General features: G+C 41.3%; 1 protein-coding gene across 2 annotated transcripts; it reads left to right on the forward strand.

Moving 5' to 3' along the window:
* The first annotated feature begins 10,937 nt into the window (after nucleotides 1–10,937).
* Nucleotides 10,938–44,250, forward strand: C3H2orf42 (chromosome 3 C2orf42 homolog). Of its 2 annotated transcripts, XM_063445589.1 has the most exons (9): nucleotides 10,938–11,034; nucleotides 32,169–32,995; nucleotides 33,675–33,791; nucleotides 33,882–33,974; nucleotides 35,752–35,856; nucleotides 37,357–37,464; nucleotides 38,310–38,410; nucleotides 40,523–40,682; nucleotides 42,714–44,250. In XM_063445589.1, the coding sequence occupies exons 2-9, from the start codon at nucleotides 32,179–32,181 to the stop codon at nucleotides 42,929–42,931; spliced, it is 1,719 nt and encodes a 572-aa protein (XP_063301659.1). In that variant the 5' UTR covers nucleotides 10,938–11,034; nucleotides 32,169–32,178; the 3' UTR covers nucleotides 42,932–44,250. The 2 variants fall into 2 exon arrangements, with proteins under 2 accessions (XP_063301659.1, XP_063301660.1); XM_063445590.1 differs by lacking the exon at nucleotides 33,675–33,791.
* The last annotated feature ends 7,538 nt before the right edge of the window (nucleotides 44,251–51,788 follow it).

Below are 51,788 nucleotides of genomic sequence, written 5' to 3' on the forward strand. Positions count from 1 at the left end.
ATTCGTTGTTTCCGCCGTTGAATCGTGTCTGGCGTAGTCGCGGTGGGAAGGTTGTATAGGGTCTCATAGTACGCCCGGAAGGACTCCACTATTTTGTCCGGCATGTGGGACATCATCTGGTCTTTAGTTCTAATTTTAGTGATATGGTACATGCGTCTCTTCTTCTGGAGCATTCTCGCCAGGAGGCGGCCGCATTTATCCGAGTATTCGTAGAAGAAGCGGAGGGACCGGCGTATAGTATATTGCAGTTTCTGTTGTAGGATGTCGCGAAGCGTCCTTCTGGCGTCCAGGAGGGCCCTATAATCCAGGTCGGACTGCGTGGCCTTATGCGCCTCCTCTAGTCCAGAAATCTGTGTACAGAGCTCCGCAATGTGTCTCCGTTGTTCTCTTTTCCTACGGGTGCATATATTGATTAACGTTCCTCGTATCACGCATTTATGGGCCTCCCATGTGGTGAGGGCCGGCATGTCAGGGGAGTAATTTTCCTCGAAAAAAGTAGTTAGCGTCGTGCGGAGTTCAGAGACGACGGCAACGTCCGACAGGAGCGAGTCATTCATCCACCATTGCCTGTTCCTGGGTCTGAACAAGGGGGACTGGATGCACGTCAGGACCGGGTGGTGGTCGGACCAGCTCATCGAGCGTATCTCGGTCGAGATGAGTAAGTGGAGGAGCTCTTGAGCCATGAGGATATAATCTAGTCTGCTGTACCGGCGGTGAACCGGGGAGTAGTAGGTATAGTCCCTGTCACTCGGATGGAGGGCTCTCCAGCAGTCTACAAGGCCTGCCCTGCGAAACGTGTCTCTGATGTCTCTCAGGCCGTGCGGCGGGTAGGAGCTAACGCCTCTGGAGGTGTCAAGGTTGGGTTCGAGCGCGACGTTCAGGTCTCCTGCTGCTACAAGTAGGCCCTCCCGGAAATGGTCCAGTTTGGACATCGTGGTTCTGAGGAATCTATGTTGTTGGGTATTGGGGGCATAAACGCTCGCAAAGGTGTACGTGGTTTCGGCGACAGTGCCTTTGATAAAGATGAAGCGACCCATAGGGTCTGCTTGCGTCTGTGTGCAGTTGAACGGTATGTTGCTCGCTATCAGAATTGCAACTCCTGCTTTTTTGGCTGTCTGGTGGTTCGCGAAAAAGCCTTGTGTGTACCTGGTGTCTCGCAGGGCTGGACTCCGGTCTCCCCGGAAGTGGGTTTCCTGGAGGTGTGACCTCCTTTCAGGGGCGTTTAGACCTCTGACGTTGTTGGACCACAGCCGTAGCGGCGCCGGGGCGAACCCCGAACCCATGGCGGACACCCGGCAGGTTGGGAGGGGTGGGGAAGAGGGAGAGAGTGGTGTCCGAACGACACGGGAGGAGGAGGTCTGGGATTGGTTGTGAGTGTAGACCTATGAGAGGGTCTATGTAGACTTGACACCTGTGGTGGATATGTCGTGCCGGGACCCTTACTGGGTGGTTCCGCACTCCCTCCACCAGTTCGGGGAGGATGTCTGTCTGTGGGTGCCTAACCTAGACTGCACCTGCGCAGGTATTCAATGGTGAGTGTTCAGTGAGGTTGGATCTATAATCACTATGTAAGTGGTGTGGTTCTGGTCCCACCCCCCTGGCCGGGAAGTGGTTATGGCTAAGGAGGCATATAGTGTCCGAGAGCTGAGTATTAGTTCGGGTTGTCAGTATTCATGTGTGGGCCATCGTCGGTGAGGGGATCTGGGAGTCGTTAGGGAGGGTACTATGGCCGTCCTCTCATCCATGGTTAGTCGCCCTGGGCTGGGGTCCCCTGTTCCCCTAGGGTGGCAGGCGGAGACGGAGTGGGTAGGGGTCAGCATCTTCCGTTGTGGGGCTGTATGGCCGCGGTCGGGTCTGGATCTCTGGCGTGGGATGCCTTGTGAGTAGGGGTGGTAACCCACTGCGTAGGGGTGAGGGATGGGGTCCGGCAGTCAGGCTCAGCTTACAGGTGGGTTGTGTGGTCAGCATTGCCCTCAGTCACCCTAACTCGCCCCCCCAGGGCACTTTTGACCTTTTGTGGCTGTTGGGCTCTTGGGTACCTGCCTTGAATCTTTACTAGCTTCCCCATCTGTGTCAGCCGCGTCACTCTGTCTCAAGGGTACCTATTCCCGGAACCATCCCCCCTTCCCCCATCCCTCCCTCCCCACCCTCCAGCAAAATCCCCACAGTCCAGGTCATCTGACCCCGGCTTGGCCCGAGTAGGGCCGGTGTGTCCCAGTATAGAGGCCCACCGCAGATCGTATGTCGATGGATCATTACAATAAAGTGGCGCGGGCACACCTGGGTGGCGTAGCTGTGCAGAGCTGACCATCTGACCTGTGTCCCGGCCCTCCAGAGACCCAGTACCCCTCCCAAAGTGTCTCCCAACCCCAGTCCGTAGTTCGGGTGCGGATTAAGGTTCCCACTTCCCCAGGCCCACGGCCCCCTCTGGCGGGCAGTACGAGGCAAGCAGGGGGAGAAGATGAAGGAGGTGGAGTTCGTGCTACTGCACGCATGGGGACAAATGGCCGCTGCACTAGTGTATGAATCAGCCCTCCGTCCCCCCCGTGGCCCACCCCAATAGTCCAGGTTTGCCCCCAGATAACCAGTTGTACCGGATGGCTCAAGTGACCCAGAGTCCCCAAAAGATTACTCAGACTCACCCGTGATACCCCTCTCCGACTCGGCCCGGACCGGATTATTCTTCAGGGCCATTCGGCCCTCCCCATCTCCGTGGGGGTGCTCTCGCTCTGTCAGGTTCCTCCGGTATACGGATGAGGACCGTGGGGTCCCGTCTGGCTGCAATCGCCTCCTCTAGGATCCAGTTACGGACACGTGGCTGCGGTAGGTTGAGGGCCCTCATCAGGTCCGGGACTTCTTCCTCAGGTCCGGGACTTCTTCAGCGGTAGGGGATCCGTTTTTCCCTGAGGATGCTGGTGACTGGACGTAGTGCCCGTCTGGCGTCCAGAGTCAGGCTGGAGAGGTCGTGGAAGAGGGAAATCTCGGAGCCACGAAATTGTATGGTGGCCATTCCCCTGGTCGCCGCCATGATCCTCTCTTTTATGCTGCATAGGTGAAGGCAGCACACTACATCTCTGGGTCGTCCATCTTGTCTCTGCGGTCCCAGCGCTCTATGTGCGCGCTCCAGCTTGAGATCAGCAGGGGCCTCCTCTCCCAGTATCTGGTGGAACAATGCTAGCAGAGTGGCTGGGAGCGGTTCAGTCTCTGTTTCTGGCAGCCCGCGGATGCGGATGTTGCTTCGTCGGCTTCTGTTTTCTAAGTCTTCAACTTGCCTGCGGATTGTGAGTAGTACATTCCCCTGTCGGGTTGCAGCCACTTCAGCAGCTCTGTGTTGCTGCGCACTTTCCCGGGCCGCCACCTCTACTTCTTCAACCCTCTGTTCCAGAGCGCTCACATCTTTGCGCAGGCCGGCCACTTCCTCCCGCACGGCCGCCCGCATCTCCTTCAACAGGGTGCCGGTGTCTGCCTTTGTTAGCATCCTTGCAGAGATTTGTGAGAGCTCTGCACGGATCAGCGTTAGGGCTTCTGCTTGACCGCTGCTTTGGGGGGATTCCCCTGTGCTCTCGGCACCATGTTGTCTGCCTGCGTGGGGGCTTGCAGATCCGACGGTGTTGCAATATATTCGTCCATCGGACCTGTGTTTCGTCTAGGTGAGTTGGCTGCAATTGTCCCTGGGACTGACAGCTTCTTGTTTCGGACCATTTCTTCTCCTATTTGTGGCTTGAGAGGTCGTTTGCGGAGCTCTTTCACCGAGCGTCCTGCGGCATGCTCGTCCAGGCCACGCCCCTTCCCTTGTCCTTTGCTTACTTTCCTAATTCTCTTCATTTTCTTTTCTCATTCATAATGTATGCCTTACTAACATGAGGTGACAATAGGGACTCTAAAAGTCCCTAATCGCTAAGAACATTTATTATTCACAATGAAAAAAAAACGATCTACATGTATATGTTTTTAAATTGTTCTCTATCTTTCTACTATTTTGCTTCTCCTTTTCCTCTATCCCCCTCCTCCTCACTCACTCTTACGGAATTCACCCCCCTGCAAAAAATAAATAAATAAGAAATTCTATTTGTGAATTGCTGATTGGTATCCCCCCTGTCTCGTCTTTCCTCCAAGCTATACATGTTAAGATCCTTTAACCTTTCCTTGTAAGTTTTATCCTGCAATCCATGAACCAGTTTAGTAGCCCTTCTCTGAACTCTCTCTAAAGTATCAATATCCTTCTGAAGATACGGTCTCCAGTACTGCATACAATACTCCAAGTGAGGTCTCACTAGTGTTCTGTACAATGGCATGAGCACTTCCCTCTCCCTATACAACCAAGCATTCTGTTTGCATTTCCTGCTGCTCTATTACATTGCCTGCCTACCTTTAAGTCATCATAAATAATCACCTCTAAATCCCTTTCCTCAGATGTTGAGGTTAGGACTCTATGAAATATTCTGTACTCTGCCCTTGGATTTTTACACCCAAGATGCATTATCTTGCACTCATCCACATTAAATGTCAGTTGCCACAACTCTGACCATTTTCTAGTTTACCTAAATCATTTGCCATTTGGCTTATCCCTCCTGGAACATCAACCCTGTTACATATCATCAGCAAAAAGGCATACCTTACCATCAAGACCTTCTGCAATATCACTAATAAAAACATTAAAGAGAATGGGTCCAAGTACAGATCCCTGAGATACCCCACTGGTGACAAGCCCAAGCTTTGAATATACTCCATTGACTACAACCCTCTATTGCCTGTCACTCAGCCACTGCCTTACCCATTCAACAATATTGGAATCCAAACTTAAAGGGACTCTCCAGTGCCAGGAAAACAAACCGTTTTCCTGACATTGCAGGTCCCCTCTCCCACCCACCCCCATCCCAAGTTGCTGAAGGGGTTAAAACCCCTTCAGTGACTTACCTGTATCCAGCGCTAATGTCCCTCGTTGCTGGTTCTGGGTCCGCTCACGCTCCTCCCCCGCCGACGTCATCCTTCGGAGGAGACCTAATGTGCATGCGCGGTCAGCCGGCGGGGGAGCCCTCCCCATAGGAAAGCATTGAAAAATGCTTTCAATGTTTTCCTATGGGGATTTCAGCAACGCTGGAGGTCCTCACATAGCGTGAGGATGTCCAGCGATGCTATAAGTGCCATAAACCCGGAAGTGGCTGTCTAGTAGACAGCCACTAGAGGAGGAGTTAACCCTGCAAGGTAAATAGTGCAGTTTCTGAAAACTGCAATATTTAGTTGCAGGGTTAAGTGTAGTGGGAGTTGGCACCCAGACCACTCCAATGGGCAGAAGTGATATGGGTGCCTGGAGTGTCCCTTTAAAGATTGCAGTTTATTGATCAGCCTTCTATGTGCAACAGTGTCAAAAGCCTTACTGAAATCTAGGTAAGCAATGTCTACTGCACCACCCTGATCTATTATTTTAGTTACCCAATCAAAAAAAAAGAAGTAAACCCATGTTGTCTCTGATCTTGAAATCCATGTATTTTTAGATGTTTAACAATCCAATCCTTTAACATTTATAACTCTCCTGCTCCCTACTGATTATACTCACACTTATGACTCTCCTGCTCCCTACTGATTATATTATATTATTCCTTCTTGTAACTATAGAACAATGATGTTTGTTCCTGTACATTGTAACTATAATTCAACTGTCATATTAGATATTAAATATATCCTACCTTCTTCTTTTTTTTTTTTTTTATTCTTTTTTTTTGAGTGCAGGATAAATGGTACAGACATGCCAATGATGCCCCAACAGCAGTCACTGACTCTTATAGGTTAACATAGGTATGACAGTACTGCACATTTTTGTTTTGAGTTTACAAGCTTGACTTGGAGAGACACAATATGAAAGTAAAATATCAACGTATAACATAAACGGTTATCAGCCCAACAGAGCTGTCTTATTGATTAGGTTAGGAACATGGCTGCGCGGTTAACATAAATGGTTTAAGCTTTAAGAGATATGCGTCAAGTTACAAAAAGCTTGCTGCAAGCGCTTCACAATAACAGTAGGCTATGCGTTGTCATTGTATGTCGTTTAGCGTGTGAAAGTAGGTTTAAACTACATCTGGTCTAGAGTTAGAGCAGAATGGCTTAACGTCTAAACCCTTGTGTATCATGTGACTGGGCGTAGGTTAGATCTGAGTACCAGTAGTAGTTATTACAGTAATTATGAACCCGGCGGTGTACTCAGCCACCTGACAACATAGTCCTGCTGCATTCTGTTAGTATCTACATGCCACATTGCTGAATTCGTCTCTAGGGAGTAATATAGGTCCATATTATATTATATTATAGATTAAGGGGAGACTCTCAGGTCGGTGCGGTGGACACATTAAGCTTAGGCGGGTCCCTAGTGTTATGTTTAGCCAGAGCTGGCGTAGAGGGAGCAACGCCCCTGTTACCCTGGGGCAGGGGGGGGGAGTGACATGGTTTGGGGTCAGCCTATCGTCGGTAGTTGTGGTGTCAGTGCGGGGGGTCTACTATGTCCGGTGTCTGGGCCTACCCTTCCGTCATGGTAGGGGTATTTGTGGCAACAATTAACTAACAACTGGACCCTACTCTCAGGCACGGGGCAAAAGAGTAAAAGAGTAGTGTCCCGGAGTTGAGCAATGAAAAATGGAGAAAATGCAGTATCATACTCAAAGTATTAGTGTCCCGGAGGAAAATATATCCTACCTTCTTACCCTCCATCCTTATCATTCTACTAACCCTCTCTCATGCATATTAAAGGGACACTGTAGGCACCAAGACCACTTCAGCGCATTGAAGGGGTCTGGGTGCTTTGTCCCTTCTGCACCTAGTGCTGCAGTTTTAAACATTGCAGTTCCAGAGAAACTACAATGTTTGTATTGCAGCACTAAGTCTGCCTCCAGTGGCTGTCTCCACTTGAGGCCTTCCTGAATTGAAACGGACCTTTGATCGGGTATTTGACGCTTGATGTACTCATGCTCTGCATTAGGACCTCCAGCGTCAGATTTTCCCCTATAGGGAAGTATTAATTTAATGTTTTCCTATGGGGGGTCTAATGCGCACATAGCATTTGCCTTGCATGTGCATGAGACCCTGCTCATCACGGGATGGAGGAGGGGGCCAAGCGGTGACCGAGCGCCGAGGGACATCGACGCTGGGATAAGGTAAGTAAATAAACGATTTTCAAACCTTTATTTACCTGGGAGAGAGTGGCGCGAGGGAGGGAGGAGGCAGGGGGAGCAGTAGTGCCAGGAATACAGCTTTGTATTCCTGGCACTACAGTATCCCTTTAATTCTATTGATGTCATGTTTGCTAAGCCCAACAAAACCTTGTCTTCTTATTGTAATGCTGTATTACTGAACTTGTATAAAAGACAATAAAAAGAAATACATTAAAACAGAGGACATCTTATAGTTACACACACACATATCTATGGAGGGACAATCAATCAATAAATAGAGTAAATCCCAGCTCGATTTCATAGACACTGACCCTCCAGTCTCCAATCCCAGTTACTGAGCAGGGTACTCCAGGCGTTTATCCAATTTCCATACTGTGGTAACATGGTGTAACACAGTCTTAAAAGTAAATTGAAAAGGTATCAAGAATCTCATGACTTTTTGATTATTTTTTTTAAATTATTTTTCAAGATTTCAACTAAATACAATTTGGCATTACTGGCTCCCAGCCTTTTGTTGGATTAATATCCCCAGGATTTTCTGCCTGCTGATTGCCGAGGAACAGGGCAATTGTTCTGTGTGCGCGTTACCATTCAGAAAGAGATCCAAGGTTACCCAATACCATTATCTTTTATGTAGCCCCATAACTTGAATGTAGAGTAACCAATGGGTCCTCAATGCCTTGGTCACAAATTAAACTTCTTAATTAAATATATGCCTACCACCCCAGTAACTTTACTCCAGCTCCATCTTATAATAGCATATCACTGAATCTGATTAGCTGATGATGTTTTTCTTGGTACTAGTGACTGTCATGTAGGATTTAAGAAAAATGCAAACCAGTTTCAAGATGGCGGCCTGCACGATGAGTAACTGTCAGATCTTCTATTGGTAATTGGTGATCTTCTATGAGTAACTGTCAGATCTTCTATTGGTAATTACAGCTAAATGATCATAGCCTAGTTTGGTTAGGTAAAGGATGAATTAATATTTTGTTGTTATTTTTTTTGCAGTGCATAGTAGGTTAACATACAGGCACGTGGTACCCCAAAGGCATTCCACTTGCGTAGTTCAAAACATAGATAACAATGGGATATATAGGAACAGTGCACAATTTTTATTTTTAAATTCAAGAGGGTCAGGCTTGGAGCATGCTAGGTGTATATGTATAGAAGTCACGAGTGTATCAATCTTAAGTACATAGCTAAGGCGTTGGGGGCTGGGAAGCCTGGGATAGGTGTCAGGCTTATGCTACTCCATGTGGAGGCATGGTTCTCAAAACATAATATGATAACTTAATATGATAACTTAATATGCTAACTTAGGGCCCGGTGGAATCAGGTTACAGTGGGCTTGTAGGCAGCTTATGCAACATAGTTTGGAGAAGTAAATCAGCCCATGCAGTGAAAAAACATCTAGGCATTTGTATCGTCAGTCTCAAAGTTAGGGGCACTAAGACATAGGTGTGACCAACCAAATTATACGTTTCCAGTGTTAAATAGTGTAAAGCAACTTTCCCTCAATACACCCCTGAGAGTCATTATCGTTACATTCAGTGTGGTTACCGCTAACAACATTCAGAGGTGTTGTAGGCCGCTTAACCAATTCCCTGTGAGGGGAGGCTGCATGAGCCTTCGTGCCAGAGTCCAGCAAAGGTGAGCCGGGAGCTCGTCGCCTGTGGGGTGCGTCCTCGGTCTGGGCCCTGTGATCTGTTCGCTACGTTCGGTGCTGGACGGGTAACAAAGGCGGCTGTTCGCCAGGGGCAGGGTGGGTCCTCCCTCCAGCCCCAGGCCGGTATGAAGGCCGACATCTTTGTGCCACGGGCCCGTTCTCTTCCATGGACCGGGTCCTTCCCGGTCCGTGTGGGTGATGTCTTCGGGTCAAGCCCTTGGTGGCCTTCGGCCCAGGTGGGCCAGTAGTGAGAGGTGCAGGCTTGTCTCGGTGCTGTAGGCCCGAGGGGGTCCCTTGGTCCCTCCGGCTCTTGCCGTCTCGCTTTTTGACTCGCGGTTGGTGCGATTTAGAGAAGAAGAGGGTTTCCAGTTTTACCCAAAACCGTTGAATGTGCTTATTCAGCCGCTTTAGTGTGCGGTCCACGGAGCAAAGGACTGGGGCAAATTGCTCTTGTGTATCCTCATCATGCCATGTGTCAGGCGCCATTATTGTTCCGGCCCTCTTCATGTGGTTGTACTCCGTTCTGGGTCTATATGCCGTTTTCATGTTGCTTGATTTAGGCTGTCGAGTGTGGACCGGGATGACCCCCGCCGGTCCAAAGGGGGGGGGGGGTAGGAGAGTGTCTATTCTCGTGGATTACCTGGAAGCAGGGAGTTCGGCCGTCCCTCCCCAGCTCCGGTGTAGTAGGCCGCAGCGGTGCTCTCCCGGTCTCCCGTGACCGATCCACTTTGCAGGGTCACAGGGTATCTCGCTGGGTCCCCTCAGGGTTCTGTGCTGCCTGTCAGTGGGGTCAATAGCTGTTTTAGCCCGTTTAAAGTTAGCTTGTTTGCTTTTTCAGCGGGAGCTCATGGCATGCACGTCTACTCTCCTTGATGGCCAGGCTCCTCCCCCTTTGTTGTTATTTTTGTCAGAATGAAATAACCAAATCTATAAGATATATTTAATTGAAAATAACAATTATTACACTTTTCCCATTTAGCTTTAGCTTAAATTCCAAAAACAGAGAATCAACGTTTCAACCTAATCTAAAAAAAAAAAAGGAAAGATTAATATATGTATTATTTGACAATATCGTATTTCCCCTACATTTTTCTTTTTAATATTGAAGACATACCTACCAAGTGACCGCACTAAGGAAAGACTGTCCAAAACTGCAATAAATGTGTTTATAATGGAATACTCCTGGATTATCCTAAACTGAATTTTCAGTTGTATAAATAGCTTGGTTATAAGTCATATGTTCAACTGAAATATTCAATAGAGGGTGCAGCAAGATGGTATACTAGCACATAAATCCGGCTTAAAATTTCCACCCTCCGCTAGCCATTGGTAATTGGAAATGTAGCCCTAGTTAGTGTACCACAGATCCTCCAGGCTGGAAGTGGCAAGGAACTGTTAGACCTGGCTAGTAGCATGGGACTTTAAATTTCGTGCCTTGACATTAAGATTATATTAGGATATTTAAGATGTGTGTTTTCCTTTAAGCACATGTGCTGCGTCTTCCTTGTGCGTCTCTATGAGAAGCATTCTGTGTAGTAAGCGGCTGGCGGAGTTCATCCCAGCACTGTATTATGGGAGCGTAAAAACATAATTTTATCATTTTACAAGGGGAACCTGTAAACAGAAAAAAGATACACGGTAAAGAGAAAATTGATATATTTGTTCTGAACCTTATGGTGTTCCTTTAATGTAACTTTGTTTCTATGTGTGAGCATGTTGATATTAAGGTTGGGGTATGTGGAAAGTGTGAGTGACTAATTACTGGTTTTGTGAACCTCTGTATGAAGGATGAGGCACCCCCCACTTTAAAAATAAATAAATTGTTGCCCAGGTCCCCACAAATGTGAAGGGTGGCAGTGCTGCCATATTATTGCTTGGTCATGACATAAACATGTGAACTGAGTGAATACCATACACATATATCACACAAGTAATACAGGTCTAATAGAAAATATGTGTTCTTTATTCACATTCGTAACTACAAGCGATCCTTTCCATAGGATAGCGCAAAACAGTGCAAGCCTGGTTAGGACTACAACTCCCGTCATGCCGCCGGTGACGTATTGAGCACGTGACCGAAGCTGCTCAATCATCCTGTCCGTTACAGAGAGCAGTACGTTTGTAAGGAGCTCCGGCGAAGGGTGTGAGGCGGGGGCCCGGACACCGTTGTAGCGACTCCAGGCGAATTACCTGCTTCAGGTAAGGGGCTAAGGAGGCACACCCTATGCCAGAGACACAGGCGGTACTGAGTTTGGAAAAAGGGGGTGCCTATAGAGAATAGCCATCGCATCTCTTATATACCAATGGCCGTTGCTTTCGCAACGGAAGTGACGTCACATGACTCCTGGCAATGTGAAGCAGCATGGAATGCCTTGTTAGTGGGCAGAATGTGACAGGAGGATTGTATGGGGAGGCTCTCAATGGGTGAGAGTAAGGGGAATCTCACTATATAATAGTGACGTAGGAAAGGAAGATCTATGAGCATCTCCAGGGATCATGTTAGGATACAATGTTAATGATGTGTATTCATGGACACAGAACACATTGTACTAAATAAATCTCAATGTATCCATCCTGGTAAAAGATTTTATAAATAAATGTCAGTGTGTATGTTTGTAGACAGGAATTGCAAATATATATCTATGTATTTAAAATACAGAGGGGTGTGAATGTTGGCTCCAGACTGGTTTTATTTATTTAATTTTCTGCTTTTGGTTGTTTTTGTGGGGTGCATACATGTTTGTTAGGCCACCCATTGTAAAGCACTACGGAATTTGTTGGCGCTATGTGAGACTGCAGGGGAATGATCTATACACCAAAACCACTTATTGAAGCTAAGATAGTTTTTGGTGCTTAACAATCATTTATCTGCTAAGGGTCTTGTGCTGTAGGTGGACTGTACTAGAAAATCCAGTTTAAGCATATAGTAAACATAACCTGGATGCAAATTTAGAGATTGGTCCAGTATTATCAAAATGTTGGTATCAACTCAAAAAAGACAGTTATTTGCAAAGCATAGAATTTTTTAATTATATAATCTTTATTTCAAAGGTTTTTTTTTTCTCCTTTTTTTTTACAAAACATATAACATGTACATTGTCTTCTTTCCAAACATATGTGTATACATTCCTTTACATATCTTTTATACAATACATTTAAAACGATGTCCTTTTTTTAAAATTTTTATTTTTTCCTTTGTTTTGTTTTTGTTACCCCATTGTTTAGATAGTGTTTATATCTCACTGTACTGTATTTATATAACACCCTCTCTTATGTGTCTGTACATCAAAACTCACAATACATCACACATATAGGATATAAATATTTAAACCTTATATTTCTTCTTTTTATTTTACTTCTTTCCTATATCGTACTCCGTTTTCTCGTTACCCCTTATCCTCCCTTTTCTTTCTTTGATTATCCTGGTTTATCTTTTTTAATCCTTTCTGCCCAATCTTTCCATCTTGTGCTTGAATTATAATTAAAATGATTATCTATACCCTGCTCCATTTGACATTGATTTATAATTTGTAAATTTATATTTATTATTTTTAGTTTTTAGCTATATGTAGTTTGGTTGCTAATAATGTATGTATTATTTAATCTCGCTTATCTGTTTTAGATTTTTTTTTTTTTGCCAACCTATAAGAAGGAGAGCCGATGCAGGGGAGAACTCTATTTTTTGTTGCTGTCTATTTTTTTGTTGCTGTCCATGCATCTATCCATTTGAATATTAAAACCCATATCTTACGTATTTCTGGGCATGACCACCAAATATGTATGTAGTCTGCTCAAACTATCTAAAATGTACCTTGATCGATATTCTCCAACACTCAGAATATCTATCAGGGTACATTTTAGATAGTTTTAAAGGGTTGTAATGCAATCTGTTAACTAATTTGTAATACACCTCTTTCAAATTTAAACAGTGTATAGCTTTGCTTACTTGGGTCAGCATTTTGAACCATTTTCTCTGTTCTATATTTATCTGTAACTCCTTATTCCAGCTATTTATTGCTGTTATTTCAATTTGTTCGGTATATAAAGAAGTTAGGTACATTGTTTTGGTTATCATTTTGATGTTGGTTTTTTTCTTCACTTTTCATCTGGGTAAATAGTTTTAATTAATCGAATTGGTTAATTTGTCTATTTTTTTTTATTCTTTATTTTATTTGTGCATAGTGTGAACAACCATGTTTGTACCGCCACGACAGCTGGTACAGACAGACATGTAAACATACATTAACATTGGCATGGCTTTAAGAAACATTGCACTTTTTGTTTTAAAAGTCAGAATTGATAACATATTAAGGGTTAAACAAGCTTAGAGGATACGGGTCACTGGTGGCCTGGAATGGTATTTGGTTGCCTATGAAGGCATGAATTTGGCCTTTGGAACAACTCAACATATCTTTGATCCCCTGGGCACATTAGTAATGTGTAGTCGAAACATAACAGTATATCTCTCGGGTACTTAGGTGCTCCAGGGTTGGGATGGGGCCCCCTCTGAGGGTGCGCGGCTGTGGATCATGCTGGTTGCTAGATTGTATAGTACCTGGAGGGTGGGGGGTGGGGTGAAGGTTGGGGCCGGTGCCAGGGTGGGCCTCTCTTTTCGGTTACTACGTAACAGGCAGGAGTGATTATCTAAGGCTGCCTGAAGTGTGGGCAAAGGGAGGGAGTAATGGAGATAGGCAAGAAAGGAGACATAAGGAGATAACCTCAGTCCCCTTTGACGGGTTAGGGTGTCTAAGGTAAGAGTTCATGGTCTCTTTTGCAATATGCTTGTATGGTAGCCCTTAAGCAAAAAAACAACAATTTTCAAGCAAAGAAAAGTAAACAATTTCAAATGGGTAAGTATAGTCCTAAGTTTTAGTGGCGGAGTCTGGTGCTTCCGAGAGGATGGGAAGGTGTACTCGCAGTGCGGTCTGTTCAGGTTATGTTGCTTGCCGGCGTGGCACGCCGAGACGACCTGGGTATAAATTCCCTTGCGGTGTTGGGGTCTAGCATTGACAGGGAGGTCGTGGATTCCGGTTGAGGTGCTGTCAGGCCCAGTTGGCCCAGGTGAGTGACAAGTTCTTGTGGGCTCCTTGCACGGTATAGAGTCCCTTGAAAGGTGAAGGTGATGTGGCGTGGTGTCCCCCATCGGTACTGGATGTTGTTGGACCTTAGGAGAAGTAGGCTAGGTTGAAGCGATTTGCGCCAATTAAGTATTCCTCTCGTTATATCAGAGAATAATAGTAGTTGAGAGTCCTCAAATGGTAGAGAGATTTTTTCCTGGGCCGCCGCCATGACCGCAGATTTGTCCTGTTGGGTTTGGAATTTTACAATAACGTCAGCCGTGGCGGTCGGGGGTGCGTTTGTTAGTTTGGGCAAGCGGAACAGCCAGTCAATCTTCACGAGTTTGGCCTGCTTGGGTTGCAGTAGTGTTGCTATGAGGCGCCTCACATAGTGTGGGAGGTCAGCTAGCCCTATATCGTCAGGTACCCCTCTGACATTTAAGTTGTTTCTCCTTCTATGATCTTCTAATGCCGCCACTTTCTCAGTCATGCCCAGTTGTTGTGTGTGGAGGTCCGGCATTTTTTATTCCAGATTGTGAAGTCTCGTGTCTTGATTATCTGCCTTTGTCTCTAATTGTGTAAGCCTCGTGGTGGCCCCCTCTAAGGCCTCTTTGAAGTATGTTCGGTCGGCAGCTAAATCCTTCCTGAGTTACGTGAACATTTTAGTCAGCAAGGCTGCTGTGACCGGTTCCCCTGCTGGAGATGCTTTGGGCTTGGTCGATGCGCCTTCTCCCAGGTCCAGGTAGAAGTCTCCTGAGGAGTCAGAGTATTCATCTTCCCCCAGGGCCATTTTCTCCCATGCGGCTTTTTGCGAGTTCCGCAGGAGTTCGCCGATGTGATGGTTAAGAGGGGTTTTGTCCGGCCTTGGTTTCTTGTTCTTCTTGCCCATTATCTTCTCCTCGACCTGTTGGTAAAGTTTGAGGGAGGAAGGTGCCCAATTTCCGCCGTTTAATCGGGTATTTTGCTTAATTTTGATACGGAGCTGTTCACCATGCGTCTTTGCTGGTCCGCAGCTAGCTCCGCCCCCCAGTCTATGTTTTAATAAGAAACTTTTTATTCTTACGTATGAAAAGATTTTTCTTGAAGGTATCCCTAAATCTTTCCTAAATTGTTGGAACTGTATTATCTTGTTATTTCTTATAAGATCTCCTAATTGTTTTATCCCCTTTTCTTTTCACTGCTTCATATCCAGATTCTCTAGATTTATCTAAATAACTTCAATAGGAAGATTATCTAGAAGTTTCTCCTGAATACCCCAAATTATCTTTTAGCCGTGTCCAAAGTGGATACATATCTTCCATTATTATTATTATTGATAGTTTCGACATTGATTTTGCTTGTTTTTTATTTAGATTCCAGAAAAGATTTTTCATATTATTAGTTCCCATGTTAAAAGTTTCTATTTGATACCAGGGTTGTTTTGTGGCCTCTTTTTTTTTTAAAGTACTAACTATATGCGATAATTCGCAAGGTTCATTCACTTGGTATATGTTTGGAAATCCTTGTCCTCTGTTTTTATATTTAAAGAATAATGTTTTCAATTTTATTCTTGTTTTTTTTTGATTTCCAAATGAATTTATTAAAAGATGATTGGATTGAGGGCATGGCTGGCAGCCGAGCAAGATGGCCCCTTAAGGAATTGCTCCAGCACTTGGACTCCACTTCAACTAGAAATAAATGTCACAACACAAGACCAAGAAAGGCTCATCTAGAGCTGAAAAGCTAAAAAAAATTTTTTGCCAGAAATTATCCAATGGTTCTGAGGCCAGGTCTACCCACCTCGCCACGCAAACCATTCCCCTGCTCGGCAGACAACCACCACATGAACTATGCCTGAGAACGACAACCAAACTAGGCCACAAGTATAACTCATGCAACATCTGATTATCATAGGCCGACTGCTTAACTGCAACTTGCCAGCAACACCTTGATATTTTGTTACATAGTTACATAGTATTACATTATTGATTTCTATATGTTAGACTGCGCACAAGGTGACATGACGCACAATTGACGCATGTGCTAAAACCCTAATGGCTAGCACCAGATTCCTGGCCCATCACTATGCCGCACGAGTATCACAGGACGAATCCGCCAGGCCCATAATGCTGCACCTCGGGCTTACTAAAACCTGCGGCAGAACGTGTCCCTCGCCCACCCAAGTATTAACCGAAAACAGATCAGGCCCAGACCTCTCCATAGCCCCACTGAGTATGCCATGGTAGGATGGCCGACTTAGTCCGCAATGAACTCATATTATGGTCCTCGGCAGACTGTTTGTTTATTTTAGAAACAACCAATTATGCCTTGAACATCTGATTTTGTGTTAAATGGCGACATGTGTAACCCTTACAACATATGAATGTCATAGGCCGAACGCTTACCTGTAGCCTGCTAACTGCACCTCGAAAATTTGCTATAATTTAATGTTAAGCTGTCTGATTTATATGTGTTAGACTGCACACAAGGTGACCTGACATATAGTTAACAAATGTGAAATAACACTGACAGTTGCCGCCAGTTTCCTGGCTCACCGCCATCCCACACAAGTGTAACAGGGCGAATCTGCCAAGCCAATAATGCTGCCCTTCGGGCTTCCCAACACCTGCGGCAGAACATGTCTCCTGCCCGGCCTAGCGTTAACCGACAACAGATTAGGCCCAGGCATCCCCGCTGACCCACTAACTATGCCACGATAAGATGGTCGGCTTAAGCCGCAGACAACCCTCGCACACCACATTACGGTCATCTGCAGACTGTTTCTTTTAGAAGCAACCAATAATACCATGAACCTCCTTTTATTTTGTGTTAAATGGTGACATGTACAACGTATGAATGCCATAGGCTGAATGCTTACCTGTAGCTCGCCAGCTACACCTTAAATGTGCTAATGTTTTTTTTTTTTTTTTTTTTTTTTTTTTTTTAATTCCTTATTTTTGTAGTGCATATGAGAGTAACATACAGGCACATGGTACCCCAAAGGCAATCCACATGCTTATTTCAGAACAGAAAGTACATAGCATAAAGAGCATTAAGGAATGGTAGTACGGTGCACTATTTTTGTATATATAGATATATGGTCACGTTTAACTCACGCTGTTTATGCATTATGTAGATTAAGATTCTAGTAACATCAAGATAGTATACAGGAAGACAGCTTTACAATAGCAGTGTACGATTATTTTGCAGGTAATATGTTAGTTTAAGTAAGTGAAGGGCTTGCCACGTGTGTAGTCACAATGGATCTCATTAGCCCTCGCATGCATAACATACAGTGGTACTAACATTTTTGATAACAAACGTAAGGTCTATTTTCTTAGCTCATGGTATTATCTTGCTTAAGAATTGTATTATGTATAAGAACTGAACAAGGACTGAACAAGACGTGCCCTCAGTGGTAGTGGCATCACATGAATAAACTACTCAGTAGCTCGAGCATAGTATGCACAAATGCTGTAGTTTCAAGCATGGTAAGCATTAGTGGTATTTACTAATTTATGAGGGAAACAAGCCTAGCATTCATTTTTATGTGAGTGTATGCCATAGTCCTCAGTTATCTCAGGTGGTCACAGAGTAATGCTTGTCATTCGCTTTACCCACTGCCTGCTTGCGTGTGTACAGTGTCCTGCTGCCCTGTTGCCTGCCGCATGTTGAACTGGCTCACAGTGAATCGGCTGGTGGGAGCTGTCGATGGATGAGTTCCACCTAATGCCGTCCTCTGTGGGGTCCCCACCGATGTCGTGCTGGTCTTTCAGGAGGGTTCCCGTCTTTTGCTCCGAGTGTTTAAGCAGGGTTGCGAGCAGGCTGGGAAAGGCTTCAGCTCCGACGCCATTTTCCCGCACTTTCCGCTTAGTGATGTTTCGTCGATGGCGTGTGCTGGGTGAAGCTATGTCAGGTAAGGCGGCTTTCAGTTTGCAGGGTTGTTCCTGTTCCAATCTGTCAGCCAGTTTCAGGGTCAGGGGGTGATTGTCTGAGTGGCTGATGTGAGCTAAGTAAGCGAGCGTCGTTTGATGACGGTCCCCTGTGGTAGTAGCCGGCTTGGCGCCATCTTCTGAGGCCTCCGCCATCTTGAAAGCTATGCCTCAATGTCAGCAGCGTCCGGAGCTCAAAAATACGGACCGGGATCACCCCCCCGGTCCAGATGAGGGGTGGGGGGACGGGGCCTTTTCGTCTCGGGTCTGGCCCTTGGTTGAGTACCAGTGGGCGGGATAGCGGAGCAGCGGCCGTCTGCTCCACTCACCGCCGGATTAGGCCCCGTTTGTGCCAGTGAGGATTCTTCCTCCAGGGGACTGAAGCCCTTCTGGCCAGCCTCACCCTGGGTCTGGTACTCTCCACCCGATGAGGGACACCGTTGCCGGTCGGTTTTTATGTCTAGTATCCCAGTCGCATGCTCGTTTTTTGTTGAGTTTTCAGGAGCTGGTCTTACATGCGACCGTCCTGCTCGGCGGTCCGGCCCCGCCCCCCTTAAATGTGCTAATGTTTTAATGTTGAACGGTTTGGTTTCTATGTGTTGGACTGCGTACAAGGTGACCTGACACATAATTAACATATGTACAATATCCCTGACGGTTGCCGCCAGAATCCTGGCCCAGTAATATCCCACACAAGTGTGACAGGGCAAATCCGCCAAGCCCACAATGCTATAGCCCAGGCTTACCAACACATGCGGTGGAACATCTCCCCCGCCTGCCCTAGTGCTAACTGAAAACAGATCGGGCCCAAGCATCCATATAGCCCCATTACCTATGCCATAGTACAAAGGCAGACTAAGGCCGCAAACAGCTCTTGCACACCATGGTATGGTCATCTGCAGATTGTTCCGTTCAGAACCAACCAATTATAATTTGTACTTCCCTTTATTTTGTGTTAAATGGTTCAGTCCTTGGTCGCCTACTGTTCTCCATCTATACTGCCTCCTTTGGTAAACTCATTAGCTCCTTTGGCTTTTATGCGGATGACACTCAAATCTATCTGTCCTCTCCTGAACTCTCCTTGTCCCTGTTGACGAGTGTCTCTGACTGCCTCTCTGCTATTTCTAACTGGATGTCTGCCCGCTTCCTTAAACTGAAATTCTGGTCTTTCCTCCCTCAAGTCTTGCTACTCCTGTGTCTGTCTCCCTCCAAGTCAACGGTGCTACCATCAGCTCCACCACGCAGGCTCGCTTCCTATGTGTTCTCTTTGACTCTGACCTTTCCTTCACGCCTCATGCTCAGTCTATCGCCGCTTCCATCTTAAAAACATTGCGCACGTCCGACCCTACTAAACGCCAGATACAACTAAGGTGCTGGTCGATTCCACTGTCCTTTCTCGCCATGACTACTGTAATCCGCTTTTCAGTGGTCTTACATGCTCCCAACTTGCGCTGTTACAGTCCATAATGAATGCGACGGCGAGGCTCATCTTCCTGTCCGCCCACACCTCCCACGCCTCACCCTTCTGTTAGTCCCTACATTGGCTATATGTAAGATATAGGGCTCAATTTAAAATTCTGGTTCTTGCTTTCAAATCTCTACATAATGCTGCTCCCACCTATCTATCCTCCCTAATACACAAGTATGTCCCGTCTAGGCCCTTAGGCTCTGCTGAAGACTTGTATCTATATTCTGTCCATACTCCCACCTCTGATGCTCGCCTTCAAGACTTCTCGAGGGCTGCACCGTTCCTGTGGAACTCACTTCCCTCCTCCGTTAGATGCTCACTTCTTCATAAAAGCAAATCAATTAAACTGTTAATAGCTCCTGATTGATTCCTCTTTTGCAACTGTTATTAGTCTAATACTATCCTTACCTTTTGTGTCACTTTAACCCACTCCCTCTAGCATGTAAGCTCATTGAGCAGGGCCCTCAACCCCTCTGTTCCTGTGTGTCCAACTTGTCTGGTTACAACTACATGTTTGTTCGTCCACCCACTGTAAAGTGCTGCAGAATTTGTTGGCGCTATATAAATAATATAACAAATATCACTCAGATTTTTTCAAAGACGCACACAACGTACTATTACCCCACATACCACTCAATCCCAACTAGGCATTGCAGCGCCTACTCCGGCAACTCTGATATCCTAACCGGAACATACCTTACACAACCAGTACGGCGCTTCAAAGTTCGCATTTAATGTACCCCCGCATTAGACCCGGTGGGATGAATCTTGTCTCTTCTTTTTTGGGGGGAACAAGATACTGTGAACCCATTTATACTGAACTGTGACAATTGGCATTGTGAAATTTATCTCACCCACATACCCCCCCCCTTTCTTTTTTGTACCCTGAAAACAATAAAAATTGTCAAATTGAAAAAAAAATAAGATGATTGGATCATTGTGAGCCATGGTTTTGGAATTTTAAGGGTATCATTCAGAAGATATATAGCCGTTTTGGTAAAACATAGGTTTTAACAACATTCACCCTTCCTAGCCATGATTTTTCAGCGTCTTTTAATATGGTAAATTGTCTATTCTTCTGTTTAAGTAAGGACAATATATTGGTTTCCACTATCTTCTTAGGATTTCTTGTGAATTTTATACCTAAATATTGAATCTCATTTTTTGCCCATTTGAAATCATATGTATTTTTTTATTTATCTTTTGATTTCAAGACTTACATTTTTATCTATAAGCAAAGTCTTATTGACATTTAATTTATTGTTAGATTAATTACTATACTCTCTGATAGCTTTCATTAATTTTTTTTAAGCGAAGGTACTGGATCTTCTATCATTATAATGACATCGTCAGCAAAAAGTTGATATCTTGTATTCTTTCTTTTTGCTTTCAGATCCCTTTATTTTTTTGTTTTTCCTAATCTCTTCTGCCAACCATAGGGGACACCCCTGCCTTATGCCGTTGGTAACCCCAAACCAGTCAGAGGATATCCCCTTCCCCACTATTCTTCTTTGGGACACGTATACAATGTCCGTATTGCATCATAAATCCATCCGGTCAGGCCATAGCTTTTACATATAACATCATGTAGTGGGACTCCTGTTCTGTCTACGGTATCGAAGATATCTATCATTCTTCTAATGTTGTTTATAGGGGCTCTGCTTTATATAAATCCTGTCTGATCTAAATGGATTAGATTTGTCATTACTTTTTGCAGCCTATTTGCCAATATTGATGCATAAATCTTTGTATCCGAATTTATCAGCAAAATGGGCCTATAGTTTGTTACTACTTCGGGATCTTTTTCTGGTTTTAAAATGGGGATAATGTTTGCATACACCATCTCTTCCGGTATAGATTTTTGTTTAACAGTCTCATTAAATGTGTTGGTCATTACTTCCAGTATTTCATTTTTAAATGTTTTATAGAATATATTTGGGAAGTCGTCTGGGCCAGGTAATTTGTCCTTTTTTTCAATAGATCTATAGCCGACGATAATTCTCTTATAGAGAAAGGGCCACTGTATACTTTAAGTTGATCTTCTGAGATTATTATCCTATATTTTTTAGATATATTAATTGCACCTGCGTTGATTTCGGGAATATTATATCATTTTTGATAGTAGCTGTTAAAAAGCCTCAACTATTTTTTTTATTTTTTTTTGGGTGGGGGGGATATTTGGAGGCCTTCTTCTGTTATAATGTTATTTATAAATTTGTGATTTTTTTTTTTCTTCCTCTAACTTTATTATTTAACATCTTATCTGCTCTATTTCCCCTATATTACCATTTGGTTTTCATATATTGTATATACCGTTTTCTCTCTCAGAATATCATTTATTTAATTTTTTTACATTATCTTTTCAGTCAATAATATTTTAGCAGACTCTTTATTTCTTCTACTCGTTTCAAAAAGATTATATATATATATATATATATAACTTAGGAAGGGGAATCCGCCCCTGCGACCCTGTATGTACCCACTGGGCCAGCCTCTTCTCCTGGGGGGCCCAGGAGCCGGCCACCTCTGGGCCCCCTGAGGCTGGCCCTGCTTACACCCGGCGGGCAGGCAGGCTGGCGAGGGATGACGTCATCTTCCGGCGCCGGTATCAGTACGCGGCGCGCGAGGGAGCTGAAGAGGAAGCACTCAGGGAAGAGTGCTCCCTCGCGCACCGGCCAGCCTGACTGCCCGCCTAGGAGCCCAGCAGCACCACTGGACCCCAGGGAACCCCCTCAGCACTGCAAAAGGTAGGGAGGCTGGAGATTTAATAAAAAAAAACGTGTGTGAGTGTAAGTGTGTGAGTGTAAGTGTGTGAGTGTAAGTGTGTGAGTGTAAGTGTGTGAGTGTAAGTGTGTGAGTGTAAGTGTGTGAGTGTAAGTGTGTGAGTGTAAGTGTGTGAGTGTAAGTGTGTGAGTGTAAGTGTGTGAGTGTAAGTGTGTGAGTGTAAGTGTGTGAGTGTAAGTGTGTGAGTGTAAGTGTGTGAGTGTAAGTGTGTGAGTGTAAGTGTGTGAGTGTAAGTGTGTGAGTGTAAGTGTGTGAGTGTAAGTGTGTGAGTGTAAGTGTGTGAGTGTAAGTGTGTGAGTGTAAGTGTGTGAGTGTAAGTGTGTGAGTGTAAGTGTGTGAGTGTAAGTGTGTGAGTGTAAGTGTGTGAGTGTAAGTGTGTGAGTGTAAGTGTGTGAGTGTAAGTGTGTGAGTGTAAGTGTGTGAGTGTAAGTGTGTGAGTGTAAGTGTGTGAGTGTAAGTGTGTGAGTGTAAGTGTGTGAGTGTAAGTGTGTGAGTGTAAGTGTGTGAGTGTAAGTGTGTGAGTGTAAGTGTGTGAGTGTAAGTGTGTGAGTGTAAGTGTGTGAGTGTAAGTGTGTGAGTGTAAGTGTGTGAGTGTAAGTGTGTGAGTGTAAGTGTGTGAGTGTAAGTGTGTGAGTGGTAGTGTGTGAGTGGTAGTGTGTGAGTGGTAGTGTGTGAGTGGTAGTGTGTGAGTGGTAGTGTGTGAGTGGTAGTGTGTGAGTGGTAGTGTGTGAGTGGTAGTGTGTGAGTGGTAGTGTGTGAGTGGTAGTGTGTGAGTGGTAGTGTGTGAGTGGTAGTGTGTGAGTGGTAGTGTGTGAGTGGTAGTGTGTGTGTGTGTGTGAGTGGTAGTGTGTGTGTGTGTGAGTGGTAGTGTGTGTGTGTGTGAGTGGTAGTGTGTGTGAGTGAGTGGTAGTGTGTGTGAGTGAGTGTTAGTGTGTGTGAGTGAGTGGTAGCTTGTGTGTGTTAGTGTGAGTGTGTGTGTTAGTGTGAGTGTGTATGTTGGTGTTAGAGTGTGTGTGTCTGCTAGTGAGTGTCAGTGAGTGTGTTACTGTGTGTCTGTTACTGAGTGTGTTTGTGTGTGTGTGTGTGTGTTACTGAGTCTGTTTGATGTCTGTTAGTGAGTGTGTGTTTGTCAGTGAGAGTGTATGTTTTGTAAGTGAGTCTGTATGTATGTCTGCCGCTGAGTGTGTCTATGTCAGTAAATGTGTGTGTCTGTTAGCTAGTGTGTATGCATTTGTTCGTGAGAGTGTGTGTGTCTTCAGCACTTACCTTTCTCCAGCGCCGGACTCCCATGGCACTGGGGATCCCTCCGCCTCTCAGCTCCGAATGCGCATGCACGTCAAGAGCCGCGCACGCATTCAAACCGCCCATAGGAAAGCATTACTTAATGCTTTCCTATGGACGTTCAGTGTCTTAAAATGGCGGAAGTGCCTCTAGCGGCTGTCAGTGAGACAGCCACTAGAGGCTGGATTAACCCTCAGTGAAACATAACAGTTTCTCTGAAACTGCTATGCTTTCAGCTGCAGGGTTAAAACTAGAGGGACCTGACACCCAGACCACTTCATTGAGCTGATGTGATCTGGGTCTCTGTAGTGGTCCTTTAAGTGTGTGTTCATCTGCATGCACTGGCGTACATACCGCGGTCGCAGCCCTGCAACCCCTGCGACCAGGTGCCCGCCGCAATGTGTTGCTGCCCCGGCCCGCGCAGAGTAAGCGCGAGGGGAGGGGGGGGGGCCACGGATCAATTTTCGCACCGGGGCACCATGGGTCATGTGTACGCCACTGCTCCCACCTCCCATCCCAGGTAGCTGAAGGGGTGAAAACCCCTTCAGGTCACTTACCTGAGACCCCGCCGATGTCCCTCGGCGGTGGTTTCGGGTCGGCATCGCTCCTCCCAGTAATCACGTGAGGAAACCTAATGCGCATGTGTGGCAAAGATTTTCAATGCTTTCCTATGGGAAATTGAGCGACGCTGGAGGTCCTCACACAGCGTGAAGACGTCCAGCGACGCTCTAGCAAAGAAAATCTTTGCTATAAATCAGGAAGTGCCCTCTAGTGGTTGTCTAGTAGACAGCCACTAGAGGTGGAGTTAACCCTGCAATGTAATTATTGCAGTTTATAAAAAGTGGGAGTTGGCACCCAGACCACTCCAATGGGCAGAAGTGGTCTGGGTGCCTGGAGTGTCCCTTTAAGGACACATGACGGAACTATTCAGTCACGATTCCTTTTTATTTTAGAAGTTGTATCCTTAAGGGGTTAATGATTTCTATTTCTTTATTATCATTCAAGACTTGCTGATTCAAACGCCAATTAGTTATTTTTCCCCTTGTTATGTTTTGTTTTAATTCTAGTATAATGGCATTATGGTCTGACCAGGGAACCTTTTGAATGTCTACTATTTCGATATTATTGGTCAACTTTATATTTCCTAAAAAATTATCTATTCTCGAATACGAGCAGTAAGTTTTAGAAAAACATGCATAGTCTTTTTTTTCCCCCGGGTGATAAATCCTCCATAAATCTAGCAAATTATTATTTTACACGATCTTTGAAAATTGGATAGCTTCATTTATGTTTTTTTTTTGTTTACTATATTGCTGATTTTTGATATCTTATCCATGTGGGGGTCTAATATATTGTTAAAATCGACTGCTATTATGACCATTCCCTGTTTGATCTTGTCAACTCTTGTTAGGATGTTCTTTATAAATGTATTAGTTTGATTGTTTGGGGCATATATGTTAACGATTGTAAATATTTGTTCTTTTATTTTACAGATGACAATTATATATCTGGCAAACTATTTATTTCTTTATAAAGTATCCTGAAGTCGAGATCTTCAGTTACTAGAAGGGCTACACCTCTCTTCATTTTTCTTTCTAGTGACCCAGTCATTTTAATTTGGAATCTTTCATGTATAATTTTCTATGAGTCCTTTCTCAGCCAACGAGTTTCCTGTAGAAGGACAACTTGGACTCTCCTTTTTTTTTTTTTACTTTTTTTTTTTTTTAGATAATCCATAAGACTTGATCTTTTGAAGGGCGAGTTTAAACCTTTAAGGATAGAAATGTAACCATATTCTAAATTTTTTTTTTGAACCTGGGTTGGGTTTTCTTCTCTCGTTTTTTTTTTTGTACTATATTTATAGTGAATTTAAATAATACATATTTACAAAACAACATTAAAAGACAATTAGTAGTATTACTGACACTGATTCCCCAAGTATATGGGAATTCATGACTCCGTGTTCTAATTCTCTTGTCACTGGGTCACTTATTTCTTCATTCCTCTATGAATGAAGATGAGCTGCCAGGTATTCAATGGGAACTCTATATTTTTTTTTTTTAATTTTCCCTTGTCCTTTGCTTACTTTCCTAATTCTCTTAATTTTCTTTTCTCATTTATAACTTATGCCTTACTAACATGAGGTGACAATAGGGACTCTAAAAGTCCCTAATCGCTAAGAACATTTATTATTCACAATGAAAAAAAAACTATCTACATGTATATGTTTCTAAATTGTTCTCTATCTTTCTACTATTTTGCTTCTCCTTTTCCTCTATCCCCCTCCTGCTCACTCACTCTTACGGAATTCACCCCCCTGCAAAAAATAAATAAATAAGAAATTCTATTTGTGAATTGCTGATTAACCCTTGTGTTCTTTCCCGTCTTTTCTTTTTCCTTCTCTATTAGAGGAGAGATTATATCTTTCCTTTCATTATGTCTTATCAATTCTTTTCCCTTTACCCTGCATCCTCTGTAAGTGTCTTCATATTCTCTGACCAAAGCCTCCTATCCGACCTAAACTCAATCATATTTTCTCTCATTAAAAAGGAATGGCAGCAAATAATAACATCATTTGGGATATTTTTATCAATCCCTTTTGGTTTTTCTAGCCTGTGGTATCTCTCCAGAAAATTGTTTTTAGTATCCATTTCGAGAACCAGATCTTGGAAGTTTTCTTCTAAGAAACGTAATAATTTTTCTCGTGTAATCTCTTCTGGAATGTTTTAGGCATAGATTGCAACGCCTCGATTTGTCTTCTATTTCTGCTATTCTATTTTCCAAGGTATCAATTTGCTTTGTTTGCAGTATTTCCTTGTCTTCTTGAATCTTTAGCTGGACTTTCTAATTTTTCTTCTATATTTCCCATATCTTTTGATATTGCTACTATTTCTTCCTTAATTTCTGATATATTTTTATTTTTTTTATAATTTTTTTTTTTTTATTATTGCAATTAGTTCACAGTACAATAAAAATACATGTATATCATTAGGAGTCTTGCAGTCATTTACAAACAGGAATTGGTAACAATGTTCCATTATTAGGTACATGTAAACCTTCTTAGGTTAAGATGAACAGGTTAAAGGTATATAACCTAAAGCAGTGCGTTACTGAGAAATTGTTTGTATGTGTAACAATTTTATAAGTAGGAGTTGTCAGCTATGTAATCGGTCTAGTTAAAGTCTGATAAATATCATTCCACTTGGAGTCTATAGCCTGAGGAATTTTTCCCTGTAAGTTGGGGTGTGCAAGTCCCCTTGAGGTGTGCTGCTGCCTATGAGATGGGTTAGGCGGGTTTAAACCAGAGCGTTTTGGGGTTGGGATATGGGGTTAGAGATTTCAGAGGGTGGTAATAGGTCTCCTGTAGCGAGAATCGTTTGTGGCTCACATGCTAGTGTTCGTGGCCTATTCTAGCTTGGTGGGAGTGAGTTATGCTCATCCACTGATATAGTCCCACATCTGTTGCGGACAGAGGTGGGGACCCTTGACCTCTTTGTGTGTTAAGTGCGTGACAGTGTCTGCATGAATATCTGCCAAGGTTCCCAGGTGTGGACGTATCTAGCATAGGAGTTGGAGAGGGAGTGATTTATTTCGTTCATCAGTCTTATCGACTCAGTTTTTTGGACCCACTCTCTTACCGGAGGAGCAGCACTCTATTTCCAATATAGGGGAATGAGTGTGTTTGCCGCCATAAGGAGGTGGGATATGAGGCACTTCTGTGATTTGGAAAGGTGCACGGGGAGTAATAGAAAGATTGTCACTTTAGGGTCCATAGGCAATTTAATGCCCATAATCGTTGCAATCATTGTGAGAATGGTTTGCCAGTATTTTTGGATGGTGGGGCATGACCACCAGATGTGTCCTGCTTTACCGTTGGGCTGGTTACAGGGCCAACACTCATTGGAGGTGATGGGGAAGAGATGGTGTAGGCGTGTAGTGCCATCTAGATATTCTTTTTTAGTTGCTTTCATGTGAGGCGCTGCTTATCGACGAATGGAACACATTAGTGAATATCTGCGTGCATTCCGTGTCTGTGATTGTTATCTGTAAGTCATTGTCGTTGCCATACTTTCAATGTCAGGGGTATGGTGGGGTGAGATGAGGAATGTGGAGCCCTTATCTTGCTAAGGAATTGTATGTAACGGTACTGTGAATCCCAGGCTTTCCAGCTGGACCCAGTGGGCCTCATTGGAAAAGGAGGTCCAGTCATATATTCTCGTTGGGATTATCGCTCTGTGGTAATGTACTACATTTGGGAGCCCAAGACCACCTCTGTTTTTGTGTACAGTCAGGACTTTGTATGATATTCTGGGATGTTGTTGGGACCACAGGAATGAGCAAAAGAGCTTTTTGATTGCGGAGAAAAATGAATCAGAGATGGGAATTGGCACCGTCTGCAATGTGTACAGTATCTTAGGGAGAACAGTCATCTTAAATATGTTTATACGACAAAGCCATCCAAATAGCGGCCTATTCCAAGTTCCCAAATTTTTTGTGATAGCCTGAATGAGAGGGGGATAATTTGGCTAGGTTCTGTGTTATTTCGATCCCCAGGTACTTTACTGCGGTTGTAGCTCAGGCAAACTGATATTGAGTTTGTAGCAGCCTTTTGGTGCATTGGTCTAGGTGGATTGGCAGGATTTTGCTTTTACTGAGATTAATTTTAAAATTGGACACGGTATTGTAGATGGTCAGTTCTTCTAGTAAGGGCGGGCATGGAGGTTATGGGATTCATAATCGTAAAGAGCAGGTCGTCTGCAAAGGCCGCTAGTTTGTGGTCTCTGGAATGTGATTGAATGCCTTGTATGAGAGGGATGTTTCATACGCCCTGTAAGAATGGTTCTCAGGTGAGTATAAATAGAAGCAGGGAAAGGGGGCACCCCTGTCTCGTGCCATTCCTGATGATCACGGGCTCTGATAGTTGCCTGTTAATTCTTATCCATGCATGTGGGGAGGAGTAGAGGGCTGCTATCCAGTTCATCCAATTGGGCCTGAAATCCAAAAGTCTCAGGGTTTCCGTCAGAAGGGACTAGTCCAGCCTGTCAAAAGCTCTTTCGGCATCTATGGATAGTATGGATTGTGCGAGGTGTATGAGGTTCACGATTTTTGTGGTGTTGTTCTTTGCTTCTCTTGCGGGTACGAAGCCCGCCTGGTCAGGTATCTTCCATTGTTTTATTTTGGGCGTCACTTTGCTTCTCTTCTGTTTTCCATTTCCATTGCCACTTCTTATGCTTTAGGGAGAGAATAAATTGCTTGATGATCTTTTTTTTTTCCTGCTTTCCCTCAGTCCTCTTTCTTTCTTTCTTTCTTTCTTCTTTCTTTCTTTCTTTTCTTTCTTTCTTTTCTTTCTTTCTTTCTTTCTTTCTTTCTTTCTTTCTTTCTTTCTTTCTTTCTTTCTTTCTTTCTTTCTTTCTTCTTTCTTTCTTTCTTTCTTTCTTTCTTTCTTTCTTTCTTTCTTTCTTTCTTTCTTTCTTTCTTTCTTTCTTTCTTTCTTTCTTCTTTCTTTCCTTTCTTTCTTTCTTTCTTTCTTTCTTTCTTTCTTTCTTTCTTTCTTTCTTTCTTTCTTCTTTCTTTCTTTCTTTCTTTCTTTCTTTCTTTCTTTCTTTCTTTCTTTCTTTCTTCTTTCTTTCTTTCTTTCTTTCTTTCTTTCTTTCTTTCTTTCTTTCTTTCTTTCTTTCTTTCTTTCTTTCTTTCTTTCTTTCTTTCTTTCTTTCTTTCTTTCTTTCTTTCTTTCTTTTTTTTCTCAGATCTTTTGGTAGCCATATAAGGACAGGAAAGTTCTTTTTATCTCTATTTCTCTATCTTCCCTTCCCCTTTTCGCCACCTCTTTGTATCTGTTTCTTCCTTCTCTTTCTTTTCCACTTTCTGATATTATTTTAAGACAAGGTATATCTATATCTATTTAGTAGAGTCTGGGTTTAACTACTTGATTTAGCTATGCAATATGTGAAGTTTTCTTAATATTCCTTTCTCTCCCCCGCAATTTGATATTTAGCCTTCAGGCTGTACTTACTGTGTTTGTCTGTCTCGTCACTCCAGCTGACTTGTGTTTTTTGGGTTTTTTTTCTCAATCACCGTGTCGGCTGCTTGCTTAGCTCTTCTGAGCGTTCTTCCAAGAACTTCTCACATGTCTGTGCTGTTCGTGTTTGAGTGGGAGAGCGACCAGTATCGTTGCTACCGATAGTGCTGCTGGCTTATCTCTTCCACTTCTCTCCCGTCCCTAAACCGGGACTCAGCATTCGCATCATTCGTGATGTTCGCGGCACTCGCTGCAGTCTCCCATGGATCCCTGGATTGGAGCTCCGCGTGAGTACGCTACATGCTCAGGTTACCCCCCCCCCCCTTGGGCTGTGCCACAAAGCATAGAATTTTAGTTTTAGTGTCTTAGTGTCTTACAGATCCTTGATATCACAGATGGTATTGTCTCTATTAATATTTACTGAAATGTCCCCTTAAATCTTGCATCAAGTGTTCCTAACGTGAACACGTGGGAGGTTATGGCCTCTCTTGTCTGGCTATGGAAGTCCTCATTTGGCCTCAGTATGCAACAAAACTAGAGAAAACATAATACACAAAGTGAATAAAATATACAGGTGTATTAGTTCCTTAGTTTACTACCCTCATAAGACTTATTTTCTAAAAATGTCCTTGAATAATTCACATGCCAATAAATAGGAGAAGCAGCTAAGGGAAGACTGTAGAATTGTATCATCTATCTGATATGCTTTCTTTGGTAATCTGTTATCCAGCTCAGCAATCCCATAGTTATAAAAGGAAAAAATATAGATAGTGTAATTCTGTTACAATACACGTGTATTGGTACAAAATGAATCCGCTCACTCTTTTAAAAATATTTATTAGATAAAGGGTAGAAATCTGTAAGAAATCTGATCTGATACAGATTAGTACTTTCTTTCCAAAGCATTACTTTGAATTTTTATATTCCAAATACTTTATTTACATTTCATCTTAGAAGTGTCTTTAAAAGGGTGTTTTTTTTCCTCCATGCTGCTTTTTACATCTGTTATTTCCATATATACAATCCTGTTTTACAATTTTAACATTTTCACTGCATAATGCTTCTAGACGTCTGATACACCTTTTTCACAAATACATTTCTCTTAATTTTGCACAATTGAATAAAACTTTGAAACTCACCTTCAACTTGTGTTGATTTGGTTTTTTTATACATGATACTGTCTTTATTTATTTATTTATTTTTAAATATTCATTAAAGATTTAACATCATAACACACTTTAGTCCAGGCACTGCCAGGGCACACATTTTTAGGGGATTGTGTTATACAGTGTTAGAACTCAGTTTTTAGGCTGCTTTTCTCGCACATTTTTTTATTTACTCCTTTTTGTTCCCTTATTTGCGCCAAAATATTCCTTACTGCACCCCACCCACTTAATATTTTTTTAATTTAACAAAGGTTTGGCTGCAAATGTGTAAAAAGAAAACAAGAGCGAATGTTTTTTTTTTTTTCTGACAATTTTCCATCATTAAATTGCAAATGTTTTTTTTTCTTTTTTTTCTTTTTTTGTAATATTACTTTTTTGTGTAATTATCATCAATGATAAAATCACCAGGAAATAAAAAAGGAAAACAAAATACAAAAGAAGAAAAATTTGCGGAAAGATGGAACATTTTGCTCATTGTATAAAAAAGGAGGGGAATTTTTTATGCTATGGTATAAAGATGGAATTAACCGATTTTTTTTTTTTCCATTTTAATTGTTTTTATATTAAAAAAAAATTAAAGGCGCATGCGCTAAAAACTGGTGCAAATGTGAAAGCAAATGCATCAAACTTTATTCATAACAGACATTGTTTATTTTTTCCACCTCCACATTTCTTAATTGTATTCAATTAAGAAAAAGAGCAGAGTCAATTAATGGGCTGCCAAGATGCCCAATTCCAGAATAGAGGTTAATACCGTAGCAAGGATTTTTACATTCACAATTCACATTTTGTCCCTCCTTAATTTCCTTAATTTTATTTCAAATTAGCAGTTTCTCCAGGAAGTGGCTGACAATTTCCAACTAATTCTGCCCTTATTCATTTCAAAACATTTTTTATTGGGATATTTAGTTTAGGAATTACTAGTGGTTTCAGTTTTTTAAGGAACACTTCAGGCACCATAACCGATACAGCCACTCAGTGCAGGAGAATCCAGCTAGAGAGAAGGTAGAGATAGGCACCCAGTAGATACGTTGTCATGCCATTCTCAAACATTTCAGTACTTATCCTGGATGGGCTCTTGTGGCACCATAACCACTACAGTGTGGAACAGGTTACTTTTTGGCTGCAGGGGAGGTAGAGCATGGCGGACCCCATGTTTGATTACCCTAGGACAGGGGAAGGCAACCTTCGGCACTCCAGATGTTGTGGACTACATCCCCCATAATGCTCTCACACCCATAATACTGGCAAAGCATTATGGGAAGTGTAGTCCAAAACATTTGGAGTGCCGAAGTTTGCGTATGCCTCTAAATCAAACTATTATGCACAACTTTTAACTAATTTTGTGAGATACAGACAAAATATTTATCACACAATAGTTCTGGATGTTGCAATTGGAGGCAGTTAAAAATAAATCCAATATAAGTACAGGTGGCATGAATGCCAGAATGTAATCAAAAACTGGGGCCAATGTAGAAAAAGCAAGTGTGCTGTTGAGGGAAATGGTCACCTAGGAAACCAGTGGCATAGTTGTGCTGAGTGTTCTGCTTTGTACCAAAGTTGTATGATTTACAACTTTATATTTGCTTGCTGAAAGTTGAAATTACTTCATCTTGTTCATATTTTATTCTTCTACACTTTTCACAGGTATTGAAAAATGGAGGCAAATCCATCTAAGCCTAAAGTTCCACCATTCCTTTCCAACCTGGGAAAAGCCACTCTCAGAGGAATCCGGAAATGCCCACATTGTGGTACCTACAATGGCACCAGAGGCTTAAGCTGCAAGAACAAGAGCTGTGGTACGGTGTTCCGCTTTGGGAAACAGCCAAGCAAAGATGCAGTGAAGTTGATTACAGGGTCTGACGTGCAGATATTTTCAGTTAGACAGAGAGATAAAGGAAGCGACCAAAGGTGTCTTGTGATGATGGGCCTCTCGGAAACTACCATCCAAACTGCAGAAGGGACTATTATTACCCAGATCAGCTCAGGACGCTGCTTTGCACCATCTTGCTTAAAAGCCGCTGCCCGTGGAGTAGTAGATGCACAATGTCAGCACATTAAATTGACAATGAACTGCCAAACTGAAGCAGAGCCACTGCCGCTAAAAAGCACGATACTGAATGCCATGCAGATCCCGTCTAAGACTAGGCAAAGTATTTGGCAACTGGCAAATGAGCCAGCAGGACCACTGGTCCAGAGGGTGACCAAGACTATCCTAGTGGTTCGGTGCAAAGCTAACCAGCAGCATGGCTTGGGGTATGTCCATGTATCCTTCACACAGAGGCCTAGCCCACTGAATGAGAGCGGCCACGTATTTACATGTTCCTGTCAGCCTCCAAAATCATCTAAAGGAGCACAGCCAAAATGTGAAACCAAGGAGAAGTGTATTCATTATTATGCCTGCCTGGGAGCATTTGCCAGTGATGATGCCCTAGCTGAGGAGTTCACAGAATATTTATGCCTCTTGTCTGGTAGTAAGTAGACTAATACATTTAAAAAAAAAAAAGCATTTTGAATTTAAATGATTGTGTCTTTGCACTGTTTTACATGTGATATTAACCGTAACATATACAGCCAAATTGTCATTGTCAATCATTTACTTATTTCACTGTGTGCATATTTCCGTATCAGGTTGCAACTTAGTCTGTTAGAAGACTCTCTGGCAAACATCACAACTTATACTGTTATTGTGTAGGGTAGCAGCCTAATAACTAATAAAAAACAAAAAATTATGTGCAGACCCTTTATAGTACCTACAGTTGTTAGTTTTATGCTGTTCCTTTTTTTTTTTCTATCTGAAAAATCACCCCTCTTTTCTGTCGTTGCTATTACAAGCCCAATGTCTAATCACATTGTAAGTGCTAATCCAGGGTATGTTTATTTTCAAACTACAGCATGTGTGAATAAATGAAATTGCAATTAAACTGCGAGACACTGTAGTCAATCTGGTTCAATCCTTACCATTATAAGCAGGTTTTGCCCATCAGGTAGAGAAAAAATACACGATTTTTAAAAAAATTATAATAGTTTCTAAAGTATTGAAAGGCGCCATTGCTGTCAAGAAAGAAGAGTTATCTGCTGTTGCTCATTGCTGCAACTTGCAATACTTAACCTTACTGGTCCACTTTTGAACAATTTTCCCAATCTTTGCAGCTGTCAAAGAAATAACCGTCTTGGCTACAAATTGCAAAATGGAAACAGAGGTACAGGTGCAGGAACAGCCACCAACTGTATTTAAACCCAAGAAACGAAGAAAGGATGAGGGAATCTGTAAGTTTATTATATGGGTTTTATCAGCAAAATGAAAAGGCATATATACATTGGTAATATTTAGGTTGAATGTCTTCATTTTGTATTTAGGCACGAATTCAACTGTTCCAGATTCTGCTATCAACATACTAAGGAAAACCGCTTCTAAAAAACTTACAAACACGCCAACTATGAAGAGGCAAGGTACAATGTTGTTTGTCATGTCTACCCATGTGAGTTAAAGAGACACTCAACTGCCCACCCCCAAAAATCACTATTTGATAGATATACCCCCAATAAAAACATGCATGAATTTAATTATGCTTTATTTATTGAGGGTATATCTAAAACCCGCTGATAACAGCTGCAGATCTCTTGTCTGCAGCCTTACAAGCCCTCCACTTTGTCCCTCCGTTTGTGCAGAAGAAAGACCCACTCAGAGGCTTCTAGTTGAGAAGTAAGCCTGGTAATCAGGGACTGGGCAGAAACACAGAGGTAAAAGGAGCCCTATGAGTGCACGCACTCTCACAGGCTCCCTATGACTTGGGGGAGAGGGTACATGTACTCTAGCACAGCTCCACAGAAATTCCGCCATGATTCCCTTTTATTCCAGAAGTTCTGTCCTTAAGGGGTTAAAGTTTAGGCTTAACAGTGTATAAAAGATCAAATTGCAATTAAAATGAGCATATTCTCCTGCATAAAGCACTTCAGCAAGTGTTTGACTACAGCTTTAAGAATATGCTTATGTGATTAATCATGCCAACTCATGTGTTTGTTTTGTTTGGTATTTTTTTGTAAATAATGTATTGAGATTTTTTACTTTTCATTTCGGAACAATGGTCATGCAAGAAAAGTATGTAATAATGTGGTGAGACGCACAGGTCTCATATGAAAATTACAATGTGGACGTGGCGATTCAACAAGTGCTAGACTCGCAGGTCTATGGTTTGGTGCATAACCGTGTGGCTCACAGGCCTCAAACTGAGATGTTTGTTGTACATTGTTTACTAAAAATTCCTTCATGAAACATTTTGTGTAATAGAGACCACAGCTGTTATTTACATAAATCTTCACAGTAGCATGTAGGTATGGAAAGGAATCAAAACAGGATTCGTTCCCACATTTTATTTTAAATTATTCCCGTACATGGCATAAATTAAAGATGCTTAAACCTCCCAAAAGGCAAAATAGCTCATAGACAGAACAGAAAGGATGTTGTGAAGGTCAACATATGGATGCTTTTAAGTCTCTGCAGGGCTTAAACGTAGATTGTGTTTCATCAGTTTATTACTATTTTTCATGATCAATGGTAAGTTTTGTCATTATGGAGAAGAAAGGTGTCCCTACAATTGTGAAGGTCAACTTAAAGGTGCATAACATGAGTAGAAATGTAGGAAAAAACAAGAAAGGGAAATGAGGAGATGGAAGTTGATCTTCAAGTTTTTGAACACTCCCACACATTTCAAGAACTTGGGTAGCCTTCTTACTTATAAAAAAAATAAAAATAAAACATAAACAAACATTGTAATAACTCCTTCCAGTATGGAAGGAGTTTAGGAGATTCTTTTTTGTTTGTTTCTTTATACTACTCTCTTCCAGCAATAAAAATAAATGTATTTGGTAATAGATTTTCATTAGACATTTTGGGCCACTTTGATCAGTGGATAAATTACAGATCAAAACGCTAAATTTGAAATGATGTTTCTGCTTAGTCATTTTTTTAGCACTTTGCTATGGAACTCCTCCAGATTAAACTTGTTAAAAAATGCCAGATAGTGACTGATTCTACCTACTTAATCACATGCTTACAACTGTGACATTAATTTAACCCTGGCAAATAAAAGTTCACCTCTGGTCAAATAGCTAACAAATATTTTCAATTTCTTAATTGAATATCCAGAGAACATAGTTTGCTCCCAAGGTTTCTCCTAAATATCTTTCTATTCCCTCGATGATAGTTGCCCTCCTTGTTCCTGTTCAGGTTGTGGTCAGCTAATGGATGAGTCTCAGGTATCCTTGTCCTTCCAGGAGTGGCTGGCGAGTGTGACAGAGCGGATTCATCAGACCATGCACTACCAGTTTGACGGTGAGTATGCCACAGCTCATACAGAGTTGTTTCGCAAATCGTTATTGCCTTGGCTGATTGGAGCTTGACCTCGGTTCCAATCTGTTAAAAAAGCCAAATTTTTACAAATAATTTTTCTTCCAGAAAGTTATTCCAAGTTCCAGATTTGGGATGTATAGCATGGTAATTACCGAGTTTGTTATTTATTCCAAAAATTGTGTATTTAGTTATAGTGTGATACAATTAATTACAATCATTCAGTTCCCTTTGGAAAGTACCGGTAAATGTAAAAATATTAAATAGGGCTTCATTACTTATGCTGGTTTGTATGGTGATCTGTGTAGTGTAACACTTATAACTCAAGATCTCCTGCACACTAAGACATTACTTGAAGAGTATGATAACTAACATTTTTAAATGAAATATCAAATTAATATATGTATGTGTGTATGTATTAATAAAAAATAAAATACATTTGCTGTCCCTTTAAACCTCTATCTATCTATCTATTTATCTATCTATACACACTGAAAATAAATAAAAAATGCTGTGCTATGACCCTTTAATAATATTAATCTTTTTTTTCTTCTACAACAAACACCATGTAGTATAGTGAAGAATATATTCTACTATAAACAAATCTCCCATTATATAGAATTGCAGAATGCAGAAATGAACAGTAAAAGGAAAATGATGCAATGTAATGGGGGAGATTTTTACCCCCAATTATCCCTCGCTACCTGCCCTTTTCTTTTCTCCTACACTCCTTTTTTTTCATCTTCTTCACCTTTTTCTCCCCTATGGTCCAGTTTTTAAAGACTGCCTTTGTTTACCAGTTTTCGTTATATACTTTTGTTTTTCACACTGATGTAATGGTACTACGACCTACCCCACCTACTCTATAGCCATTCTTGTTAAACCCTGTACACAATTTTTAAAGCAGTACATTGTATGCCACCTTCTACAGCCATAAATAGCACCCTAGTCCCTTTACTCATATAAAACCTTTACATATTGTTTAGATATCTAGCTATAGAGGCCTATTTGTAGTTAAAATTTTTATACATTTGATTTGGATGATTATCAAGATGATAGATTACCACCATTGTAACGGGCCACAGAAAAATGTGGGCAGCATACAGTAACATCTCTACCACGTACTTACCTCCTTTTATGTTTATATTCACTAAGATTGTTCCACGTTATAAAAAGTTATTCATGGTCATACTGGTTCTAAATCATGGCCAGTACACTTTATTACCCATACCTGTTTCTGTTTCTTTTCCCTTTTCCTGTGTCATCAGACGGCTTATGGAAACTATACTCTGTATGCAAATACATTTATCATTTGATGACAACGCAGTCCTTGTACTGTTCTCTGATAATTGTGAAAACATTTTTTTTTTTATAAATAAAGAATTGGAAAAAAAAATGAATATGATGAATTGCTGTGGAATTGCTCAGTTTTTAGACACATACGAAGCTGTGATTAATTCATGTTTTTCTTGTTGCTGCTCTCAGGTAAACCAGAGCCCCTGGTTTTCCACATTCCCCAGTCTTTCTTTGATGCTCTTCAGCAGAGGCTTTCTATGGGAAGCACAAGGAAACGGCTTCCAAACAGTACAACAGGTACATTTACCTCCACACACAGTTATAAGGGAAGCTTTTTTTTTTTTAAAAAGCCTGTAAGGCTTTCCCTTTGACACCTAAAGAGAGAGTGTGTGTGTATGTGTGGTTTTTATGTATGTATGCATGTATGTGTATATATATATATAAATAAATATATAGTTATTAAGTTTGATTAAATAGATTAAGCAAACAACACAAAATAACTCTCCCCCCCCCCCCCCCCCCACACACACACTTTCATAATTTATACACGTATATGGCAGATCACAAAATAGACTGCAGCGATGACGAGATTTCTTTTCTGTTGAGGGAGTAGTGGTTGAGGGAGTAGTCCATACAACCAAGCCACTCTGTCACTCACAATCACGGCGAGTGATAGGCAGATTTGATTCCTCTTCATCTCTTTATAATACAGTGATTTACTTCGATACAGCAAAGGTTAACCTCTTACAGGGATACTCTGGACACGAGCACAGCTTAAATGCATTTGATAAGTTTGGCTTCATATCCATGCTGTATTTATCTCCATATTCAAATCTATTTAGTTTTTAAGATTTTTGTATATAGCCCCACCCCCTTAGGCATACCATAAGAATTCGGTGTGATAATTAATGTGGCAACTATGTATCAGAGTGCCTGTGAACAAATCTATGATTTGAATTTGAGTAAAGTAAATGACAAAATATACCCGGTACATTTTCGTTTTGCACTTTTACCAATAAACTACATTTTTAAAACCCTTATTTTCCTTTACTATTGATCCTATAATGTACTTTTTTCAAGTAGACTTTGATTGTAATTCAAAAGGTAATTTTGTCACAGTCTTTGTTTTAATTGTATTCCAGCATTTGTACGTAAAGACGCCCTTCCTCTAGGAACCTTCACCAAGTATACATGGCTCATAACAAACATCTTACATGTGAAACAGATATTTGATACACCTGAGGTAAGAAGACTTCTATTTTGTGTTTTAGTCGTTTTTTATTGTATGCAATCTAAAATGTGAGGTTCACATAATCGCCTAGATATATTGTGATTATCCTACACTAGTGTGCATGATTACACAAGAAAGTTTACATGAAAGAAATAAATGCAAGCTGTGATCATTCTTGTACTGAAGATCAAATAATGGAAAGCTAAGCAGTGCAAAGTATTTTATTTTATTTTTTTTCCAAACGTAATAAAAGCATAAACGATAATAAAAACGCACTCACAAATCAACTGGCAAAAGTCAAATCAAATTTGTGCAAAAACATATATATTACAATTGTGACGGTCTGCCTGGTACCCCGGCTGGGTACCTCTCCCAAGCTTGCTTCCTAGCAGCAATAGGGAAAAACCTGGAACATTTCTGCACCAGTCGACACAGCTTGACTGTGGTCTTTCTCGAGCCTTTCCACCCTGGATCAGAATGCAGTGATATAACTGTATAGCATTCTCACCCAAACACTAGCCGAGACTTAGTGAAGGGTTAGAAATTAGTTTATTGAGACAAAGCACAGGAATTTCTTACAGACCCTAAGCAAGGGGGCTCTGTTAAAAACACTGTTAATCCCACCATGGTGCCTCTGGGTCTGATAGATAATTGAGTTGTCTTTCGCTAAACTATTCAGTTGCCCGGATCGGTGGTGGCTGTCAAGATTTGGATAGAAGTCAAAATATCTTTGGATGTCTCATGACCTCCTCTATCTCCCCTTAAAAAACGCCCTGCTAGGTGGTACTGGAACCAAGAGTGCTCAGAACAAAGTTTTAACGGACCACGGCAGAGCCGCGATGCGCTTCATAGTTCTAGGGTCCTATAGTCCTATCCTAATGTTTCTAATACCCCACCTCCTATAGACTGTAAGCTCATTTGAGCAGGGTCCTCTTCAACCTATCATTCCTGTAAGTTTTCTTGTAATTGTCTTATTTATTGTTACATCCCCCCCTCTCAAAATATTGTAAAGCGCTACGGAATCTGTTGGCGCTATATAAATGGCAATAATAATAATAATAATAATAATAGGGTGTCTGGAGGTTGCTCCCGGTCAGGTACACCATGCCTCTGGAGCCTCCCTGCAGGTCAGGGATATGGGGCTACTAGGAAGGGCGCTGAGGGGGAGGAATGGCTGCACTGGGTTGTAGTCTAGTAAATAAAACTCTTTCCAGAGGAGGTGGAGCCAGGTATAGTCAGGTGGGAAAACTAGCGTAGTTCAGATGGGAACAGTCCAAACTGTTGATTTGCCCACTCCTAATGTTCCTGCTATCTGTCTGATGTATTTTTTTTTTCCCGCAGCCTTAGGATGGCCTGTTTCACTAGCATTGAGAGCTCATTTGACTCCATGTTGTGGGTTCACTGCAACAGCTTTAACATTCGAATGCCATGCCCGAATCAATTCCAGACCTTTTTTCCTGCTTAACTGATGAAGAAATAATGAAATAGCACACACCTGTCCATGAAAAAGCTTTTGAGTCAATTGTCCAATTCCTTTTGATCCCTTGAAAAACATACATATTAAAGCTGTAATTCCTAAACCCTTTTTCCAATTTGGATGTGCATACACTCAAATTAACGCTGAGAGGCTGCACTTTAAGGCCATATTCATTATTTAACTGTAACTTGAATTTATTTTGGTAAACAGCTGAAATAACCAAACTTGTGTCAATGTCAACTATTTCCGGACCCAGCAGTATGTCAGATATTATAAATGGTATTCTTCTTTACTCATGTTGAAAATTATGCCTCTGCGTAGGCTACTCTGCATGTTGTTGACTAGTACCTACCTGTTATTTTGTCAATACACGTATCACTGCACAAACAAAATAAAAAAATTAAAAATATTATATAAGGAAAACCTGTAACTGCAAATGTAAATGTCTCTTCCTGAAAGTTCTAAGTGAATTTTACAGATAAGTTATGCATGTCTGGGAGAAATATATATATATATATATATATATATATATTCTTAATATTGACCGTATTAATATTTCACAGTGCCAAAGTTCCTTATAATTTGTTGAGTAAGAACTGATATTTGAATGCTAGCAATATTTTCATTTTGTTTGTGTCTCTGTTCAGATGCCTCTGGAAATTACTCGAAGTTTTGTCCAGAACAGAGATGGAACATATGAGCTTTTTAAATGTCCTAAGGTGGAGGTTGAAAGCATTGCCGAAACTTATGGTCGAATAGAGAAACAGCCCATACGGCCCTTGGAACTTAAAACGTTTATGAAAGTTGGTAAGTTTTGAACCAAGAGGCTGCATATTTTTATTGCTAATATAGTATCTCTGCACTAATTCAGCTAAAGATTAATTCTTTATTTTTGTAAATCTTCATTTATCAAGATATTTTGTATTTTGAAAGAAATAAAATAAGTATAGGGGGAAAACTAGTTAATAATGCTAAGTAGTGGGGCACAGCACAGGAGAGCGACAGAAATGCATGTCAATATTCATTGAATGATCAAACTGTGCACTGGAAGTGGAAGCCATTCCACTGAAAAGATTTTCAGGAATCAGCCATGGCCAACATTTGTGTGTCGCTCAAGGTGTAGCCAGGGAACTGGGTCAATATTCAGAAGTTTTTAGGGGGCTATATTACCGGTACATTCCAGCTTCCAAAATAACATTTTCCAAGTTTTGGCTGTAATTGCAAGATAGTTTTTATAGCAATAACAATCCAAAATTCAAGGACCATTTTATGATTGGTAATGGTACTGAAGTTGGAAAATGTTATTGTGTCAAAACTTTTCATTTACTTGTTAATGTTGCAATGTCGCGCTTGATAGGCTGGCATTGTGATGTACACAACAACAAGTGGCACCTTCATTAGCTTTTTTTTATTACACCACAGGTTAAGATTTACAGACACCCAAGCAAGTTGATGTTACTAATTGGTAACAGGTGTCAATATTCATCACTTTGTGCTCCATATTGACATTGCAGTGTGTGCTTGCATATTTCTTTTTGTTATTTCAAAAGAGACATTTCAGGTATTGTGCACATGTGTATTTGTTATATTTTCGCTAAACAGTTACAGTGTTTGTCATTTAATTGGTCTTATTAGATAATAAAGAATCATCCGTTCGCATTGCTTGCACTAGTCAGAGGATGTGTTTGTGTCGATCGTTCTGCTCTTGTGCAAACACAAACATCTTTTCAGTGGCTTTCAAGGTTTTTTTTAGATGTTGAATTTGCTGACTGTTGACGGTTCTCTTCATGGGTTTTGTGATTGCTGAACTTGAACGTGAGTGTTTAATGTAAGGTACAAGGGCCCTTTTTCAAAAAACTGGTAAAGGTAAAAGTGTGGTTGAAAACTGTAGGATTGTATATTGTGCTTTGACATTGAGAATGTTAACATGTTTAAAATAATCAGATTGTAATTTACACTACAGTTTTTAATATTTACCTAGTTGATATGACATTATTGGAATAAAAATGTCTGCACTTTTTTGAAGAAATATATATATATATTTTATAATTAAATAAAAAAATTTAAAAATAATAAAATATATATATATATATATATATATATATATATATATATATACACACAAAAATATTATCTTGGCACTCACCCCTTTAAATTCAAACAAATAAATCTTGCCTAGGTGCTCCCTTAGCGTAAAAATATAATCCAATAGAGAGGAGGTGCACTCAAAGGTCTTTTTTCTTCAAACAACTTCTTTTATTTTAAATCACATAAAATTTGTCCCAATTTGGGACAAATTTGATGTGATTTAAAATAAAGGTTTTTTTACTTCAAACAAATTCTTTTGAGTGCTCCTTCTCTCTATTGGATTATATATATATTGGGATTGTGTATATATGGTGTTTTGTTTGTTTTGTATCCTGGTGAAAGTCCCTTGAGAGGACTGAAATGCTGATCTTTTAATCTTCATGAAATAAAGCATTGGATTTTTATTAAGACCGGAGTGCAGCCTTCCTACAGGCTTTTGGCACCCAACGATTACAGAGATTTGCTAGTCTGTCTGTCTGTCTATCTATCTAGTTTGATTGTGTATATATGTTGTTTACCCACTAACAGTGTTGTTATATTTACTAGTCATAGTTGGCTCCGACTATAATAGCACATTGTTCAGCACTGTGAGGTGAGGGGAATACACATACAGACGCATGCGAGTAATTCTAAGGCATTCAGAGCCTTAAAAATGTTGTAACAAAGATCACATACAATCAACTTTATTATTTGAATTGCTGTAGGTTATATCACAATAAGGTAACTTTTTTTATTTTATTTTTAATAAAGGTAACACCTCACCAGACCAGAAGGAACCAATTGCTTTCACTATTGAGTGGATCCCTGACATCCTTCCTTTGTCCAAAATTGGAGAGCTGAGAATCAAATTTGAATATGGACACCATCGAAATGGCCCTTCAGGACTTTCAGGAGACTTTCAGGAGCCTGTACCCCACATGGAGCACACTCTAGAAATTACCCCTCTTACCACTATCACATTTGACTGATGCTGCCAACTGCATTTCACTGACTTATCGGGATCTAATGCTATAGCCATTGTGGTCTGCTGAGCCAAATGCAGACGAAACTCTTTCACTGCCCAGGGGATCATCATACATTTCTGAACATGTCTCATATTGTGTGGATATCTTGTTTATTACATTGCTGCTGTGTCTAACGGTCTCATGCTCAAACCAAGCTACTCTCTCCTAGAATTAACTTTTTGGTTTGCAATATGGTTGGTTTAATTATGACTTTATGAACTTGAGGAAACCCCCTATGAATTGGGTAGGAGTCTGGTTTCTAGGTATTTCTGAAAGATAATAATGGTTTTACTATTTATTCACAGTTCTTGCATGAAAGGCATCTAAAGACTGTCATCAATATCTTTGAACACATCTAGTCGTTTTTTTTTGTTTTACAAATAAGACTGTTTCTCTTAAGAATAGAACAGCAACTTTATTTTCAAAGTTTGCTCTTTAAAAAAAAAAATGTAAAAAAAGAAAGAAAACAAAATAGATTTTTAGGACTCTAACAAACTGAGCATAAAAAGACCACTTTCATTGTGGCACTCTAGTGATCACAGCCCATATGCCAGAGTTTTTCCTCAGTTATTCAACAGAATATTAATTTCCCACAAAGAGAAGTCTTAAGAGTCAAATACTGAATGCATTCCCAAATGCTACCATACTGGTTTAAAACTGAAAGCTCTAGGGAAACTATGGGGTAAAAATGACCACCCTTTTATAATGCATTATACAGATAATGTATTAAAAATGCAAGAAGCACTGTTTTGTGGGTCAGTCCTACAACGGCAAGCTGACATTCCTCGACAGAGAGAGACTCTTATTACGTAGACTTCAGCACGGCACAGGTTTATGGGATGAGTGGTCTGTCCTCTAGGATTAGTGAAACTGCTGTGTAAACTCATAGAAGCCATCAAGTGGTTGCTATTAGGTTTGCAGTTCTGAACCACTGTTCACGGCTTGACTCTCTCCTAGGAGGAAAGAGAGCTTGGTCCAGCTTGTCCATGCAAAACATGGAAAACAAATAACACAGACAACTCCGAACTGAAAGCTCCAGTCTGATTGCCAGCTCTGTGAGGTAAGGTTAGAGCTGCAGGGAATTTAACAAAGTCCTTGGAGTTAGCTTAGGGTCCTCTGTGCAGCATTAGATTTACAACTGTTTGTTGTTGTGGTACTTAGTGACCCTTTATTCAAACCTCATTGAAATAACAGCAAAAAATACCCAGTCAGCAGAAACACAATCACAGCTGTAATGGTAGTAATAGTTCTATAGCCCCACATTGACTTTTGTTAAAGGAAGTATTAATGTAATTTGGGCAATGCTGGGATTTTTTTCTTTGGGGGGGGGAGGGTGATGTGGGCGTGTTACTGACTTAATTTATATTATTTCCTTGCAAGTTAATGCACTTACTAAACTATGATCTATTTTCCTATTGTCCATTTTGGGACACAGGAGCCTTTGAGATAAAGCTTCCTCTACATGGAAGCAAGATACATAATGAAAACAATTGACAAGTTTGCAAATAATGTTCATCCTAGAGCTAACTTCACTCATGGGAAGAAAAGAGAAGAAGGAAAATTAAATCTGTGTAAAATAACAAAAATAATCAACATATCTCACCATGATGCAAACTCCATGAACAAATTCCAAATAAAGGTATGAAGTCAAACTATCAACCTCCAGGGGAAAACCCAGGACAAACAAGTGGACTAACGAGAATGGTTTTATGTCATCCAGAATTTTATTTATTGCACACAAAAGCGAATTAATGAATAAGGTGTAATGCACAAATACAAATAAGGAAAGAAAAAGTATAAGCAGACTAACTGAAAATATTCATGTGGTATCAGCAAAGTTGAGCACTTACATGTTTTAGTAATAGTGTGATCATTGGACCAGTTTGTTGACCTGTGTGATTGCTGCTTTCTGGCAGTTTCACAAGGCCCAATAACCTTTAACTGCTCCAATATAATGTCCTGTGATTTAGAGTGGAACTGGTTGCTGTTTGATCATCTGCAGAGTACGTTCATTACTGTTCAGCAACTTTGGATGGGAGGATTTCACAACGCTAACGATTCACATGGGCAATTGACTGCAAACAATCTTGGTGGATAAAATTAAATTAAAATGCCAAGGGAAATTGTGTCTTCCTGTAAATGTACATGAAATCCACAGAATTCAATGACAGACTGAACAACCAGATGTAGAGTCCAATGAGAAAAGGTATGTGTGTACCTAGATCAACTATTGATCATACCTTGCAAAACATGTCTGTCACTTAAATGGGAAAAAAAAATACAAAACCCATCTTAAAAAAACCTTTTCTGCATATATTACATATGCAGTGTGCTTTTTAGTAGGCAAATACATAGGTTGTCCAAATCATAACTCAGTTAAGCTCTGAGGTCAAGAACTATGATCTGAAGGTTCATGCTGCTAGGCGCCAGTGAGGAGATTTTTTAGGAATTTGTTGTATATTTATACAGTACTGGTAACTGTGTGCCAAAGTCGGAGAGATCGTATAATTAGGAAAGAAATAACAGGAAAACGGTCAACAGCATCAAATAGAAGGGATAGCAATGTAGGCAGGATTTTTGCAGAGCACAGGGACAGTATATAAACCAGTAACCGTTCTGGAAGACTGGCGAATTAAGAGCCAAAGTTCTAGAAACAAAGATAGTTTTATCATGCTCTAACAACACAAGAATGAAAAGAGATGGGTTTCAACTATTTTACTGTGTCTAATAAGGCGTGAGTTTCAAGAAGATCTGGGTTATCTGTAAAAGTCCAGATGCTTGTTGGTGATATTGGATTATGTACTATTAATGTGGCCAGTATTGATTTGTAAGCCCGGACATAATTGCTGCTCTGTTTTTTTATGCCTTCCGATGTTTTGTAGACTGATTTGTCTGTTTTCACAGCTGTTGCATTTTCTGTAGGTATTTATATGAGATTTTTTTGTCCAACTTTCAAAAAAGATAGCACTACATTTGTAATGTACCTTTAAAGCTACCTATGCCTAACACCTTCCTCCACAATAAATAAAAAATAGATTCCTTTTTTTTTTATTATTATTACTATTTTTTCTTATTTAGCACAGGACTACTCTTGCTGCTGCTCTGCTCAGCCCTGGGGAAACTGTCAGTGAGACAGTCTCCCCTTTTTGTCCTGATGGAATTGACACATGCACAGCCATTGCCAAAAATGTGCAAGTCAATTGTGACAATTGCCCAGTAAAATGTATCTCAGTGAGAAGCATGGACTTATGTATCCCTATGGAAATGCGTACTTCCGCTTAAATGATCGAATGCAGCAGAGTGAATTAGGAAGCCCTCCTGGCTGTCAACTTCTCAAATTAATTCATGAAAGTGCAGATGCTGATTCAGTGCAGAATCTGTTGCTTTTGTGACTTAAAGGGATACTGTATTCCTAAAGCTGTATTCCTGGCTGGCACTATCGCTCCCTCTGCACGCCGCCCCCCCCCCCCTGTCACCTGCATTAAATAAAGGGCTAAAAAAACATTATTTACTTACCTTATCCCAGCGCCGATATCCCTTGGCGCTGGGTGGACGCTTCGCCACTTTTGACGTCCCGCGACGAGCGGGCGTTAATGCATTAGACCACCCTAAAGGAAAGCATTGAATCAATGCTTTCCTATAGGGAAAAATCTCATGCTGGATGTTCTCATGCAGAGCGTGGGGACGTCCAGTGTCAGATATTGGACCAAAGGTCAGCTTCAATCCAAGAAGCGCCTCCAGTAGATGTCTGGTAGACAGTCACTGGAGGCAGACTTAGAGCTGCAATGTAAACATTGGAGTTTCTCTGGACCTGCAATATTTTACACTGCAGCACTATGTGCAAAAGGGACACTGCACCCAGACCACTTCAATGAGCTGAAGTGGTCTGGGTGCTTACAGTGTCCCTTTAACATGGGAGTGCTGAGTAAATTTCATATTAACATGATACAGCGTTACCTTGAAATTAATGAATTTACCAAAGTAACCTTCTTGCTAATGTAGGATTAAAGACAATGAAAGCAACATAACCACTACAATTCACTCTTAACCATTAAGCATAGCTAACGAATGTTCCTGTTTAGGAACCTCCAGCTTTTCAGCATTAGTAGTAGAGGCAAGGAGTTGCACATGGTAGAAACGGTTTGACTTTTACACTTACGTCACTTGGAGTGTTTCTTTATGTACTATCAAAATGTTGGTTATTTATTTTTTATTTTTTTCAATGTAATTATGCTAAAAAAAAAAATGCAGTATTGTAATGCTCCTTGAAATTATTATCCTAGTAGTCCATAATGTTTGCTTGGCTGAGGTTCTTGCTATCAATTTTGCTGAATTCACCGCTGCACTGTAAATATTTAGCACGGTGCTTTCAAAGGGATACTCCAGGCACCAATACTACTTTAGTGCATTTGATAGTTTTGACCTAATTAATATGCTGCATTTATTTATTGCATGCTCAAATATTTTTAGTTTTTGCGTAAGATAAAGAACATTTTATAGAAAGCTTTACCATACGCCTGCCTCTTTAGCCACTTCCCCTCGCTCCCAAAAAATATTTCCTTATCAAAGGTATGCACACAGCTCAATCACTGACATTACTGAATGTTGCAAAACAACCTGTATTAGGATATCACTACCTGTTTATCAATTCTCTGACTGCCTCCAGCCAGGTTCTGAATTAAAAGCTGCTCACTCAGTGCTGTTGTGGCTAAGAATGTGTACATACATTTGATAAAGTATTTTTGGTATGCGGAGCACGGAAAAGGAGGCAGGCTTATGATACTAAATCTTGCAAAAGATTTATTTTGTGCAAAACTATAAAAACATGAGCATATAAAATACAACATATTAATGAGGCCAAAATCTATCAAATGCATATATTTTTTTCCTTGTACAATTGTCTACAGCCGTTCCCACCACGTTGTGAATTCTGCAGTCCACTCACAGTTCACAAGCTGTATGACATGAAAAGGAGAATACCAAGATATATGGGTTTTTTTTTTTTTTTTTTTTTGAAAATATGTTTTGAAGGATTGTCAAGGTTAATTTGATTTTAATTATTCAAGAAATAATAAATTACCACCAGGCTTTCTAGCTTCTCCTACAGTGGAACAATAAATGTAAATCAAGTGGAGAACAATTCAACCAGTGGTACCATTGATTTAATTAATGCCATATTTGCCTATTCATCCTAAACTATCTTTGTAGTTGAAAAGGCAACCAGATTTAGAAATGTTATTTATTATACTGCATACTGAGATTATTACAAAAAAAACAAAAAACTTATTAACAAAACAGTTACTCATTATACTTGCTTTAGAACTGTTACTATCAAAAGCGGGGTAGGTAGCCAGAGTTATGTCTCCTTTAAATGTTTCTAGTAAGGTGATAAATTCAGTACCCACCATTTAGGAAAAAAGTAATACACCAAAAAAAAAATATTTTTTGTTTGGGAAAATTCAACTCTGCCTCTAAAACCTTTTAAGAAAAAGAGCTAAAGTTGATTATTAACCACCTGCAATGTGTCCAGAGGCATAACTAGAAATTACTGGGCCCCGGTGTGAAAATTGCCCTGGGCCCCAGACCCAAGCGCCCGCCCCTCCCAACCCCTCGATGCGTCTTATACCCCCTCTTTGCCCCCCTCATGTGCCTTATCCCCCCAGCCCCTCCATGCATCTCATCACCCCAGCCCCTCCACGTGTGTCATTACCTCCATCCCAGCCCCCATATGTGTCATTCCCTCTGTCCCAGTAACTAGTGTCTGTTTCTGTGTGTGTGTAAAGGACGTGTTGTGTGTTTTTGTGTGTGTAAAGGACATGCGTGTTTCTGTGTTTGTGTGTGTATGTAGGGATGCATTGTGTGTGTGTGTGTGTGTATGTATGGATGCTGTGTGTGTGGGGATGCAGTGTGCGTGTGAGAATGTGTTTGCTGGGTAGGATAGCGGCTGTGGGGGCATACATTGTAATTTTAGAAAATGTATTTAATATATCTCCCCCTCCCTGTGTCCTACCAGCATCCAGGGAGAGGGCAGCATATTCCCGGGTGGTGCTACAGAGGCTCTCTGCCTTAACCTCTGCCGGGTGAAGGCTCTTTCCGCTAGGCCCGGCACAATGTGTAATTGAGCGTTGCTCTGGTTACCGTGGCAATGCTTGAAAAGCCGGGACTCAGCGCGGAGGTGAAGGCATAGAGCCTACTCCCCTTCCTGCTGCGCATACTCTGCAAAGAACCGAGGAGGGAGATCAAAAGATCTCCCTGACCGAGTCTGTGTGCTTGTAAGGGGCCCGGGCTCACGGGGTCTTCAGGTGCCCTGTTCCCCTTACAAGTCAAGTGGCTGTACTCCCGACTGGCCCATGATCGCAGCTGCGGGTGGGCCCCCTGAAGTAACAGGCCCGTTCACAGCTGCAACCCCTGCGACTGTGGTAGGTACGCCACTGAGTGTGTCACATGTTGCAAAATTTACAGTTAAATGCAAACTGAATAAGTGTATTTATTTTAGAGTTTGCTTTTTCTCTAATTTCTTAAATATCTCTACTAAGCTATGATACCCATTTAAACACGAGAAGACAGATGGAGATGAATATGAACTTAATGGATGAAACATTATTTGGCAACTGAATATTTTCTCAAATGAGTAGCTTCAACTAACGGTTCCAAAAGCGTTTTTTGACACAAATCACAGACTTTTTTTGTTTTAACAGTTTTATACATATTTGTAATTAGATTGAATCCCACAATAAAGTTTCAAATGGCAGATTACAAATGATTTAGTAATTATTCTTTTTGTCCTTAGGGAGTTACTCGTACCACCAAGATCACTTCTTATTTCACCCTGGCACACGTGACTTAGGCAGGTTCCAACTCAGTTCCGAGCTGTCTCATGTAAATTCTGTGCAAAAATTACACAAGTCGTCAGCGCCCACAGCGTTCTGGCGACATGTCAGCTTCTACTCTTGTAGGAAGAATTTGCTTGGCTCTCACCAGCGAAGGAGTAACGTCAGATAGGGAACTTCACTCAACTCTCGATTTCAGGAAAGTGTATACTAATTTTGCAACACAGCTGCCGCAGTTAAAAGGTTACTCTAACCCATGGGTCCTCAAACTCCGACCCCCCAGATGTTGCTGAACTACAATTCCCATGATTCTCTGGCTATCTATGTAATTCAAAGACTCGTGGGAGTTGTAGTTCAGCAACATCTGGGGGGCCGAAGTTTGAGGACCCATGCTCTAACCCAATTGGGACGTGTGGGTGTGGTGATAGTCCTTGATGGCAATGATCATGATGGTTGGATCATGCAAACTGACTGCATTATCCAAGTTAGACATACATAGCTGCCAAATTATGCACAGTCTGCCTCAGGGTCATTAATTGTATTGGATCAGTACTAGTAATGCACTCCATTTTGTCTTCAGCAGCTCTACTTTGTCTCATTGTATGCTGTCTAAAAAATCTTCCACAATTCAAATACAAAAATGTCACCATCAAGTAGAAAACAAACATTAAGCCATTATTTTAAATCATAGCTGCACCTTCTCAGGAAATACACTTGAAATGGAAAATGTGGAAGTAAGTGTTAAAAAGAGAAAATTATTTTCATGTATATAAACTATACAGAAATTGAGTAAAAAATGATGGATTTTTATAGCTTTTAAATTGTGGGGAAAATGAGACTTTGAATTCAAAGTTTAATTTAAAACAAATCCTTTATGTTGCTTAAAAGCAAAACGTATTTGTATCATGAATTTATATATATATTACACAAGATCCAGCGCACTCACTTATCCACTAAACAGCAACTTCAATGTTGACACATTTTATTAAAAACACCTAATCTAGGCAAAAATAATGGGGGTTTAGTTACATGATATGATCCTACATTGCATAAGCCTGCCACAACATCAATGTACCCCATCTTTGGCAGGTCCTACTCTCACAGTCTAATGTCTGCTCTTATGAGATTAACCCACTTACTTGGGGGGGAAAATCTATCTGGGGCTCTCTGCAGTACAAGGATAAATAGGGCCCTGGAATGAGGCACCTGTGACCACTGGAGGGTCAACTTGGCCATGTGCTTAGGGTCACTGTCCTGCTGGAGAGTCCAAAAGCGTCCCATGCAGAAGAATGTGAATTGTCTGTCAGTATTTTCTGATAACATGCTCCATTCATCTTGCCATATATCACAAGATTCCCCATGCATTTAGAGCTCACACACACCCAAAATATAAGCCACCACCATGCTTTACAGTGGGGATGGTATTCTTGTCACTATAGGCTTTGTTGACCCCTTTTGAAACATAGTGCTTATGGTTGTGACCATAAAGCTCTATTTTGGTCTTGTCACTCCAAATAACAGTGTGCCAGAGGCGTGTCAAGTTGTTGTCGGGCATATTGTAATTTGGCTTTTCTGTGGCATTGGCGCAGTAAAGGCTTCTTTCTGGCAACTCGACCATTCAGCTCATTTTTGTTCAAGTATCGTCAGATTGTCCTCTTTGAAACAACCACACCATAATTTACAGAACAGCCTGTATTTCTCCTGAGTTTACCTGTGGGTTTTTTCTTAGAATCCCGAACAATTCTTCTGGCAGTTGTGGCTGATATATTTCTTGGTCTACCTGACCTGGTATCAAGAGATCCCCAAATTTTCCACTTCTCAATAAGTGATTGAAGAGTGCTGACTGGTATTTTTAAGGCTTTGGATATCTTTTTATATACTTTTCCATCTTTATGAAGTTCCATTACCTTGTTACGCAGGTCTTTGGACAGTTATTTTCTGCTCCCCATGGCTCAGTCTCTAGTCTGCTCAGTGCATAAAAGTGAGAGCTA

The sequence above is a fragment of the Pelobates fuscus genome, chromosome 3 (genome assembly GCF_036172605.1).
Source record: "Pelobates fuscus isolate aPelFus1 chromosome 3, aPelFus1.pri, whole genome shotgun sequence".
In the NCBI taxonomy this organism is placed as follows: Eukaryota; Metazoa; Chordata; class Amphibia; order Anura; family Pelobatidae; genus Pelobates; species Pelobates fuscus.

Bases quoted from the DNA above. Each gene is read 5' to 3' on its own strand.
- C3H2orf42 (XM_063445589.1), top strand. From the start codon at position 32,179: ATGGAGGCAAATCCATCTAAGCCTAAAGTTCCACCATTCCTTTCCAAC. The intron at 33,975-35,751 runs GTACAATGTTGT...GTTCCTGTTCAG, and splicing joins GCCAACTATGAAGAGGCAAG to GTTGTGGTCAGCTAATGGAT. The intron at 40,683-42,713 runs GTAAGTTTTGAA...TTTTTAATAAAG, and splicing joins TAAAACGTTTATGAAAGTTG to GTAACACCTCACCAGACCAG.